Here is a 72,089-nt window from a genome sequence, read left to right as displayed (position 1 = left end):
TAAATTTCTTACCATACAATTTATATGCGACTTAAGCACCAAGCAGCATGACAGCCTGGCATTTATTGGTCAAACAACATCGACGTGGTCAACAAATGAGTGTTAAGATCAAATGGATGACAAAGAATTATATTCAGCGACGAATCCAGGGGGAGGCGTGCGCAGAGGGGCTGTGGCCCCATATTTGATATTTCAAAAACTTCTCTCCACGGAAGTAAGTTTTTGTTTATGATAAAGGCTAAAATTACTTTTGACTTCCTCACTTTTAAATAAAATTTTAATTATGACCCTTCATATAAAGATTTTGGTTTCGTCCGTGATTATATTGCTATGTTTTTTAGTCAAGTGGCACTAATAATATAAAATACCCAACACTCTTTAAAAAATAATTTAAAATTTAATATCGCATTTAATCCTTTAATAGTCTAATCAAATTGGAGGGGAAGTTGGATAAAAATGGAGGAAGTAATGGGGGAAAAAGAAAAAAGAATTGTGGTGGAGTTTGAAAAGTGATTTTTCTCGTTAGAATCTCTAATTTTTCAGAGAAAAATTGGGAAGAAAAATAAGTGGGTCCCGCATTTCCTACCCCTTTTGGTCTTCTTTTCTTGGTCGAGTAGGAAGAGACGCAGTTTTCGCATCTGTACAGCTCCCGTGATTTGCATGTACGACAGCTTAGATTTAGTGAAACTTAAATTAAATTGAAAAAATCGCACTCAAGATTCCCCAAAAAAAAAAAAAACATTCATAAACAAAAATCAAGAACGAGTTATTATTTTCAAAAAAGACAGGTCGTTATTATCATTTCAGCAATAAACAATTTTATATTGATTATTTTTGTAAATAATTTTTTTAAGAGGTTCTTGAATATGATTCTTTCTATTAAATTTAATAAATATTCAGTGATTACTAAATTAGAATACAATTCAACCTTACTTATAATCTAAATCTGATTTTTATAAGAAATTTTTAAATAAATCCGATATACCACATTATTTATACTTTATTTAATAAAGATATGACATTTAAATAATATTAAATATAAATTAATTTTAATATTAATGATAGAAGAAAAACAAACAATAAAAAATTAAATATACATTCTGTTGTGAAAATAAAATTAATTAACAAAATTTTACTCAATAATTTTATTTTTGATTACATTGAGTATTTAATTTGATAGAAACGTATCTGATTTATTTAAGTATTTTTTAAATAGAGTGTGAGTAGTTTTTATTAATAATAATATTATTATTAATTAGAGAGCGACTTGTTCACTGGTGGGGGCACAGGGGCGGGGAGCTAGTATGAACGTGTGGTTTTGTTCATACTTATTTAAATCAATTTTGTTCTTGTGGCCAATATTCAATCGTACCATCTAACCATCACTGCCTATAATTGAATGTGAACAAAATCGAATCCAAGTTACAAGTCCAATCGAATTAAATTGAATTCAACTTAATTTTTTTTAAAAAAAATTTAATTAATCGATTCAATTTGATTTAAAAAATTTTCAGTCAATTTAATAGAATCAATTAAATTATACAAATGTTTTTTTTCATAATTTAAAAGATGTGAATAAATTCTCATCTAATAAGTAAGAAATATTTTTTTACCACTTATAACAATAATATATTTTTGTTTAATGTGATGTTTAATTTTTATTTTTATAATTTAATTTTGAATGTAATACTATTAAGTTTTATTAATTTTTTTATGAATTATGATATAAGATTGTTATTTTTTATCGGGCTTTCAACTTTAAGAAAAAAATTAAATACAAGAATATATAAATTATTAAATTTTATAAATTCAAATCAAAATCTATGAATTAAATAAATCGATCAAATCAAATTATTATAATTCGATTTGATTTTAATTCAATTTAATTATATATTTTGATTTAATTTAATTTAAATTTTTTATATAATTTGGTCAATTAATTTTTTAAAAAAAAAATTGAAACCAGCTGATGGAATGCTCACACCTACCTACAGTTATTTTTCTGTACGTTCTAATTTTTTACTTGCGCCAAGAACTCCATGTAGGATCCAACGAAGAATTTTTAATTTTTTGTCCATTAATTGCTCCTCACCTAAAACGTGATTCAAGTGTGAGTTGGTCGTACGTACACGTACTCATAACCACCTGGGGACGCGTGGAGGATGTGGGCTCATTTGCCCCGTTGAAAATTTTAAATAATACATTCACACTCTCTTCTACCCTATTTAAAAGTTATATTTTAAAAATTTATTAATTTTATTTATAAACTATGATATAATTTTTTAAAAAAATTATTAAAAGTTATTTTTAAAATTAACATTTATAAAAAAAACATGATATTATTTTTTTGAAATTGTTATATAAAAACATATTTATAATTTTATATGTTTTTATTCTTTATAATTTTTTGTATTAATATTAATGAAATTAGTAGAAGTGACTTATAAAGAGGATTGAATGAGCATTATAATAAGTAGACTCACAATATTGAATAAATAAAAATTATATATTCAATTTAATAATTCAATAAATTTTTAAAAATAAGTTGAAAATATGATTTCAAATAATTGTATATTTAAGAATTTGAATTTTAACTTCTGGGATTCTTATTTGAACTATCTGAGTTGTTATTTATAACTCTTTTTTAATTTTTTTTTGCATTACTTGGTTGATAAAAAAAAGAGAAAATTTTATATGTGCCCTAATAAAAAAATTCCATTTCGTGAAATAAATTGTTTTTTAACTTTTTTGACATGATTTCAATTCATTAATAAATTAACTCCTCATAATAACCCTTTCAAGCGAAATTTCGAGTTTAAATTTTATATAAAAAACTTTATTTGAGAAAATTAAACACCTATAAAATAATTTATAAAAATTTAAATACAAAATCATTATGCTTTCCTTTTTGCCAGCCAAAGTCATTTTGGTCTACTTGTTTGAAACCGGACGAATAATCATGGCACCGTCCGTGAGAGTAAATGTGCTGGCTGGCTCCTTCTTTTTTATAATAATTTTTTTATTTTTTTTCCAAAGCTGACTCTAATTTTTAGCTCTTTTTTTTCAATATTTTTCTAGTTTCACACTTGCCAAACAAAAATACCCTTTTTTATCAAATATATAATTTTGTTTGGCAAAAAAAATCAAATATGTAATTTTTGAGAAAAAATAAAAAGAAATTGTGAACGTACGAATTAATGTTTTGAATTAGTCTAAAATATTTACAAAATTGGACAAAAGACTTATCTCTTTGAAATCTTGAACATTGAATTGGCCAAAAAAGAAAAAAGAAATCTTGAATATTGAAGATATTTTGACCATTTACATGTGAGCAAGACTTATTTATCTAGTCTTATATATTTAATATGTTTTTATATTTTATCGTATCAAATCAAAACATGTGAATTTTAATGTGTTGATAATATTAATAATAAAAATTTATTAGAGTAAATAATTTATAAAAAATACAAATATCTTAACTTAATTGAAAATAACAATCTTAAGCATATGAAGTTTAGTATACAACTTTTTATCTTTATATATTTTGTACTCCCTCTAGTCTTATACTTTTTAGAATGTATTGATGGTCATTTTTATAAGTTGTTTTGCATAAAAAGCAGAATCCTTAATTATCCTGTTTTAATTTTAGCATTTCATTATTTTTTGGTAATTTGGTAAAATTTGTATATGAGAGGGAAACTATTTTTTAGAATGATGTATTTAATAAAGATAAATTGGATTTAAAAAAAACAATATCAATAAGTTAATTATTTCTTTTTTATTTTTGATAGCATTGAAAGGAGTACCTTTTTTCCTTTTATACACACACGTATTTTTTTTTTATTTTATATGTGTGTGTTATATTTGCATCTTCATTACCCTTCATTATTCCAAATTTTCATAGACACAATTAGAACAAATTTAAACGGTTCATATTCAATATTTGTAAAACTATTATTAAAATATAATAAATAGATAACTTTAAATTGTTAATTTTTGGTCTCAACAAGGAAATATCATGGAATATTAAATCTAAAATGTCCAAATTTCAACAAACTGTCTATATTAAAAGTGGATGGAAAGAAAATTGAACAAAATCTGCACACGAAATGAGATCATTTTACAATTTTCTCACTCCACCTGAGGCTTGAAGTCCATATGATGTGCTTCCATAATAATAAAGTAATCAATAATCGATTAGAAAAAAAATCATATATTCAATATCCTAGTTGAAAAGTAGCTTTATCCTTTGTCCTCGAGCCAAAACTTGAACTAATCAATCCCAATATGCCCTAAATTAAAAAAAAACAACTGCAGCAAAAACTATAAGTTAGTTTTCATTCTTTTATGATTATTTACTCAATATGAGATTTTAATAGACGTGAAAGGTGAGAGAAGCCGGCGTTGATACTTCTCTTGCTTGAAAGAGATCTTAAGTTCAAATTCAACATTGACATAATTTTGTACGTGTGTGTGGGTACATGAATTTCTCTTTTCCATAAGAAAATGTTAGATTAAAAGTAAAATATTTTTTAAAGAAAAGCATGAGAACATAACCTTGGTTTAGACATTGTTTAACCAATCTTCTCATCTCATAATTAGACTTTTAAAAATATTGTATTTAACCTCATACTTTTAGAATTCATTACTTTAAGAAACGGATTGGATCATCTACGGAAGTTGATAACAACATGGTTTAGACCAAAAAAAATTATTTTCATAGTTGAATCATGTGGGATTAGAGTTAAGTGGGAAACTAGAATGATTTTAAAAAACTAAATGAGTCTAAATGTAATATAAAAAAGGCTAACAAATTTAACAAAACAAAAAACAATAAATTAGACCTTACTAAAAATTAACAATATTTTTGGACTTTTTGCTTGTATATAATATGATTTGAGATCATTTTTTTCAGGAAGACATTGACAAATATAGGTAAAAATGTATATACTTTGAAGCCTACTCATTCTTGAATTAATTATAATCCACCTATATTTCACAATTTATAAACTTATAATTTATAATATTATTGAATTATGGTCATGTTGTGTTATTTTATCAACAACTAAATATGTTGTAAATTTTTTTCTTATATATATATATTATATAAATTTATTTAATTTATATGTCAACGATTTGATTATCAACCTAACCTATTAGACTATAAAAAGTTATACCATTTACCCTTTCCATTTAACACTGGATCCTACCTTTAAAATATAATTAGAATCACATCCTAATATCTCATCTCTAGATATTTGATATTTCATGAATCATTAATCAATCTATATATATATATAGTAACCAGGCGAGAATTTAAAAAAAAAATCTAACATTGAGAGGTTGAATAATATCTTCATATACAAACAAATGTTTCCCATTAAAATAAATGCATTTGAAGATATTTTTTCTAATAACTTTAATTTAATATTGTTGTAATCGTTTATCATCTTAAGTCTTAACATAGAGTTTGATCTTATCTTTAAAAAAACGCTGGACCCAAAAAAAAAAAAGAAATTAAATAGAATAAATTCAGAGTAATATTGTGGTATTCCCTATCGTCATTATCAATCTGAGCTGGAAAAGTCAATCTTATTTTGTATCTTTCTCAAGATTGGTATGCATGCTAGTTGGCAAACCACAATCTGCGTCAACAAGTCTAATGTGTCCTTTTCAACAATATAATAAATTATCAAGATATTTTATCTAGAGTTGGAAGCAATCATTTAGGTGTATTATTTTTAATTTATGAACAATACTATTTATTTTTAAATATTTTATATTAATTTCTTTAGTTGTTGATTGTTATCCAACAAGTAAAATGATACAAACTAAGGCTTGGGCCTTTAAACTAGGGTAATAGCTAAATCATCCCCACACCAAAAATTAATAACATATTTTTGACAATGAGTTAAATTATATGAATTGGCTCCAATAATTTGATATAAAGGTTGGGTTAGGTTGAAAAATAACTCAAATAAAAATGAATCTTTCCATACCTGGACTAGATAATTTGTGAAACAAATGAACTAACTCTAATACATTAAGGTTGACTCACATGATAGTTATATTATTGGAAGTTTTGGCTTTACAATCCCACAAGAGAAGCATATATGGAATGAATCATAATGGAATGAATTAATCTTATATATTTACAATGTGAATCTTTTAGCCATGTGGAATATCATAATGAAACTTATCATTTAGGTATGATTTAAAAAAAGCATGCAAAACAAATTAAATATGTTGATAGATAGATCTATTTAATTCACCAACCACAATAGTTGGGTTGGGTTAGGATTTTTTTAACTTATTTGACAATGGTTTAAAGTCAATTTAACTTACATTTTTCTCAATTCATATGTGGCAGTTTATATAATTCTGGTTTGCTCATATGTCCAGTTAGACTATTGAATGGATATAAATAGTTGATTGGATGAATCTGTTTATTGTCAACTGCTTTCGAAAACAGATAATGATTTTGACAAAAGCTTTGGCATTGCTCTTCGGTCAGGAAGCAGTGTCTGGTTTAAAAAAAAAAAAAATTCCGAACTAAAAGAGCAATAAGTAGATCCGAGAGACCACAAAGAACAAGTTTGGAAAAAGATGAAAAGCTAAACATGATAAACACAAAGCGTAGAGAGAATTATGCCCCTGATACATACTTGTTTCTTTGGGAGTGGAATATCAAAACTCAGTTAGATAAAAGTTATTAATTAGATTTTTATTTCTATTTGTTTATATTGTTAAAATAGTCAGTTAATAAATTGAAAATTGTTTAGAATATAACTGAAGTTAGTTTTTATTTTTTATTGAAAGCAATCCTATTTGAGACCCTGTTGATAATTCAAATATGCTTTTATTGTTAACTCAATTTTTAAAAAACATTGCAAATGAACTTTTTAAAATAAAAAAACTATTAAAATTGCTTTTCCTGCAAGTTGGTTCCTTGAAAGAAGAGTTAATAAGCATCTTAAACCTTAAACAAATGTGCAAATAACATACTCGATCCTGAACTTTTAAAATATGTAAAAACTTTTCTTGATTTCTAATTTTCAAGTGCCTAAAGCCTTAATATTAAGTTAAAAAAACAGCCTTTATCTTTGTAGTTGTGAAGCCCAGCCATACGTTGATGTGGCACTTATATTGATCCTTTAGAAATAACGGCTATTTTTTTTAACTTAATAGCAAGATTTCAAGCATTCAGAATTTTGAAGTTGAATAGAGTTTTTGCACAATTAGGAGTTCAAGATTTAAGATATTATTTGCATAATAGTTTAGGATCTAAGATACTTATTAACCCTTAAAAGAACTTTTGGCTTTTCAAAATTCAGAACCAAACATACTCAAAAGTGTTTTATAGATAGTATTTTTTCTAAGCTTTTTCTTCCTATTATATTAAAGAAAATTTAAATTAACAAGGTTTTAAAAATTGAATTGATTATCGAACTGGACTAGACACTAATTCATAATTCAATAATTAAAATGTTGTTGAATTGATTGATATTAAATTAATGTATTTTTAACTTGTGTATCATAATCAAATAAAAAATACATGTAAATGTGTATACTTTAAGAACATATTATAAATTCTTAGTAATATAATCTATTGTTGATGAATGTATGATTAATGTTAATAATGAATGAAGCCTTTTCATTTTGACATTAAAAAAGATGTTGAAAAAATGCTGAAGATGAACCACCCTAAGGATTTGAAAACCTATCTAAATTAAAAAAAATGGTTAATAAACACAATTTAAAGGCATATTAAAGCAACATAAAAAGATTTTTCATAAAATTAAAAATATAAATAAATACTTAAAAGTATAGAGATAAAGGATCTATCCATTGTATGGAAAATAAAATCTAAAGAATTAACCAAAAAGAAGGCAAAGTTGGGAAAAAAAAAAACACACACACACACACAAACACACAAACACACAAAAGAAGGCAATTGCGGCATGTGGGCAAGAAGGGGAGAGCAAAGTCCCACGTCGATTGATAATGCAGGAGGCAATATTATTAAAACTAGATCAATCACTAAATTAATCAAGTTGGTTTATAGTTCAGTGGTTAAATCATAATCTAAATTGTAGTTTAACAGGTCATACATAAATTGGAATAAATTGGTTCACCGGAAAAAAAATTGTATCCAAAAAATGTAAACCAAACTTTTAAAAAATTTGAGAATATGGTAGTTTACAATAATATATAAAGAATTTATCATTAATATATAAGAGTTTAATATTAAAAATTTAAAAATTTATAAAAAATTTATTATTAATATACAACGATATATAATTGACAAATATAATAAATCAATCATAATATAAAAATATAATAAATGTTGGGCCATTTTTTGGTCTTGTTTTACAGTTTAAGCTATATCTAAAAAAGTCCTAATAAATTGATATATTTTAAATATTATATGTTTAAAGAAAAAATGTTCATATAATTATATAATAAAAAAATGAATGTTTAAATTTTAAACTAAATAATTTATAATTATTTCAAATAAAAAATACATATAAATATTACACCATTTTTAACCAAAATATGTTTAATTATTTCATAATTTATAACCCTTAAAAGAACTTATGGCTTTTCAAAATTCAGGATCAAACATACTCAAAAGTGTTTTATAAATTGGGATGGAGATAGTATTTTTTCTTAAGCTTTTGCTTTCTATTATATTAAAGAAAAATTAAATTAACAAAGTTTTAAAAATTAAACTAGTTATTGAACCGGACTAGACACTGATTTATAATTCAATAATCAAAATATTGTTGAATGGATTGATATTAAATTAATATATTTTAACTTGTGTATCATAATTAAATAAAAAATACATGTAAATATGTATATTTTAAGAAAATATTATAAATTCTTAGTAATACAATCTATTGTTCATGAATGTATGATTAATATTAATAATGAATAAAGCCTTTTCATTTTGAAATTAAAAAGATGTTGACAAAATGCTGAAAATGAACCAACCTAAGGATTTGAAAACCTGTCTAAATATTAAAAAAAAAAAGTTATTAAACACAATTTAAAGGCATATTAAAACAACATAAAAAATATTTTCATAAAATTAAAAATATAAATAAATACTTAAAAGTATAGAGATAAAGGATCTATCCATCATATGAAAATAAAATTTAAAAAATTAACCAAAAAGAAGGCAAAGTTCAAAAAAAACACACACACACACACAACACACACACACCCACACACACACAAAAGAAGGCAATTGTGGCAGGTGGGCAAGGAGGGGAGAGCAAAGTCCCACGTTGATTGATAATGCAGGGGGCAATATTATTAAAACTAGATCAATCACTAAATTAGTCAAGTTGGTTTATAGTTTAGTGGTTAAATCATGATTTAAATTATAGTATAACAGGTCATACATAAATTGGAATAAATTGGTTCACTAGCAAAAAAAAAATTTGTATCCAAAAAATATAAACCAAACTTTTAAAAAATTTGAGAATATGGCCAATTTACAATAATATACAAAGACTTTATCATTGATATACAAAAGTTTATCATTAAAAATTTAAAAATTTATAAATATTTTATTATTAATATACAACGGTATATAATTAAAAAAAATAATAAACTAATCATAATGTAAAATATAATAAATGTTAGGCCTTTTTTTGGTCTGATTTTATAATTTGAGCTATATCTAAAAAAGTCCCAATAAGATGATATATTTTAAATATTATATATTTAAAGAAAAAAATCATATAATTATATAATAACAAAAATGAATGTTTAAATTTCAAACTAAATAATTTATAATTATTTCTAATAAAAAATACATATAAATATTACACCAGTTTTAACCAAAATATATTTAATTATTTCATAATTTATAACCATTAAAAGAACTTATGGATTTTCAAAATTCAGGACCAAACATACTCAAAAATGTTTTATAAATTGGGATGGAGATAGTATTTTTTTTCTTAAGCCTTTTCTTCCTATTATATTAAAGAAAATTTAAATTAACAAGGTTTTAAAAATTAAACTGGACTAGACATTGGTTCACAATTCAATAATCAAAACATTATTAAATGGATTGATATTAAATTAATATATTTTTAACTTGTGTATCATAATCAAATAAAAAATACATGTAAATATGTATATTTTAAGAAAATATTATAAATTCTTAGTAATACAATCTATTGTTGATGAATGTATGATTAATATTAATAATGAATAAAGCCTTTCCATTTTGACATTAAAAAAGATGTTGACAAAATGCTGAAGATGAACCACCCTAAGGATTTGAAAACCTGTCTAAATTAAAAAAAAAAAAAGGTTACTAAACACAATTTAAAGGCATATTAAAACAACATAGAAAAGATTTTCATAAAATTAAAAATATAAATAAATACGTAAAAGTATAGAGAAAAAGGATCTATCCATCATATGGAAAATAAAATTTAAAGAATTAACCAAAAAGAAGGCAAAGCTAAAAAAAAAACACACACACACACACACACAAACACACAAAAGAAGGCAATTGTGGTAGGTGGTCAAGATGGGGAGACCAAAGTCCCACGTCGATTGATAATGTAAGGGGCAATCTTATTAAAACTAAATCAATCACTAAATTAATCAAGTTGGTTTATAGTTAATAATTAAGTCATGATCTAACTTATAGTTTAACAGCTCATACATAAATTGGGATAAATTGGTCCACTGGCAAAAAAAATTTTGTATCTAAAAAATGTAAACCAAACTCTTAAAAAATTTAAAAATATGGCCGATTTACGTTAACATACAAAAAATTTATCGTTGATATGTAAATATTTATTATTAAAAATTTAAAAATTTATAAATCGTTTATTATTAATATATAATGGTATATAATTGACAAATATAATAAATTAATTATAATGCAAAACTATGATAAATGTTGGGCCATTTGTTTGGTCTAGTTCTATAATATGAGTCATATCTAAAAAAGTCTTAATAAATTAATATATTTTAAATATTATATATTTAAATAAAAAATGATCATATAATTATATAGAAATGAAAATAAATTTTTAAATTTAAAACCAAATAATGTATAAATATTTTAAATAAAAAATACATATAAATATTACACCATTTTTAACCAAAACATATTTAATTGTTTCATAATTTATAACTTTAAAATACACACAGATAATTCATACATATTTTATGTTTTTTTTTTTCATTTCATAATGCTTATTAGGTATAAAAATGTATAAATTATAAGTAGAAATATAAATTAAAAATAAAAAATTAATATGTCTAGTTCAAGCAATTTCTCTCCAATTTTATTGGTTTTAACTGGTTTGTGGCTGATTCAACTAGTTCACAATTGATTCAACCAGTTGTTAAAATTTTTAATTTTCTATGATGATTAGATTGAACTTGGGACTAATTCTTGATTTAACCAGTTAAATTGGCCAATCTAGTGGAGAGGGAGAACATTTCATTATATAAATTAAAGTTTATAATTTAGACCAAATTCAATAAATTAGCTTGAATTAGTCCAAAAAATTTTGGGTTAAACCCAAAAAATAATAATTTAAAATGTTTGAACCCATTCGTGTTGGGTTAAATAGGTCTTAAAAATTCAGCCAAGCCCCAGTTCAAGCTTAGCTTGAATACCTAAATAAAAAATAAATTTTTTAAAAAATATATAAAATATAATAAATATTATTAATTTTTTAAATTTTATGTCATTTTATAATACCATATATTTGAGTGTATTACTATAATTATTATTTAAAAAATTAAAAAATATTTATACTTTCATGTTTTATCAATAAAATATCTCAAAAATAATATTTAAAATATATTTTATTATAATATTGATTCTTATATTTTAAGACCCAATTTTTTAAAAAATTTTTGAGTCCTATATATCATTTGCTTATTCAAAAAATATATTTTATATTTTTATAAAATAAGATAATTAATTGTAAAGTAAAAATAAAATTAAAAATAAAATTCAGGCATGTACGAATTCTTGACTCATACTGGATAAATATAATAAATAAAATAATATTCTTGAATAATTATTTGATTATCATCCATGCCAGATTTGATTAAAAATTAATAAGAAATTAAAATAAATATTTCTTATATGTAGGGGTTTAATAATATAAAAAGTTAAAAAATAATTAAAATTTATTTTATTCATAATTAAATAATTTTATTTTATATAATATAATGATGGCTATTTTTCTCATATTTTTAAAAATAAAAGTATAATTTATCCAAAAAGATATTAAAAAATTTAGATTAATTGCGGCAATAATTTTAAGTTAATGATTTAACAATGATTGAATTGAGATTAACTTAATTATAGTTAAAATAATATAGTTTAATTAACATATATAAAATATTTATATATGATGATAATAAGAGTAATATTTAAATAATTAAAACATTAATTTATAAATAAAGAAAATATTTAAATAAATTATATATAATACAATAAAATAGTAACAGAACTACTTAAGTTAAAGCTGATAAGTTATTATTTTTTATTTTATTTTTTAAGAATTATAATAATATTTTATACTTAATAAAATTATTTAAAAATTAAAATAATATTTTTTAAAATTTTTTAATATTCAAGTTAGCCAAATAAAACTGAAATTTAAAAGTGTTAAGGATGAACTTAATTATATATTTTTTTTAAAAAAATAAAATATTTTAAATTTAAAATAAATAAGTTTAATTTAAATTGAGTGTCCTCCTCACACCTGAATTATAGGCTATCGGTGCCCAATAAATTCTCTGTTGCAGGACGGTGCCACAGCTTCCTTAAAAACAGTAACCAGTCAATCACGCCGCGGTAATGGGATCCACACGGTCCCACCGCAACCAAAAATTGGTACTGTGTCTTTTTAAAAAGGGCATTTTAATTTTTTTTATTGAACTTTTTGTGGGAGGATTTTCCTATTGAAAATTTAGATATTTAGTTAAAATGCAGACACCTTATCAGCAATTAAGATTTATACAGTGGATTTTCTCGAACTCAAGCCTTAAAAAAAAAAAACATGAAAGACCAATTTTCTTTTGCTCACAGTACGAAGGAGATGAAAAGCTGATTCGAATTAACGTTCACACAATTAAAGTTTGTATAAATTAGAGTTTTGTGAAGTTGAGATAAAATTTAGTTATTGTAATGTGATTTTATTTGAATATTTTTTGTAACAAAAAATTAATTTAATAAATTGAAATTTGTTTAAAAACATAACTGAAAAGCATGTTCAGATATATAATGATGGACAAGGACATGAATTTTATGTTTTATACAAATGTATATTATGAGCACTCCATTGGTTACTGTATAATTAACGAGTTATTTTTTTAAAAAATATTTTTAATAAGTAAATCGCTCAACTCTTCACTTTTAAGCAATACACTTTATTAAAGAAGAATAAATATAAAAAGATAATTAACTAACTCATTCAGAGTATATTTTAATTAAAAATATCTTATATTTTTTAAATGAAAAGAGTGGATAATTTGATAAATTTAAGGAAAAATATTAAAATTATATTTATAATTATAAAATATAAAACATCAATATATTACAGTAAAAATTATTTGTAAATACTAAAAAAAATTTAATTAGATCTATTTATAGAATGTATATTATAAATCATAAAAATGTCAAATTTCTAATTCATAAATATTTCTTACATTATGAACAATTTTCAACGAAACGAGAGTTAATTGGATCAAAATTATTCAAGGAAGTATTATAAATAAACCTCAAGGAAATTTAAAAAAAAAAAAACGCGCGCACACACACAATAAGTCAATACAATATATAAATAAACAAATTTAGAAGTCATTCTTTATATACTACTCCTATGCTGGTGTATTTTTTTTCTTTTTCCTTTGCTGCTGCTTGTTTACCTAATTATTTTTTTTAAAAAAACACATTTAGTCAATATAATGTATAAACAAACAAATTTAGAAGTCATTCTTTACACTCTACCCCTATGCTGGTGTTTTTTTTTTTTTTGCTGCTGCTTATTTACCTAATTATTTATATAAAATAAGACAAATTCTTGATTGACAAAACATCCGCACACATTCATCAAAGTTGCCGACTTGCTGTCCAGTTCTCTTGCGGATGAGTCCATTTGTTTGGTACACAATAAAAGGTTGATTTGAGGGGACCGAATGAGGTCTGTCTAAAAGTTTGTTTTTTGGTTAAAAAATAAATATGTGTGTGGGAGAGGAAAATTTATGTAAGTTGGATTTTAAAACTCATTAAAATTAACGAAAATATAGTGAAATTTGATTTTACAATTTTATGAACTATAAGTCAAATCCTTATATGTTTCTGTGTGGGGCAAATTAATCTCAGAGCTCACTAAGATCAAAAAATGTATAGTAAAATTTGATATTACATTTTTATAAATTATAAGTTAAACCTTTGTCAGTTGCATTAAATTTGTTGGTTGTTCTAGACAAGGTTTTTATTGCACACGGTAAAGTGGTCTATCTTTAGTGCTTCTTGCTGTACTTGTAGTTGAATCGTTTAAATTTGATATTGACAAAAGATTAAGCTAAAAATGATTAGGGATAATATAACTTATAGTCATTGCTTTTTTTGTCATTATTAGTTCTATCATTGAACTTTGATTAATACAATTTAATCCTTATAATTTATTGAGTTAAGGAGTTATAGAGATTTGGTTGTGTTAAGTTAAAAAATTTATAAGAATTGAGTTATTCTGAGTTAAAAAAAATTCAAGGATTAAAGGAAAACTCATAAATCAAAAGTTATATTTTCCAATTGATTAACATCAAATCAGGATCGTCCAATTTACTATACACTATCCAGATTGGTGCTCATCGGCACTAGGTCCGTGGCTTCCATATTCCCTCTCTCTCTCTCTCTCTCTCTCTCAGTGTGTGTGTGTGTGTTTTTTTTTAACAAGTGCCTAACAGACTTTAATGGTTAATTTTGAATCTTTCAGAGCTATGGAGGATACTGAGTTCCTTGAAAATTCTTTACGCTATCAATAGAAGTAGTCTCTCCAGTTTTATATATTAGTCACCCTCTAGAATAAATTAAGGATCCTATAAAATTAGTTACTTTTTAAAATTTATATTTTAAATAAACGTAAATTTGTAAAGTGATTTTAGTTTTAGACCATTTTTTGATGATTTAACTATACATATATATATATATTTATTTATTATTGATGAGGTAGTTAAGAGTGTTTTCTATTTAAGACCGAAGAAAGTAATTATTGGAATTTGCTGAAAACAAAACCAACAAGGTTAATTAAGCAATAGAAGAGGTTTTTTTTTGGCGAAACTTTTGCATTATGAAGAACTACAAGTCTTATGTGTGTATATTTATTTTGATACCCCAACTCTTATATATATACTACTTTGATCCTATTTATAAATCACTTTCAATATATTTTATCAGTATTAAGAAAAATCTCAAAACTTATTAACTATGTCTTAAAATTTAATGAGTTCTCAATTTTACTTCTATTAAATATACACATTTCAATAATATTTTTTCTTTCCAACATTAAATGGAGGGTAAAAAAAATTTATAATAAAAATTTAATAACATGATTTATAAATAAGACTAAAAAAATTCTTCACTCTCCACCCTATAAATAAAACTAGAGGGAATATATATATATATATATATATATTATGAACAACATTTATATATACTTTTGGCATGGCTCTACATCCTATATGAAAATTAGTCTAAAATCTTATATCCATAAGTGAAGTTGTCAATTTGAATTACTGCTGGATAGTTGTTTAATTAACAACTAAGTGGAAATAATTAACTTTGACAAAAAAGAAGCAATAATTAACTATGGTCTAGCAGTAATTAACATAAGACTTTAAAATAATTTTGTAATTTCAAGTGACTTTTCCGTATTCATGTTGCTTTTAGGAGTCTTGAGTGTGACTTTCCCTAACTTTTATTTCTTAAGACGTTTGTTGTATAAACATGGTTGATGTCACATGCATGTCATGTTATTGATTATTTAGATATAGTAGACTGATGTCACATGCATGCCTTGTTATTTATTAATGTAGGTATCCGAGAACCTTGAGGCCCTTGACATACTTGGTTTACTTGTGTTTTAAGCTTACTATGTCAGCACACATAACCAAGTAACATGAATATTTTGTAGAAAACAATGATAAAATACACTGCTTGACGAATTTGGGAAGGGCTGTGAGAAGATGGGTTCTTAAGAATGCTCTCAACATGAAAGGAATCTTAAGCTAACACGACCTTAAATTTCTTGAACACCACCTACATTAATAACATGACATGTACATGACATCAACCATGTTTAAATAATTAACCTATCAAGAAATGAAATATTACTGGTCTAAATAATATTATTTCTGTTCATGAAATACACAAGAGCCGAAGTTTTTCATAATGCAAGAGTTTCACAAAACATACATATCTTGTTCCCTAATTACCCTTTTTGGTTTGGTATTCACTAAATCACAAGTCCTTCTGTGGATAGTGTAAAAGTGTTTCTTCTCAAAAGGTCCAATCCAAAAGAGAACCTATCAGCTTACCCAAAACTTCCAAAGTGTTGCCTTCTTGCTTCCACCTGCAGAATTTCAGAACAAAATAGAAAGAAATGAAATTAACCATCAAAGTATGTTCAGGAGTTGAAAGAAAGGAAAAGAGAAGAGAAGGTGGGGCCCACACTTTCTCTGTCTCTCTCCTCACTTTCTCCTCCATTCACTTGCGGGGATTTGAGTCTATTTCTTTGGACACAAGAAAGCTTCAAAATTGTTTTTTTGGCATATCAGACAGGATCACGAGATTTTGCAACTGGTTACTGTTTTATATTTTTTACCTAGTCGCTCGAATGAACTGAGAGTTAAGTGGTCGCCCGAAAAGTTGTCACTTGAAATTTGGATTTCTGAGTGAGCTCAAAGTCACAAACATCACCTACTTTCAAATCATTATCCTTACAAAATTGCTTCCATCCCCAAGTAAATGCAGCAATTTGTTGTTTATCAAAACTTCTGAATGCATACCCAACAGTCCAATCTTTATCTTGGACATGAAATGTGACACTCTTAGTCCTGTTATGAAGATGAGCTTTTGCAAAATCTATGGGCACATGCTGCCAAAGCAGGTGAAAACAATCATTAGCAAGTAATCACTTATTGAGCAAGAACACTCCAATCAAATAAAGGAGTCGTGTTCATGGCAATATATGTCAAAAAATTAAGATTAGACACAACTTGAATTTTCAATTACATATGGACACTTTTAGCATCGACATTTTGGGATGATGGTCTCTGTGTTTTCTACTACTTTGAAACATTAAAAGCACTAGGTAATCAAACTATATTTGGGTAAACTCTTAATACTGTACTTTACCTTAGTTTTTCTTAACAAAATACGTTGCTTTTTGGTCAAATTCAATAAATTGAAACATAACACACTGGTGTTGTATAATAAGTGGGTTGGCTACATAAATTGTATAACACCATTGCCCACTATCAACAATCAAACCTTACAACATACCAGAAAGTTTAGCATTGTATAATCTAAGCGGGATAAGATTTATTGTTGTTGTTGAAACAGACACAATAGTATGTACACTAACATAATAGGCTTAAAGCACAAGTAAACTGAAAATAATTGTTTTAATATCATGCTAACACGAGGAATGAGTCAATGTACAGTGTGGCTCCTTTTGTACATCATATACTGTTTATAAAATTATAGAGATCAAATTAAAAATTGAGTGAAACTAAAGAGACAAAAGTATAACTGTCCGCAAATAAATAACATCGTCTTGACCATCCTACCATTTATCTAAATTAAAAAGGTAACCAATCAGTCAAGGTTTCCAGCTCTTAATTCAGCCTCCTCTGCATAGCTTCTTTGTTCAATTTACCAACAAAATAAAATAATTTTGTAAAAGCACACAAACAACTACACTGCAAGAACAAAAAATAAAAATAAATAAATAAATAGAAGGCTTACCAAGTATGATGTGCCATATATGTGAGTGTGTGTCATCAAAGCCACAAAACGAGGATTTTCAGATATGGAAGAGCTCTCCTTTTCAAGAGGTGGATCTTGCATACAGCTGCTCTGCTCCTTTTCAAAAGCATTAACTTTCAGATCTCCTGCAAATGAATGCAAGATTACAAGTCCTCACTTCACTTTTAACTAGAAATCATCCAAAGTAAATAGAACTAAGAATTCATGAGAACTTATCAACATATAAACCAATGTACAATGTACAAAGTTAGTACCTTTTTCAGCATCTCTAAAAATATGTACTTTGAATGAGAGATCAATGATTTCAAATACACAAACATCCCCCACTTTCAAACCATTTTCCTTCACAAACTTCCTCCAGCCTTCTCCAATTTTAGGAACTTTAAACTTAGCAGGCCAAGTTCTGCCATCCAAGGTCTGAAGTTGCACAACACATTCTTCCTTCAAATGTTTTGCAGCAAAGTCTTTTGGCATTGACTGTGAAAAGAAGATTAAAATTTCGAGAGATAAGAAGAAAATTTAACTCTTGCACCAATCAAGAGCTGCAAATAAGTGTTTCAGTTTTGGAAGAAGATAACTCAATTCTAATAAAAAGCTCACCAAGTAACAACCAGAACCGATATATGAACGCTGCATGACTAACGTGAAAAAGGGATTATCATATTTGAAAGATCTGGCAACATCCAAAGCTCTGTTCTTTTCCACGGCAGCTAATACGTTTTTCTGTCTATGCTCAGAATTCACACATTTAACTTTGTTGAAAATTCTTGTTCCCATGGTGTCTTCTGCACAATTTTGAGTGGTGTCATAGAAAATTTTGATTTTTAAGCGAACTTGATTGCACACAAGACAATTCAATCCTCAAATTAAAAAGGTAAAGCAGATCACAAAAACACATACCTTCAGATATTTGCTCAGAAAATTTCAATTTTGCTTTGGTTGATTTCTGAAGTCCTGTTCCTTGAAATTGCCTTCCTTTAGTCTTCACACCCACCAGCTGATTCTGCAGACTGAAGTTTCTCTCCTCAGCATCTTCATCTGTAGTACTTCTCATTTTCTTATGAGGCCTAGAAGAGACAAGGGTGTTTGTGTTTCATGCCTGGCCTTTTCGTTTGGAGGTGTCTCATCCAAGATTTCAATTATATCATCACTGAGATTATCAAGGCTGTCCTCTTGACTAGAGGCATCCGTTTCCATAGACAAAGGATAGTCTATTTCTATGCAACTCTTGTCAATTATAAGTACACCAACCTGACAAGTTCCTTCATATTTGAACAAAACCAAACACCCTTCATCTAGAGAGTAAAAGGTAGCAAATTCCTTCCATCCTTTTTGAAACCAAACCTCATTATCATGCTTCGTCCAATACACTTTCCATTCTTTACCATCAGGAGGCTTCAGATACACTGGGTTGGGCAAAAGTCTTCCATATCTCCGTGTGAATTTGCTTGGAATCATCTGTGAAGAAGTGATAATGAGTAACCCATAGTCTGGAAATGTGTGTGTGTGTTCATTTATCTGCAAGTACAACAGCTCTGATTCTGTCATGTTGATGAAAAATTATCCTAAAAGGAAAAAAAGTACAAGAGGAAAGAATGTTGACTACTTTTGAACTTAAAGATTCTATATATTCAAGAGCAAATGCGATGTTATAATGTTTGTTTGAAATAACTAAGACTCCAGAATCATAATGAATATATCAATTCAACTTCACAGCATCCCTCTCTCACGTAACCTTGAAGATATTTCAATTTAAAGGCAGCTTGATCACAAATTTAAGCATAAAAGGTCCATAAGAGACCAATCCTTTTCAGTCCAATGTCAATGAAGAAGAGTCAAAGAGGAAAGCAAATAAGAGTTCAGCGTTTCCATTTCTGGAAATTTTAATTCTGTCAAAAAGAAGATGATTTTTATAAACAAAGATGCAGTTGATCCAAAGGCTAAACCCTGTTCATATGATCACAGAAACACCCCCAAAAGAAAAAAGGAGCAATCTTTCGCATGCATTGGGTAAATAAAGCTATAAAAAACCAGATCATGGAAAAGGGGAAAAAAAAAAGGGAGGAAGAAGCATCATCAAAGGGAAGAAATGCTTACAATGGTTTCGAGATTGGTTTTGAGGATGACTCTGAAGAAATGGACGGGGCTGGACGAGTGAGAATGAGCAGCCATGGCTATGCCGCGTGTGAGCTTTTGCTTCAGAAGCAAGAAGCTTGCATCAGCACTGTGTGCTGTGGCACAGACATGGTTCCAGCATGCACTAGGATTATATTAATGACCCTCTCTAGATGGTACGGATTTCGTGCTTTTTGTCCTATACTCTCTCCCTTAAACAGATTTTTTTGTGTTGCTGTAATTAAAATAAAAAAAACAAGGTTTAATGCTATCCACTCCTCCTGTACGGATGACAGGAAAGAGAACATACATTTGTAGTGAATTCCATCATTTTTATCCATTTATCTCTGTTCACTGCAGAAAAAGTTGTTAAACATTAAAATATTTTATTTTTAATGTATATATAATTAATAAAGATAAAGTTAGAATAATGTTAAATTTTTAAATGAAGTTAATAAAATTTAAATTTTTTTAATAAAATATGTAAAAATAATTTATAAATAAGATGGATAGGTATATCATATATGTTTTTTTTAAAATAAGTTGCAAGTATCTATTTAAAAAATTATAAAGTTAAAAACTTAAATTATAAATAAAATATTTAAGTTCTAAATAAAACTATCAGTTTATAAATATCATTTGTAACATGTGAAGTTAAAAAAAAACTTAATTTTATTATACTTTTCTAATTTTATTTATAAAGTGGGAAAAAAATTAATTTTAATTCTATTTATTTGCTATCTTACGAGAAATTAGCTTCTTTCCTTTGATCCAATAACTTTTAGTTAATGTTCATTATTTCACATTTTACATACTTTGGTTGCAAGTGTACATCTGGAATCCAAGACAATAGCAAAAGAGGGAGAGAGAGGATTGAGAACCCATCTGTTGTCTGTATTCTTTCTTTTTTTGGTAATCATATTATCTCTATTCTTAATGTTACTTTATAATTTATACTATCTGATTATTGGATACTCCCATAGTAAAAAAATATTATTCCAATCTCTAGGGCACACTCTAAAATACAAAGTTTTATTCTTAGTATAAGGAATTTGATGAAGTATTCATTATAATTTTTTAATATTATTTATATATAAATTCATTAAATATGAAAGAAAATATAATATAAATCTAAAAAATTTTCATTTAAATAGGTGTATATTGGAAGTTTATTATATTTTTAAATAAAATTAATGATTTAATTATCTCTCCTTAGGTTTGGTGAAGTAATTGGATTTTGTTATAATAAAGACCAGAAGGGTATAAAGTTTTTTTAACCAAATTATACCATTAATTAGTTAGTTAATTATTTTTAAAATAACATTATCTTTCCAAGTCTATACTTATTTAATAAAGCGTCACACTTAAAGTTAAAAGAGTTTGAGTAGTTTAGTTATTAAGGGTGTCTTGGGAAAAACTCATTAATTAAATATTAAAAAATTAAAATACCTTATATTTTTAAACATATAACTTTAAAAAATATCTTTTTTTTAATAGTGGGAATATCACTTTATAATAGTCTATTTGTGAATATATATATATATATATATATCATTCTTGGGTTGGCCTATATAAATTGGAGGAAATATGAATTTAATTAGATTTAAACTATCTTCATGTAGGCTAAAAAATTGCCTCTAACACAACTCTTGAGGATTGTCAGGTAAACTTAACCCTCTAACCCATTTATTTTTTCATAAATTTTAGAAAAATATACCTGAATGATGAGTTCTAAGTTAATATTATTTCATGAATCATTTAAATACATCAAAATATTAACCCATAATTAATGATAAAGCCAAGACCCAAATGTGCAAGATAATTTAATTTAAAAATTAATAATTTTGTTAAAAATATTTTAAATAATTAAAAATAATAATTACATTTAAACTAAAATTGTAATAACATAAGTAGATTGATCTTATTTTTCTTTCTAAAAAATTATATTGAACATGTTAATACGGTCTTTTATATAAATATACTCTTCATATCTTTATTTGATCATTAATATATTACATATCTAATAAGCTTTTGAGTTTGAATATATATATATATATATATATTTAGTTCAGAGTGTGTAGAATATCAAGAGTGGGGGAGTGTAAAGTCGTAAAATTTACATACTCTATTTGTAATTTTTTCAAAGAGTGGGGGTGTGTTACATTCTAAAATTTCATTCTTATTTTTTGCCAAATACAACTAAATAATTTGCCTTCAACTATTAAACACTTACCACAATAAAAAAATGTCTACCATGATAATAAAAAGCAAACCATATTTTTCAAAATCCTACCATAATAGAAAGGGGCTACCATAGTAGTTAAGAATAAAAATCATTTTTTATGAAGCTTATCAAAATAGAAAAAGTTTTTTTATAATAAAATATTTCTTAAAATAAACTACCATGGTAGAAAATGATCTCCCATGGTAGAAAAGGCTTAAAAATAGCAAAATAAGTCTACCATAAAAACTAATGTAAAATAATAATAAATGAAGTGAACCTACTAGAACTCCATTGAAAACCAACATTCAAAAATCTATCATTTGCTTTAAAAGTCATAAATAAGCATGAAGTATGGTTGCTACGGCAGTTCAATTCCAAACATTATACCGAACACAAATAATAGTCAATAAAGTGACTCAATTGTATGCCCATAACAAGTACACTAAACTCTAGTCAGATAAGCCACATTTCCTAAACATGGATCTAAACATCAATACCCGAAATGAGTTTGAACAATTCTTTTCACAATTTAATACTATGATCCAACCATAGTCCACTCTATACACTTGATCACAACACATCACATCAAACATCATGCAACAATCATATTCTAAACAAGGGAAAAGTACAGCCACCCAACACTATTCTATAATCATAACTAGCTAATCAAGATAATCCCAAAAATTTGATCATATCATCAACATTTCAAATAAACAATCAGGACCATAAGGGATAGTTAGAATCCTCATGGTACAGTATGCTAAGTTAATCAAAGGCTATGAGGGATAGATAGAATTCTTATGGCACTATATATGAAGGTAATTAAAATATAGAGTATACATGCACAACTATAATCATAGTTATCCTAAGTTAGCAAATATACATTACTTAACTCAAAAAGAAGCAAAATAAAAGGAATTAGTGCCTCAAACACCAAAACTAGGCCTCTAATACTCCTCATATTGAACTTACTCCTATATAAATGTTAACTACAAGGAATGAGATACAAAGGTTTTAGTAACCAATAATAAAATGCTATAATGCATGTAACGCGACAAATCATGGATTGGTAAGTGAGAATACAAGAATATTTTTTCATACATATGAAATCTATACAATTTGGACAAAAACAAGTTTGTATAACTACGTCTTATATCCCTCCATACACCATGTCTAGAACTAAGTCACGAGGCCAAAAGTGAGTTGGTCTAAGCTAAAGTCACTTATTAAGTTCAATGATGGCTTACCATGTGGTAGATAATCTTCAAACAAAATCTCTAAATGCTCACATCTCAAAACAAACCCAACAATTCATGCATAAAGTGTTTTCTAAACAAAAGAAATTTCCAGACAAAATATATCTCTGTATAATAAATCATGTTTTCACACATGTTCTTTTCATGCCAACTCACACAAACACAAAATTAATACCTCACTTGGCAATTAATTTTTCCAAATAATAAATGCATATTTTTCTTATCTAATATTTTTTAAATAATAATTCATTTTAACAAAACACACATAATCAATCACAAGGCACACACTATAACAAATTAGTAGAGGTTACTTTTGCTCCAAGCAACTAAAGTTCCTTGGACAAGTGATTTCTTACTACCAATACCTTCAACACCTTTATCTATATATAACATAATACTAAACATAATTAATATTTGTAATTAGGCACTAATTACATCTTAATCTAGGGGTAGGTTAATCAATATCATTAACCCAACACCTCTTCAAATACTCAAACCCTCAATCCAAATCATTCCTATTGTTATTTCACTTTTATCACTCTCATTAATTCTCTAATTATCATAATTAAACTCTTTGAAAAACTTTTTGTGCTAATTAAATCCCAAAAATCTAAATTTTGACCCAAGCCTCAAATCATTATTCCAACAATCTCTAAGCATTTTCCTAAACCTAAATGAACTTCTAATTATCGTAAAAACACCTCCAAAATTTGGATTCATAAAAAACTTAACAATAACAATTGAGGATTTAACCCTATAATCATCAAATTTGAATTTTAACCTCAAAATCATGTTCTAGAGTGCCCATTATACTTCCATTAACCTCAAGAACTATATTCAATGTCTAAAAATTCAAATCTTCAACCCCACGGGATGACCTTAACTGAAAAACTAAATAGAATAGGAGAGAAATATGCTAGGAACTTATTGATAAGACATATTATTTACACACTTTTTTTAGTTAAATAGGGCCATTTTATATGTTCATATACTTCTATATGTATTCATATAGCATCCTTAATGCAAAATTGCCTAAGTGTTGAGTTTTCATGTATTAGAAATTTTTTGGTCATAAAATATACTTCTTCACCAATGTGAGGTTAATCTTGAGAATTATATATTTTGATGGGCTAAGATGATTAGTCAAATTAATTTTTACTAATTCATCCTAGGTTAGAAGTTATTAAGAAAATACAATATTTAAAGTTGTCTCTCTAAGGAGTTTATATTTAGCCTTTAATTTTAATTTAAGTGTGTGCTTGTCTAAACTTATATCTTATGAGGCTTTTATATTCATTTTTTCTTAGTCATTTTAACATCTTGGATGAATTAAATATTTTTATCTTAGTTTAATGTCATACTATGATAACTTGATTATTTGATTACATTGTGACTTAAGTGAATAAATGTGAGAATTGAAGACATAATTCAAGGCACCCAAAGAAGTCTTCTAAAGGGAAAATGTGGCATGACATATGTAGATTTAAGAGGGTGTAAATTACATAACATTTGGAAAAATTTAACCTAAAATCAATTGAGTAAATGAGAGTAATTAAGTAAATTTATATGGTGTGTAGTTACAGAGAGCTAACATATATTTTAGACTATGATTTCAATCATTGGATTGGGTCCAGAGAAAAGTAAGGCTACCTGACCCTTGAAAATGAAGAAAAATAAGCAGAAATGGCTCTGTATCACATGACGTGACGTGTGCACATGATATTGTAACGCATGAGCCACCACATAGATTAAGTAAATTTATGTGGTGTGTAGTTACAGAAAGCTAAAATATATTTTAAGTTATCAATTCAGTCCTTGGATTGGGTCCAGAGAAAAGTAAGGCTACCTGACCCTTGAAAATGAAGAAAAACAAGGAGAAATGGCTCTGTATCACATGACATGGCGTGTGCATATGATGTTGTAATGCATGAGCCACCAAGAAGTAAGGGAGGCTTCTCTGTACCATATTCCATAGCACATGGCATAGGTATTGCGATGCACAACCATAATTATGTAAATATAAAGTTGTGACAGACACAAAAAATAGAAAGAAAACAAAAGAGTAAACAAAGAAAACATGAAAACCTCTCCTAGGACTTGGGATTTAGTGGTATTGGGAGTGTTCTGAAACTTTCACACACCAAAGTAAGATTCCTAAGCTTTTTTCCTCTCTCCTTGCAATTCTTGATGTTGAAAGTTAGGGTTTTCTTGAGAAAGATGAATTTTAGTCTATAGAGGCTATGGGTAAAAAATCCATTGATTTAAATAGAGTTAATGAGAGTTATTTAGGTTATTTAAACCTATCATTTATGGCTTTATGTGCTTTGACAGTTGGGAGCCATAAATACACGAAAATCCTTTATAAATGAGGTAGATGGAGTAATATGTCTCTATTAATAGTTAGTTGGGAGTTCAATGACGTTAATGTGAGTTAAAGGAAACTAATAAACTTTATGGGTACCTTTATATATGAGGAGATTAAATTTTGAGAGTGTTAAAGTGTTGAACTAGATATTGCAAATTATCCTAAAAAGGTTATTGATAAATTGTTGGTGTGAATCAATGTAGAATAATTATAATTTGGCACAATTCAAGCTTAATGGAAGCTTTGGAAGTGTGTAATTAAGGGGTATACCTTTGACATCTCAAAGGTTTGAGGTAACTGAGAAAAATCTTTCTTGTTCTTTAATGTGTTAATTGATTTATGATTTAAATGTTATAATAGAATTGTGTAAAATTATTTGAAATGCAAGTGTGGTGTAAAATATTTAAAAATCATATATTATGTTTTTTTGTGGAGTTCAATGACATGATTCGTGTGAAGTTTTATGAAATAGTGTCAATGGAGTTCAATAACATGATTTATGTAGGGCTTTATGAATGTTTGCAAGTGGAGTTCAATGATGTGATGTGTTAGTGGAGTTAAATGAAATGTGCATAATGAGGAGTTCAATAATTGTGTGAAATGTGGAGTTCCACGAATGTTTGTAAATGGAGTTCAATGATGTAATATATTGTGGAGTTTGATGATGTGTTATTATGTGTGTGTTTGTGTGATGAGTATGTATAATGCAAGTATGATCAGAATATTAAGTTTTCTTGTGTAATGATTGCTTGCATGCTATAAGAAATTGTATCTTTATACACTGCATGATCATAAGAGGCAGGAGTTCACCTGGAAAGAGGAGTAGATAATTAAAATTCACATGGTAAGGCTACCATTGGAGCTCGATAGTTTGCCTAAATTTATTCATATTTATCATTTATCATTCTACTTGTTCAATAAGGAATTGTCCTATTGTGTAATAAGGGATTTGAACCTCCTCTAGTTTCTACTTGTTCGATGAGAAATCTAGTTTAGGAATAACAATACCCCTCGTGTGAGATTTGAGATAAATCATGACCCACAAGTGAGTTAAGCAACCTTGATCGGGTAGCTTCTCAAGTGTGAATGGCTAAAGTAGTCTCATCATATGGACAATCCTATTGTTTAATAGCTATGGTTTCATGTCGAAGGTACAAGGAGGATATAAAAAAGATGTGATCATGCACAATTGTATATTGTGATAAAAAGGCACATGATTGTCTATAATGTGTCCTTTAAGATAAAATCATGTGATTAACTTTGTAATATTATGAAAATTAATTATCATGTTGTTATTTCATAACTTTATGTCAATAATGATGAAAAATGCAATTATGTGTTCTTAAACAAGTCCAAGTTGATATGAGTATGACAATGAATTATCACTTACATTTAAATTGATTGATTTGTACTGGCATAAGTTATAAATACCTTAGTTATTAAGTAGTTGCACTCACCTCTTTCTTTTCAATATTATAGAAGTTAGCTCATTGGGTCAAAATCAAGGAAAATAGATTGAGACTTAGGATTTCGATCCTAAAACTGTAAGCCTCTTTTATTTTTGAGTAATATATGCGTATAATTATGGATGATGTTGCCAATTAGGAGTTTTTATGTGTGCTTATTTGCATTATGTATTGGTTAATGGTAAATTATGTATTTTAGACCTTAAATTATGTTTACGTCTACATTGTAAAATTTAGAAAGGGATAAAATACTAGTGCAAGTAAGAAGTGAGTAAAAATGTGGTTGTCGTGGAATTATTATGATGATTGTCAAATTGAGTCTCTTATTCTATTTTTGTTATTAAAAGGTTAAGCATTGAAAATGTAGTTAATGTGTTAAATTTGAAATGTGGTGTATTGCATAGGTCCATTATAGTCCATTGAATTTGGTCTAGGGTGTAAATTAGGCTTTTGGCACTTAGATTTAATATTGGGCACCCAAGTTGTATTTAAAATGTAAAACAAGTGAGTTAAAAGATGGGTGTCTAATTTTTGACTGAAAAATTATTCAATTATGAATCAGTACCATTAGTTAGAGTTAAGAGAAAAGTCTCTGTGAATACTTAGATTGCCTTAATTGAACATCAGATAGAGAAATGGGGCACATCAGAAGTTCGCCCCCAGTTGCTGTTATATGACAACAACAATGCTATCAAAATTGCATAATGTGTCGCAACTCATGACACCTAACCGTGGCATATGGCACCTGATCGTGGCATATGACACAGAGGCAAATGTGCTGTAGTACACGTAATACATGCTACAGCATATCTCTGCCTTTCTATAATGTTTTGTTATTTCTAACTATTGTTCAAATGCTTTGACCCTTTTGGATTCACATACTTCCACAAACATCTTTAACTTTGATTTTTGAAATGTAAAGGCATAATGAGATGTTTTAAGTTAAAAAATTGGGATCCTCAATTTATAAAACTTACAAACTTGATAATCCTTTTAGGCTAGTCCTAAGATTACCTTAGATTTTAGAGTTAAGGGTAGCTTAGTAAGGATAACCTTATTAACTTACTAGAGATTTTACAACTTGATATTGGTTTCTCTTATTTTGAGAACTGGTATGTGAAAATTATGATTGTTATTGTGGCATTTGTATATATAATTGGCAATTATCATTATACACATATTGTTTCCCTCTATGAGGTAGTGCTAATTTTTTTATGGGATTACTTCTATTTTTAGGAGGGAAGAATGGTCTAAATGAGAAATATGGCTAGTAATATCTCAGCAAATATGTTGAGACAAGATCAAGAAGTCTTAATATAAGTAAAAGAAGATATGGTCTCGAATGAAAAAGAGTAAGTAGATTTAAGATAAGGTTTGAAACAAGTTGGAGAATAACCAAGATCTTTTATGGGCAATGATGATATATTGCTTGAATTGAGAGCAATCATGAAGATAATTGAAAGAAGAATAGATAAGCATGATAGAATCCTTATTAAGATGCCCGATGAAGGGTTTAGTAAAACAGTTGAGAAGACCGAAGGAAATCATGAAAAGAAGGAGAAGCCTGAGGAAGAAAGGCATGATGAGATGCTCAAGTATATGCATAGGCATGATAAAGATAAGTACTATAAGGAGAGTGCACCTAAGAGGCTAGCATGTTCAATGAGGCCTAGGAAGAAAGAACATGAAAGCTCTATTAATCTCGTACTCAAGAAGTTCACAAGATTCAATCCTCTATACTTTGAAGGTTCTATGAAGGATAAAGTGAGGGAGAAATGGATCAATTAGTTGGAGACTATTGCCTCAATTGGACATTAAAAGGGGAAATAGGGTGCGTCGACGGTTTGCCCTAGTTGCTATCATAAGATAGCAATAATATTGCTAAAATTATGTAATGTGTCGCAGTACACGCAACACATGCCATGACGCACCTTATAATATTATGAAAAATTTAACTTAAGGTTAATTGAGAAAATTTAACTTAGGGTTACTTGGATAATTAAGGACAAATTAGATAATTGAGAGTTAACTCGATTAAAAGATAATGTATGGATGGTTAATAGTTCCATCGAACCCTAATTAGGGCCTAGAATTGGACTCTAGGTAGTATTGGGCCACATTTGGGCTCAATTAAATAGATCATGTTTGAAACCTTAATTTTGGGTCTTTGGTTGTAGCTAAAGCTCTATTTTTAAGCTTTTAGATTTGCATTTCAGCTTAAAAAATCAAAGAGTTTAGTGGGATTCTGAAGGTAAATAAGGAGAGCTCTAATAAGGTTTGTTGTGGACGTTCAATTGAGTCTATTTGAATCTTCTAATCAATTGGCTTGACCATTATTAGTGCATTGAGCTTATTAGAGGCTCCATTTGATATTCACGGGTACTTTTAATTGATAAACTAAGAGTTGAGGTAGCTAAAAATTTAATTATAGTATCATTATGTCTGCAATTTCACTTTAAGCATTTTTATGGATAGCTTGAAATGAGCAAAATGAGCTTATAAATAAATATGGTGATTTTAAACTATTACTAAAAAATAAAGCATGCCTCATTGTGATGAAGTGCTTAGTGATTATATGTATATAGATGTTATGTGGTATTTGAAATATAAATTATGGGCCTGTATTGGCTATGAATTGATTATATGATGATCTATTACAAACTATGATAAGCATGCAAGTTTTGGACATTATGAGGATGATGAATTATCATGATATGCATGAGTTTAGATTGGCATATGTTGATTAAACTTGCATAAGCATAATGGGTGGGAGTTCACCTTAGTATAGTAGAGAGATTATGAAAGAAAATCTACATGGTGTAACCTCCATTAAGTTTGTACATAGTGATTGGTATACTTAGTTACTATATGTACTTAATATTGCTAACAACTTATAGACAAGGCTTGATTAGGCACAATGCTCAACATCATTGATCCTAAATTAGATGGTATGGGTTGGGCACTTATGACACCCCAAAATTCAAGTAAGGGGACTCCATGGTCTGAAAGTGAGTATGGAAGCCTTTGGTTAAGTGAACCCGCACAACTGGAGAGTAAGGGTAGTCCAGTCACATAGGCTAAACTTATATGAGATAATAGCCTATGAATTTAATTAAATAATATAAGGAGTGGTATAAGGTGATTGCATTTGATCATGCAAAATACATTATAATGATGCATTGTGCATGATGTTGGTTTGTCTCATGTGAAATTAAATGTTTAATTGTTATTAATGCCATACTTTAATATGCTTGATTAGATTACTTGGTTATTGAGATATTTATCTTACTCTTATAGTTTAATGTTTATAAGCCAGATCAAGCTAAGAGCAAAGGGAAAGCCTCTGAAGCTAAAAATTAAGTAGCTAATTATAATATCATTAGTTGTATCTTTTATGTGTAATTGGACTACAATATTTGCCAACTAGAAATCTTTCATATTCACTTATGTTCATTTAAAGTTCACTTGCATGGTAGACTTAAATATTAATTTTAGGCATTTCTAGATTGTTGGCTGTAGTAGGGTCTAAACCCTTAATTTGACTATGGTAGTGTGCCAATGTACTTTGAACAAATATATTTTGATTATTTAAATGAGTTTTACATGTTTTAGGTGATTATTTAGCTTTAACGAAAATAATTGCATTTTCACCTTCTTGTAATGTGCCTTATTGTGGTTGAGTGATCAATTCTTGTATAAAGATTTATTCGATACTTGTGACTATTTAGACAAGTGTATTAAGACTTATTGAGTGTGGTTTAAATCCTTGTATAAGCTAATGGCTTATGATGTGAGATTTGGACATTTTGTTGATAGTTTTAGAGGCAAAATGTTAAATTATGGTCTTAGATATCTAAATTCTTTGTTTAATGTTGGATTGATGTGAGACTAAAATTATAGTTAGATTATGAAATTATTAACATATGAGCACTTGAATCACCTCAATCAGAGATTTGAGTCAAAAGTTATGCACATTATAAATTCATGGTTGGCAACTGTCATGACACATGTAGTCATAGCTTTGGCCGCAGCTTATAGATTGTTGGTAGCAGCCAAAGGAGTTCCTAAAACCATTTGACCATAATCAAAAGAGAATTAGGTACAATCACATCTTTATTGGAAGTGTTAGTTGCAACTTAATATTCTTTGGCTGCAGCCAAGTACTCTTATTAAGTGAAAATAACCATTTTTTTCCTCATTTTGACTTGTTTTCAATTCTAATTAATTTTCATGCTTTTCAAACACTTTTTACTATGATTTATAATGGCTAAATGATCTTCTAAACTTAGTTTTGAGATTAAATGATCTATGAGATCTTATTTTTATAAGGTTTTCTTATTTAACCTTATGAGTTTTCAAAAAGCCAAGGTTGATTTTTTTATGCCATGATATCCTTTATTTTTTATTGAATTGGTTGTAATTACTATTGTAATTCTAACTTAAAGTTAAGTGCGTGTTAATATATGTTTAATTATTGAAGGTTTTACATACTTTTACCTTTCTACATTGCTTTGTTGTCTCCAATTATTTTGCAAATGTTTTAACCCCTTTTAGATTCTTATGCTTCTGTGTATATCTTTAACTCTAATTTTTGAATTGTAAAGGCATATTGAGATATTTTAAATTTTTAAAACTTGGGATTTCCAATTTGTAAAACTTATAAACTTGGTAATCCTTTTAGATTAGTCCAAAGATTGCCTTTGATTTTAAAGTTAAGGGTAGATTAGTAAGGGTAATGTTACTAATTGTCAAGGGTATTGGATCAAGTCTAACTTTAAAATTGTCACTATTTCCCTCCAAATCTAGAGTTAGTTTCAACCATGTGGACTATTAGTTGAAGACCACAACTACTTGACAAGTTTCCATTACTTTTCTCTCATTTTTCCCTTAGCCAAACTCGTGCCTTTAGCTCTTAATTCAGATTCTCTCAATTTTTCCACTTTCAAACAATTTCTCTCACTTTTACTTTTTCATTCATTTTCTTACCCAATCATCCACTCATATCTCTCTCAATTCAAAACCAAATCACACATGACCATTCTCATTTTTTGCCTCTTTAAAATCTCATTTGAACCCTCTCTTTGATTCAAGGATTGAAGGCTTAAATCAACTATAGAAGAGAACCAAGGGTTTGGCCTACTTGGAAAGGACTTGATGATTGAAACTATAGTGATGAAAGGCTAGAGATCATGGAAGATTCTTGGAAGGGAGATGGGAGAGATGGAGTCCACATAATCTTCACTTGGCTAAGAGCCTTATAACCCTAGATTCTCTTTATTTTTACTTCAAGTTGTAATTCTAGATTTAAGTTACAATTTGATTGGCTCTTGACTCTAATTTGAGTTCACAATCTTTTGTAATGAGAGAATGCTTGTTGACTCTAGTCTTTTGCCTTGTTCAATGCTATGAATTTTAGCCATATTAGTTGAATGCATAATTTTGTGTTGAATTAATATGATTTGTCTTGGATTTACCTTTACATAATCATGTGAGCTAGTTCATTGACTTGTAATAGGGTATTACATACTTTTATGATATTTCTATGTCAAAGTCATGCTTGGTCATGGCAAGAGTTGGAGGGAAAACACTAGGAGCTTTAGCCAAGACTATATTCACCTTAATCTAAAGAATTTAGTTTAGGTTAACTAACTAATCCAACTAGATTTAATTGAATCTAGGAGGAACTTGACTTAGTGAGGAATGGGTTATTAGTTACACACTTTAGTGGGTAATAAAATCTCTAACATTAAATTCTTAAGGATCTCCATAATTGACATAAGGTAATTCATTCCATTTACCTACTCTTTTATCTTAGTTTCTAGTAGTGTTTTTGATAGCTTAGTATAGTTCAAACCTCAAACACTTGGGTAATTTATTCATTTGGTAACCTCGTAATTAAATTAGGCGACTCACTAAGAAGATGACCTAGGGCTGACCCTTTGCTATATTAGGGCTAAAACTAGAACTATTTTGAAGCATGTGTGATAGCTCTTATCACTTATCTCAAATGATCTCCAAGCTCTAAACCTTTCTAAAGCTCTAAGAAATTGTGTCCTAACAGAGTCACCCCTTTGCTTTCTCCTACTTCTCTCACACATTCTAATCTAATTTTTGGAATAGTCTTTTATCTACATTTTCAATTGCAATCAATCATGGCCTATGTATTTTACAATTGCAGATGGATGAATTCACTTAAACTAGTCTACCCTCTCTGTTTAACCTGCATGGTTTGATCACAAAAGGTGATAAACATAATCATCATGCACTACTTAATCCATCACTAAACTGTAACTTAACTACTCTAAGTCCTAAAGAACCAACACATTTAGATTCCTATTTATTTATTAACCTTAATAAACTTTAAATTAACATAATCTCACAAATAAATCCTCAATCATACATATTTCTCTCGATTAATTTCTTAATTTAAAAATTAGGATGTTATAATGTGCCTTTGCCCACCCACACAGCCATACTACAAGGTAATTTTGCTATAATATTTGTACAAAATATATGAATTAAGCCAGCTAATAAGTCATGACCATATGGTTTATACCCACAAAATTCCCCCTTTTTTCCTTTTTTATTTTCTTAAAAATAATATGGGTTAATTGGGCCAACCTTAACTCATCAGGGTTAACCTATATGATTCATGGGTTTTATGGTTTAGGCAAGAAAAAATTCATTTTTATTTGGATCTTTTTTTTCAACCTAACCTAACCCTTATGACTGGTTATGTAGGCCAACTTGTATTCTCGGCTTTACTTGCAAATGCCATTTGGGTACTATTTTTAAATTTAATTAGTATATAAATAGCTTGGTGGGAAATCACGAAATCACAAAATTAAAAATGTAAAATATTTTTAAATTTAATTAGCATATATTTTATTTGTCTTCCAAAAAAACTATAAAACTATTTGATATAGTATTTTTTATATTTTACTCTTAGAGTGTGTTTGGTTAGAGAAAAGGGGAGAAGACATGAGGGGAGTTGCTCCCATTCTTTTGTTTGGTTGGTATTTAATTAAAAAAAAAAGCTCCTTGTTTGGTTAAAAAATTGAAGGGGAAGGGACGAGAGAAATTCTCCTCCCCTCCCCTCCCCTCCTAACCCTTTCCTCCAATTTGAGGATTTTTTTGGAGGGAAGATGAGAAAGAAAATTATAACTAAATTATTTTTATTAGTTTAAAAATTATAATGTTTATATAAAAAAAATTATACATTATCTTCCCCACTCTTATAATTAAATAAATTTTATCACTTTATAAAAATTAATGTATAATTTTTATTGTCTAAAATTTTAATATTTTTTCATTAGATACACTGATAAAATATAATATTAATATATTTATTCTTCAAAAAAATATCATTAATATAAATTCATATCCTTGAAACAATAAAGTTACTAAAATATAATACAACTATTTTTACTAAAAAATCAAAATAAAAAATAAAAATTAACTTAAAATTGATAAGAATAAAATTATCAACTTATTATTGGTTCTCCTCCCTTTCTTTTCTAAACCAAACAAGTATTCATTTAAATATCTCCCCCCTCCCCTCCCTTTTATCCCTTGCTCTTTCTATTAAAATTCCTTCTCTCGCCTCACTTTCCTTTGAACCAAACACTCTCTTAAGGGCTTTAAAGTATTATTCGCACATTAATGTGATGTACTCATGATGAATGATAAGTAAATTTGGTAAAGTATATCATATTTTTATATATATTAATAATTATATTTTTAATCACTGCAATAAACAAAATATTTTGAAACAATTAAATTGAGTCTTTTATCGAGTCCAAAAAAAAATAAAATTCAATGACTTTCCTTCCTGGAGCTTTCCCTCCTCCTTCTATCTATTACACAAAGTAAAGATCTTGATCGTCCGTAGTTAATATTTCAATTTTTTTGTTCTACATTTATTAAAATAAAATTATAAAAAAATTAATATTAAAGTTATACTATCTAGAATATATCTGAATAATCAATTATAAAAATTAAAAAAATTAGATTTAAATTATCTATATTAAATTTAGATCGGCCAAATTGGTGAATAGTTTTACTAATTTTTTTTGTAATTTATGTATATTTTTTATTTTAACAAATGTAAAATAAAAAAAAATAAAACGTTAAATCTGGACAGTCCTCCAGATCTTTACTAGGTGTAGTGGAGGGGAGGAGAAAGGAAGGCGCAGAGAATAAAGCCAGGCCTTATAATTATAAGTTCACAATGATTGAGAATGTCATAATGAAACAACTTCAATTAGTGTTTAAATAGTGTAATTTTTTTTCTTAACGAGTTTTTTTTTTTGTTTCAATGGATTTTTCATAGAGAGGTTTTAAAATATGCACATTGTTTAGTCAATCATGGATATCCAAGGGAAGTTTTATAAATATTATCATATTTTGGAGAAGTGTATAATCTCCCAACTCATGAATTTCAAAGATTTAATTTATGAAATTTATGAATCAGAATGTATATAAAAGAGCCTTGCTATTAAGTGCAAAAACAATCACATGTATCAAACGCATAAAATATACTTTGATTCAAGAAAATGTACATAAAAATAAATTAGTTTATGGATTTGTTAAATTTCTTGAGTTAGTGTTTAATAATTAGAAGCCTATAAATAGCTTAAAGCATACACATCTCTGATTCAAGGTGAATGAAAAGCAATCTCTCTTCTTTCTCTCTAAATTTCCCTTACAAAGTTGCTTATATTCCTGTAAGTTTTAGGCTAAAGTATATATTTTATCCTTTAATTTTACACAACATTTTATTTTAATTTCTTAACTTTATAAAGTATATTTTTAATCATTTAACCCTAATACTGTTAATTTTATTTCAATAATTTTTTATATTAAACTTTTAAATATTGACAAAATATTTTTAAACGTTGACATATTAAATTTAATTTTTTTTCAAAATAACAATGATAGATACAAAAAATAATCATTTGAGACTAATGTTAGGATTAAATGACAAAAAAAATACTTTATAAAATTAAAAATTGATATTTTTAAATAATTAAAATATTTACAAAATATTTTTAAATGTTGATATATTAAATTTAATTTTTTTCAAAATAACAATAATAGATACAAAAATAATCATTTGAGACTAAAAATGTTAGGATTAAATGACTAAAAAATACTTTATAAAATTAAAAAATCAAATTAAAACTCTATATAAAATTAAAGAACTTAAAAATACCTTAACCTGAGTTTTATAACATTTAATTTGATACAATATTATAGTTATACACCTTTCTCACATTAGCGGGATTGATATGGGGGAAAAAATAAGAAAGGTGATTTCATTATTTTTTTTTATGATGAATAAGGTTATGACAAGAATTTTTCTTTTTTTTAGTGGGACAATGACTTTTGACAGATGGTTGGTGAAAAATGCCATCCAGCCAAAACATCTCTGAAAAAAATTCAAACCAATTTATAAAAACAAAAGCTTTCACATTCAACTAACATGACCATTATGTTAGTTTCTTATAACGTGATAAATCAATGTTTAAATTTTTATTGAGATATGCACTCACATTTTGAAATGTAGAATTAAGATAATAAAAGATTACATGTCATTTAGTGATCTTGTCTCTATCACCATGTGTTGTTGAGCCCAGCTTGAAGAGCCAATGATAGACTGGATTTGATGCCATTGATATGAAGAAAGGTAAAGAATATAGAAGAGAAGAGAAATAGAAGATACTTAGAGGGAAAGCGACGGGAGACAGAGAGAGACGTTGAATAATACTCTCCATTGATGTCAAGAACTAATTACAATTGAGAATACCCAAGTATTTATAGAGCATAGAGTCTAATTCCCCATGATGGTCACTAATGATCACTAATTGCCATGTCGTCAACTATTATTTTAATTTTACACATCACATTTTATGTTTTGACTATGCCTCAAGCTCAATCAAAATTGTCTCTAATAAAAAAATATTTGTGCACCAAAAAAAAAAAAAACCCACATTCAAAAGCCCCCTCCCTTTTCCCCATTTGCAAGGACTTGTGTTACTAACATATTATAAGTAACTAGAACTATGGTTTCAAATACAATATTAGTCTGACTTGTGTTAGCTAAACTGCAATTGACACATTAAATATCATGCAAAGTTTGTGATCGTAAAAGAAAGTAAGGATTGGCATACTATAACAAGCATAGTATGAAAATTTAAGTCAACCTATTTAATTGAACCAATAAATCATTAGATCAATGTCATAACCAATTTAATAAAATTTTTTATTTATGACAGATTGTTTATTATAGTTTTGATTATTAATCCTTGAATGAGTGTCTTTTGACTAGTTTAATGACCGACATGAGCTTTCAATACCTTGATAACAAGCATTTCATATAGTGTATATGGTTGTACTCCAAAGTTGTTCATGAAATACGCCAAGAGCTAATGATCTTTATGTCTCACAAAGCAAAACATATTCTGTTCCCTAATTAAACCATACTGGTGTTCAGCAAATGACAAGTCCATATACAGCGAAAGAAGTTATTCTCAGAAGTGAATCTCAGGACCTAAGCTGCAATGAACTGTGTTGGCTTCCTGCTCCCCAACTGCACAATGTCAAAAGAAAATTGAAAGCAATAAAACATTCGAAATCGACTGGTAAGTTTTGAGTCACTGAAGAGGATTTGAGTCTATTCTCCACCCTTGAAAGTGTGATTTGAAGAAAGTTTCAGAATTATTGTCCAGCAGATCAGACAGAATAATCCATAATTTTGTGACTGAATTGGTTTTTCTCTTTACCTGAGCTCATGGAGTAAACTAGGTGTTTTGTGGCTCGTAAAATTATTACTCAAAATGTATGTTTGACGCCCGGAATGAGCTCAAAGATGCAAACGTCACCTACTTTCAAGGCATTATCCTGGCAAAATCGCTTCCATCCACAAGAAAATTCACGAACTTGACTTCCTGGATAAGTTATTCTAACTACGTACTCAACAGGCCAATCTGCATCTTGTACAAGAAGTTTGACACTCTTAGTACAGTCATGAAGATGTGTTCTTGAAAATTGTGATGGCACATCCTGCCAGAGAAGGAGAAAACACTGATTAGAAAGCTACTCAACACTGATTATGAAGCAAGAACACTCCAACGAAGGAGTCATGTTCATGCCAGCATATGTCAAACATTTAGAATTAGACACAATGTGACACTTTCATCGCATGGAACTTCCAAACATTGATGCGGAGATGGGAGTGTCAATTTTTTCTACTTCTTCAGAGGCATTACTTGGTAATCAAAGCTTTTAGGGTAAACTCCTGTTAAATATTGTTTTCCATTTTAGTTTTTGATAAAATACTTTGGTAGCATTTGGATTTTACATTAAAAATTTCACATTTAAAATTCATTTGCTTAAAATTATTTGTCTGGATAGTACAAAAAAATTTCAAAGGAAAAGGAAAAATGAGCTGAAATTTGAAACAAGAATGGAAGATTGAGAGTGATAGGTTTACAAAAATTTTTTAATTGGTGAAAGATGAGAACAAGAGACGAGGGAAGAGGTGAGAGTAGTAGAGGCACCAACAGTAAAAACATAAAGAGAAAGAGAGGGTTGAGATGATTAGAATTTCAAATAACGAGATTATTAGAGAAAATTTGAAATTATAAAAGAATTATAATAAAAAAAATGGATTTAGATTTGATATTTTCATGCATCCAAATTGGGAATTTGTTACAAATTCAAACCCAAATCCCTATCAATCCAACCGTAAAGTTAGGCTATTTGGCCAAATTACGTTCAATAAAATGAGCTAGACAAAATGGTTATGTATATTTATTAACATTGTAGGCTGAATTGTTTTTAACAAAAAAAATGAGAAATCACAAAAAAGTAAACCACATAGAAATGTTACATATGAACTTGACTTGTTGCTTCCTCAAAACAATATACCAATAGTTACACCAGCAACATTTTTCAAAAACTGAATAATACTACGGGGATAAAAAATATAATTTTTTCATAAATAAATAAATATAGCCTTGGTCATCTTTCCCTTTAACTAAATTGAAAAGACTATCAGTCAAGCAGGTCTTTTTCAATTCTTATTTAAGCCTATGTTATGCCAAGTTCTCACGTTCAATTTATTAAATATCAATAAAATAAAACATTTTTGTAAACATACTCTGACAACTACATTAAAAGGGACAAAAATGCTTACTTAGTTTGATGTGCCATGAATATAAGCATGGGTCGTCTTAACCATAAAATGAGGATTTTCATATTTGAAAGAACTAGTCTGTTGCATACTGCTGATCTGCTCCTTTTTAAAAGGAATAGCTTTCAGATCTTCTGCAAGATTGCAAGTCCTCTTCCTGCTTTTAACTGGAAATCATCCACAGTGAAGTGATTGAATTCATGAGAGAACTTATCCATAGAGAAACCAATTGACTAAGTTGATATTACCTTCTTCTTCATCTCTAAAAATATGTACTTTGAATGTGTGACCGATCAGCTCAAAAACACAAACTTGACCCATTTCAAATCATTTTTCATTACAAACTTCTCCCATCCATCTTCGATTCTTGGAATCTTATACCGGGCAGGCCAAGTTCTCCCATCTAAGGCCTCAAGTTGCACAACACCACAGTCTTTCTTCAAATGTCTTTCAGCAAATTTGTTGGCACCACCTGTGAAGAGAAGATTCAAAAATTTCATTGGCATCAAAAGCATTGTTTTAAGAATTGGAACAGACTAACAGTTGGACCATGGACCAGAGCCCTTAACAGCTCGATTGGGACCAAAATAGATTATATCTACATGTACATTTGATTTAACCAAAATCCATCTATATTTGACAAGTTTTAAAATTATGATTTATAATATTGTAGATTTATGGTCATGTTGTCTAAATTTATAACTACATGTATATATTTTGAATTTATTTCTTATATATATATATATTATATGCATTTAATATTGTTTTTTATTTAATTTTTATGCTATTGGCTTGATTGCTGATCTAACCAATTAGACTATAAAAACCGAACTGATCTTTCCAATTTAAGAACCAATCTGGTTTTCAAAACCTCAATCACAAAAGATAATTCTTGCTGCAACCAAAAGCTTCAAATAAGCGTCCAATTTTCAGATGAAGCTAAATAGATTCTGATAGAAGGCTCACCAAGTAACATTTACCACTGACATGTGAAGGCTGCATGACTGCCCTGAAAAAGGGATTTTCAGGTTTGAAAGAACTGGCACTGATTAAAGCTCTGATCGTTTCCACAGTAGTCAATGCTTTCTTCCTTCTATGCTTGGATTCAAGCATGTTGAACTCTTGGTAAAATCTCCTGCTTCCCCATCATCTGTGACATTTTTTAGCAGTAATGTCATATAACCTTTTGGTTTTTAAGCCAAACTCATTCCATTCCAAACAAGACACAATCAATCCACAAATCAAAAAGGAATAGCAGAACAAGAAACACATACCCTCTGGTTCCTGCTTACAAAGCTTCAATTCTGCATTGGTTGATTTCTGGAATTCTGTTCCTTGACACTGACCGGGATTAGTTTTGAAGGCCACCGGCAAATTCTGCAGACTCCTCATTTTCTTACAAGGCCTAGAAGATGACAAAGGTGTTTTGCGCACAGCCTTTCGGTTTGCAGGCATGTCATCCAAGGCTTCAACAGTATCATCACTGAGATTATTTTTAGATGAAGAAAGATAGTCTATTTCTAGCGCGCAGTTATTGAATATGAGTACATCAAACTGACAAGTTCCTTCATATTTGAACAAAACCAAATGCCCTTCGTCCAGAGAGAAAAGGCTAGCAAATTCCATCCAATCATCTTGAAACCAAACCTCATTATCATGTTTGGTCCAATGCACTTTCCACTCTTTCCCATCAGGAGGCTTTAGAAACACTGGGCTTGACAAACAACTTCCATATCTCCCAGTAAATTTGTTTGGATTCCTCTGTGAAGTTGTGTTTGCTAGTAGCTCATTATGCCAATATGCAAGGGCCATTTGAATTTCAATTAGACATAACTGATTATGAAAATAATGAATTAATATGATTAATTTTAATTATAATTTATTATATTATAACGCAATTTATTTGGATATTGAAATTGATTTCAGTTGTACAAATTACCATAAAAGACATTACTTTTTAAAATTAAATTATTGATAAAGTTATATTTAATATTATTAAATTTGTTAAATTTTTTTAAGAAGTAAAATATATTATTTAACAGTAAAATTGAATTTATAAGCAACCTATCAGAACTTATTTCAAAATGTGATTTTGGCTCAATAATCAATTATAAGATTTTTTTGGCAGTTTGGGTAATTGTTAGAAAAATTGATTATTTGGCCCCAAATAATCGATTTTTTGTCAATCCAAACATGCAGTAAGTTCACATATGAACTACAAGTACAACACAACAAGTTCTTTATTCCTCATCAAAACTTTACTTCTGACTTTGATTCTGTCACACGTCTATAAGAGCAAAAGAATGCTGAAGGCTTTTGAACTTTAAGATGCAATATTGAATAGGAAATGCGATGTTCTGATGTTTGTCTCAAGTAGCTTGGACTCTAGAATGAATAAATCATTTCAATTTCACAACAGCTAGACATCGGTGTCTTATTAACATACTTTGCTGCTGTAATTTTTGTTATTTAATTTCAAGTTGCCTTCTACCCAAAAAAAAAAAAAAATTCACAACAGCCATCTCTTTCCCTATATATATATATATAGATATATCTCCATATATATGAAAAAATATAACTTTTAATCCCTATAATTTTATTGTATTTTGGTATGAGTCCATGTAATTTTTTTCATTATTTCATGTCCCTCTATTTTATCCTATATATTAGTCTTTTTACTTTTGAATATACTGAATACGACCTTGATGTGGCACTTTAAAATTTTTTGACCTGTCATACAGAAGGGCAAAAAAGGACCCAAATCTCAAATGACAAAGACAGCTCGAAAGTGACCCCACTTAATCAAAGGTTATTAGGGCATTAGTGTCACCTCGTCATTTTTTTGGGTATATTCAAAATAAATGGATTAATGTTGTGGACAGGATAGACTAGAGTGCCTAGAACAATGAAAAAAACTATAAAGACTCATGCCAAAACATGTTACAATTACAGGGACCAAATTTTTGTTATCCCTCTATATATATACGTATATGACGTACGTACATTCTTAAGGATGATCATGTAGCTATTTCAATTCAAGCACAATATTGTCTTCTACTTCTTGATTGCCAATGCAAGCATATAAAAGATCGATCAGAGCTGATTCAGAGGCGAATCACCCATTCCATATATGTCAATCAGGAAAGGGGGAAAAACTGCGAGGTTCAAGTTTCCAATTATTATTATTATTATTATTATTATTATTGTTATTATAAACAAAGAGACGGGGATTAAAAGGCAAAACCCTGTTCAGCTTTTTCATGGCAGCAAGCCCAGAAGAAAAAAGGAGCAAGCCTTCGCGCACATTTGGGGCAAATAAAAACTACGAACATGGAGAGAGAAAATGGGAAAAGAAAGCTTGAAGAGAATGAAAGAAAGAATGCTTACAATGGATCCAAGATTGGATTTCAAGATGATTTTGAACAAATAGATAGGCCTGGATGGGTGAGAATGAGAAGCCATTGTTTGTATGGGCTTTTCTTTAGAAGCAAGAATCTTTCCTCCTTCCTCAGTGCTCTCTGTTCATCCAAGCAAGCCTTTTCATTTTTCCCACAGCGCCAGCTTGAATTTTGCTTTTCTATTGCCTTCCTCGACTTGCTTTTAAGTAGGGGTGTGCAATATACCCGAAAACCCATCAACTCGCCCAAACCCACCCTACCCGTTTAGAAACGGGTCAACCCATACCCATTTAGTGAGGGAAGGAAAACGGGTATGGGCGGGTAATACCTGTATAAGTATAAACAGGCGGGTAACGGGTTAACTCTCGGGTGGCCCATACCCGCCCGTATATATATTATATTTTTTTTTGGCAAACTTCAATCCAGTGGTCTGCTAGTGCAACTGCTACCGTCCACAGTGATCCAGTCCAAGCTCTAGAGTCAGATTAGAACCCACGCTTCGTGACCTTGTCCAGTTGTCCAAAACTCCAAATCAATCCAGTCCTAAGCTCCACTGCTTCAGAAATCAAAAACCTCGCGGCCTCGCTTCATCATTCATCTACCCGTACCGTAACCAGTGTGATGCCGTGAGATCATCTTCATCTTCGCCTGTGAGAGTTGAGATTGCTTCAGCTATTATCGGTGTTCTGTCCGGCGTCATCTTCGTCTGCCCTGTCGTTTCGTCCGGCGTCCACCACTTCGCAAGTTCGCCTGGCTAATTTCTCCACTGTTCACCTGATCTTCATCGCGGCTTGTGTGAGATTCTCGTCCTTCTTCCAGCTCCAAGCCTCCAGCTAGCAGACGCAACATTCAAGTCCTTCTTCATCGCGGCTTTAGCTAGCACACGCACGCACGCAGACACACGCTCTAGGCTTCCACCTCCAGCATCGACCTCAGCTCTACTCTGCTAGCAGACGCCCGCATACAAACGCAGCAGCATGCTCCAGCTCTAGGTTCGACCTCTAGGCTCCTCTGTTGATAATTGCTTCTTTTCTGTGGTTTTGACTTGCTGAATAGAAAAATAGAAAGAAAAATAAAATTCTGCATATTTGAATGTGGTAATTGATGTTTGATGCAGTCAATAGCAAGTTAATGCCGTCTAAATGCTGTATCAATGCTCAGAAACCATTGCTTCTATGAATCATAATTTTTTTGCTCATTTACTTATGTGTTGATTTGTCTGGTGCATGGCTTTTCTAGCATGAACTGATATGGTCCTGCCATGATTAAGGACATGAAGCACTGATTGCGATCTGATGTTTATGGCCATTTTGAATGTATTATTGTATAACTTATCTTATAATTTTGTTGATATTTTGGTTAATGTGATGTACCTAGTACCAAATGTGTTGTGATTGATTTGATTTGGTTGCTGTATAGTTTTTACTTTTAAAGTTACTATGAAAAATGTGCAAGCTATGGAAGGGGCACATGAATTTAAAGCTCCCAATACCACCACCATCTCAACAGCACCTTTTGAACCTAGAGCTTCCCAAGTTGAAGATGCTCCACCTCCTAAACGAAAAAGAAGTGCAACATCTGAAATGTGGAATCATTATGAAAAATTTATAAATAAAAAAGGTGAGCATCGAGCTAAATGCAACTATTGTGGAAAGAATTTTGCAGGCCATTCTTCTAAAACTGGGACTAAGAACCTTTGGCGACATTTTGAATCTTGCCCAAAGAATCCAAACAAAGCCAAGGCAGGACAGTCCTTATTCTCTGCTTCTTTTAATAAATCAATGACTCATCAACCGTATAATGCAGAATGATGCAAAAAAGCAGTTGCTGAATTCATCATTTTGGATGAGATGCCATTTCGAGTTGTGGAAGGGCAAGGTTTTAAAAAAATGTTGGAAGTGCTTGAATCGAGATTTACATGCCCTTCTCACACTACTATGGCTAAGTTGTGCTACAAGATATATCTAGAAGAAGCAAGACGTTTGAAGAGGTATTTTAAGAAATCTAAAGTTCGTGTATCACTCACCACAGATTGTTAGACTTCAATTCAAAATTCCAACTACATGTGTTTGACAGCTCATTGGATTGATGAAGAATGGACATTATAGAAATGAATTTTGAATTTTTGTGTGGTAGAAAATCATAAAGGGGACACCATTGGCAATGAAATTGAGGGATGCTTATTTTATTGGGGTATTGAGAAAGTATTTGCAATTACAGTTGATAATGCTTCTTATAATGATTCTGCCATTGTATTTTTAAAGAAGCATTTAAAGGATTTGGGAGGTCTAGTTTGTGATGGAGAATTCTTGCAGATGCGGTGTGCTGCTCATATTTTGAATTTAATTGTTTCAGAAGGCCTTAAAGATATGAATCAATCTATTGAACTTATTCGGCATGCAATCAAGTTTGTTAGATCTTCTCCTAGTAGGCTTAAAAAATTCAAAGAGCTTGTTAAAAAATTGAGAATTGATTCAAAGAATCTTCTTACCATGGATTGTCCCACTAGGTAATTTATATTATTATTAAATTATGATTGTTTGCATTATGATATGTAATTTTTCCTAACATTTAAATCTTTTTCTTGTCATAATAGGTGGAATTCAACATATATCATGTTGCAGAATGCCGTTAAGTTCACTAAGGTCTTTGATAGAATGGAGGATGAGGATTAAGATTACAAGAACTACTTCAAAAGGAAAGTTAAATTGTCTTCCAGCTCAAGCTTTGTTGATAGGATGGAAGAGGAGGATGAAGATGAGCTTAGTGATCATGATGGTGATGAAAGTACAGTTAAACCTCCTAATGCTTATGATTGGAGTGTGGCAAAGGAATTTCTTACCTTTTTGGAGTTGTTCTATACTATGACTCTTCAATTTTCTGGATCAAATTATGTCACATCAAACACATGCTTTCAAAATATAGTTGCAATCAAAACACGATTGGATTCAATTGCAGTTGAATCTAATTCTTTATTGAGTGACATGGCAGAAAGGATGCAAAGTAAGTATGACAAGTACTGGGGAAAGGCAGAAAACATGAATCCATTATTAGTAATAGCTGTGATTCTTCTTCCTATATACAAATTTTCTTATGTTGAAGTTGCTTTTAAACATTTTATTGGTGATTACACGAAGAGGGAAATGATGAAAAAGAAAATTATGGGGTTTTTGCATCGCTTGTTTGATGAGTACTCTGCAACTCTAACAGCCAGTGGTAGTGAACCATCTGAAACTGGTATAGAGATGGGGGATAGTAGTGCCAGTAGTAGAGGGAAGCAAGTTCCTCTATCTTCTAAAAAAATTATTGATGTGGCAATGCAAGATTTTTTAGCCACTGCAATGAGTAAGCGTCCAAAGAAACCAATTTCAGAGGTGGAAGAGTACTTAAATGTAGAGTTAGTTGATGCTTGTGATGATAGTTTTGATATTTTGGCATGGTGGAAAGTGAATTCTTCCAAGTATAAAGTTCTAGGTTTGATTGCACGTGATTTGTTAGCTATGCCTGTCTCCATAGTGTCTTCGGAATCTGCTTTTAGTACTGGGGGTCGAGTACTAGATGCTTTCAGGAGTTCCTTATCTTCAAAAATGGCTGAGGCACTCACTTGCACACAGAATTGGTTATCATCAACATCATGCACCCCATTGGAAGAGATTAATATTGACTATTTTGATGAGACTTTACGTGCTGTTGATGGTAATAATAATATGAATAAGTTATTTTAATTATATTCATTTTAATTCTCCATATTATATAATATATATTATTATTTACTAATCTAATTGTTTTAATTTGTCTTGTAGAGGAAGAGTCAATAGCTCAATCTTCTGCTGTATCAAGTGACTCTGAAGAAGATAAATGAGGATTGATGAGACTGGGTTTTCACTTTAAAAATTAAAATTATTGATCCTTGTTTATTTAGTATTTGTTGTTAAAATATTTATCCTTATATTATTCAGAGATTTAAACTTTTAGAATGATGCTACTTGAGCACTTATGTTAAGTTCTAGTGGAATGAAAATTATATATTTTTATTCCTTTTTTTTTTAAGAAAATGGGTGTTGTGGGTAAACGGGTGACCCAAACCCGCCCAGACCCGTTTGCACCCATTTAAAAATGGGTACAAACGGGTATAAGCGGGTACAGGCGGGTGGCCACCCATTTGCCCATAACGGGAGGGTAACGAGTACAGTCACGGGTGGACCGTACCTGCCCGTTTACACCCCTACTTTTAAGCATACTACAATAAAATCTTCCATCTTGTTGGGTAAGAAACAGATTTTTTAAAGCAATTAATGCTATTTTTCTAAAATACTCTTATGAAAATATTAAATTTACTTTTTCTCCCATCACTTTACTCACTCAATTAATATGTGGGCATTTATAATGCTGCCATGCATTAAATGAGGGCGAAATTTTGTTGGAAAAAAATGATATTATAATATTTATTATATTTTATATTTAAAAGTAATATCAGTAAAACAAAATATACATTCCCCTCTCTTATTTGTAAAAACACATTTTAAAAATAATTTTTAATTTAAAATATAAAACACCTTGTGATATTTAAACTAATGTTTCCAACTTCTTCCAATTTTACCCTTTATTAATAATGTGAAAATATTTAATATAGTTATATTATTTTTAAAAGTAAAAAAAAGAATATATCTTATTTTTTTATGATATAAAAATTAATTTTTCTTAATATGCATAAAACCATGAAAGTATCTTACAATAAAACTGAAAAAAAAGTATTTACTTATACAATTTATGTATATTTATCTTGTCATAATTTAAAAATGAATTATAAAATTCCTGTATAGAGTGTCACAAATTATTCATGATTCGTAAGGTTGTTTATAATACTATAATATTGTATATTTATTCTTGGCTTAAAAATAAATTGCATGTGTGCTATTTTTTGAATTATAGGGCCATGATGTAAGTTGTGCAAAGGAAAGCAAATTAGGTTATGTCATATAACAATAATTCTTCACACCTGAGTGTGAGGTCTTTCAATAGGCAATGTTTTTTAATAGCCTAATGTCTAAATCTACATGAAAAGAATGTGCAATGAGCCATTCAATGAGATCTTGAATGTCTCTCATATGACTAATAAGAGGGTGACGCTAAGAATGGTCATTTTTAGTGAGAGAGAGAGAGAGAGAGAGAGAGAGATACACTAAATGACAATAGGTGTTAACGGTTGATGCAACCAGTATGATGGTCCAGATCTTAAAACAATGGTTTTTTAAGCTGAGTTGGATGATTGAATTGGGTGTTTAGTGGCTCCAAAGATTGTAACTTGAAATGTAAGTTTGAACTCTGTTTCTGGAATGAGCTCAAAGACACAAACATCTCCTACTTTTAAATCATTATCTGCACGAAATTGCTTCCATCCCCGAGAAGAAAATTCATGAAGTTGACATCCATGAGAATCTCTTCTGAATATGCAACCAATAGGCCAAGCTACATCTTTTACAACAAGCTTGGCGCTCTTAGTACTCTTATCAAAATGTGTTCTTGCAAATTTTGTTGGCACATGCTGCCAGAGAAGGTGAAAACAATGATTATCAGGCAAAACACTTATGAAACATATGAGTCATGTTAATGTCAGCATGTCTTTTTTGTTTCTTTCGATCATCGCCAATTGAAGGGGGGGAAAAACACCTTACACTGCTAATGTTCTAGTGAGAGCAAATAAGCATTTTAGAATATCAAACATTTAGAATTAGACACAATATGACACTTAGCTTCAATTATGCAAAGAACACTTCGGGCATTAGCTGAGATGACCCTGTCATTTTTTTTTTTCTCTTGAGAAAATTAATCCGCATGTCTTTATAATTTTCCTTAATTTTAAATTAATTTCTTATAGTTTATTTATTTTAATCAAGTCATCATAGTTTGATCCATTAAATGTGTTAATCCCTCAAAGTTAAAATTATTAACTTTCCCAAAACAAATATAATTTTGAAGCTTATAGAAAATTTGATTTAATACTTTTAGCCCAAAAAGAAAAAAAATTGATTTGATACAATGTCTATATTTTTATTAAAATTTTTATGAAAATAATATATATTATTTCAAAGACATAACCTAATTATGTAAATTTTAAGTTATAAAAATCATGTAATTAATTTTATATGTATATAATCTTTTAATAAAAATATAAAAGTTCTTAATTTCCTTTTTTAAAGGAAAACTTCAAAGACTTTAATCTTTAAGGATTAATAAATCTAGTATATCAAATTATAAGGATTTAATTAAAAAAAATAAAATCTAATTCAAAATTAAGAAAAACTATAAGAACTTAAAAAATTAATTTTATATTTTTTCTTACTTTTTCAGAGACATTACTTGCTAATCAAACTTTTTGGGTGAATTCTTGCCAAATATTATATTTCATTTTAGCTTCTAGGGTAAATTTAAGTTCTTTGGCCCAAGTTCAATACAGTGAAATAGAAAAATTTGTTACTTCTAAATTTAGAATTGCTATTTTTAATATAAACGAGTGAATTTGCCACCGAGCTATCTGTTTATACTCTTATTTTTCAGTCATAAAGACATTCAATGCAATAATAAGTATAGCAAATAGTAGGGGTGGTAGTTGCACCAAAAAAAAAAAAAATAGTAGTAGTGGTAGTAGAGAAGGAAAATTCATACATTGGATCCAAAGTTTCACTCAGTTATTAATTTGGTACTAATTTTTTTCATTTTTTTGGCCAGCTCTCTATTTAATTTGGTACTTATAGTTGAAATTTCATAATTGAGTCCCTAGAGTTGAAATAACTTTTACTGTAGTCCCTCTCGTCAATTTTCTGTTAACATTTTGCTGAATATGTGATTAAGCTTACTTTATTATCATGCTTTTGCCTGTTTTACGAGCAAAAATCAAATAAATTTAGATCACTATAGCAATATATAGTTAGTTACATCAACAAACTTTAACAAAATGTTGTCAAAATCTTTTGATAATAGTAATTCAATTAAAAAGTAAATAAGTTATAAGGAACAATTACAGATTTTAAAATCATAGAGACCAAATTAAAAATTGAGTTAAAAAACAATAGGGATCAAAAGAATAATTTTTCCATAAATGAATAAACAAGACATCAGTCATCTTGCCATTGAACTAAATTGAAAAGGCTATCATGAACCTTTTTTGTTCAGCTTATTAATTATTAATAAAATCAAACAATTTTGTACAAATCCTACAACAACTACATTAAGAGGAAAAAAGACTTACCAAGTTTGAGCCACGAAAAATGTAAGCATGTGTCATCTTAACCATAAAATGAGGATGTTCAGATTTGAAAGAGCTAGCCTCTTCAAGAGGAGTCTGTTGCAAACTGCTGATTTGCTCATCTTTAAAAGGAATAACATTCAGATTTCCTGAAAATGAATGCAAGATTGTAAGTCCTCTTTCTGCTTTTAACTGGAAATCATCCATCCACAGTGAAGTAAATGGAATTCATCAGAACTTATCCATAGAGAAACCAATTAACTAAGTCAATAATACCTTCTTCATCGTCTCTGAAAATATGTACTTTGAATGTGCGACCGATCATTTCAAAAACACAAACATGACCCACGTTCAAACCATTATCCATTACAAATTTCTCCCATCCAACTCCAATTATGGGAATCTTATACCTAGCAGGCCAAGTTCTCCCATCCAAGACCTCAAGTTGCACAACACCACACTCTTTCTTCAAATGTCTTTTAGCAAATTTTATAGGCATCACCTGTGGAGAAGATTAAAAAAATTTTCAGATCACACAAGAGAATTTAATTCTTGCTGCAACCAAAGGCTTCAAGTAAGTGTCCACATTTCAGATGAAGCTAACTAGATTCTGTTAGAAGGCTCACCAAGTAACATTTACCACTGACATGTGAAGGCTGCATGACTACCTTGAAAAAGGGATTTTCAGATTTGAAAGAACTGGCACTGATTAAAGCTCTGATCTTTTCCACGGTAGTTGTCGCTTTCTTCCTTCTTTGCTCAGAATTCAAGCAGGCAGTACTCTTGGTAAAAATTCCTGATTCCCCATCATCTGTGACAATTTTGAGTAGCAGCGTCATATAGCCTTTTGATTTTTAAGCCAAACTCATTCCATTCCAAACAAGACACAATTCAATCCACAAATCAAAAAGGAAAAGCAGAACAAGAAACACATACCCTCTGGTTCCTGCTTACAAAGCTTCAATTCTGCATTGGTTGATTTCTGGAACTCTGTTCCTTGACACTGGCCGGGATTAGTTTTGAAGGCCACCGGCAAATTCTGCAGACTTCTCATTTTCTTACAAGGCCTAGAAGATGACAAAGGCGTTTTGTGCGTAGCCTTTTGGTTTGGAGGCATCTCATCCAAGATTTCAAGTGTATCATCACTGAGATTATTCTTAGATGAAGAAGGATAGTCTATTTCTAGTGCACTCTTATCGAATATGTGTACATCAAACTGACAAGTTCCTTCATATTTGAACAAAACCAAATGCCCTTCATCCAAAGAGTAAAAGCTGGCAAATTCCTTCCAACCCTCTTGAAACCAAATCTCATTGTCATGTTTTGTCTGATGCATTTTCCACTCTTTCCCATCAGGAGGCTTTAGAAACACTGGGTTTGACAAACCACTTCCATATCTCCCAGTAAATTTGTTTGGAATCCTCTGTGAAGTTGTGTTTTGTTAGTAACTCATTATGCAAATATATAAGTTCACATATCTACTACATGTACAACACAACAAGTTCTTTATTCATAATCAAAACTTTACTTCTAACTTCGATTCCGCCATACTCTGTCACATATCTACAAGAGGATAGCATGTTGGTGGCTTTTGAATTTTTTGAATTTTAAGAAGCAGCATATAACCAAATTCTTCCATAAGCATAACATGCCGTATCCCTCTAAGGGAAACACATTGAAGAGGAAATGCGCTAGTCTAGAGTCAAAATGGAAATATTTCAATATCATTTCAATTTCACAACAGCCATCTGTGTGTGTGTGTGTGTGTGTGTCATTCTCATTCCATCTACCAGTATCCTGGAATCCTGGGTTATTACCATGTCCCACTTAAACTAATCCAGACCCCAACTATGTGGAACCGTTATAACTGCATATCCCGATGCTCAAACTCAAGACTCCAAGATAAGCTAATTCAACCTCCTCAAATGTACGTACTTTCGTATGAATTACCATGTAGCTATTTCAATTCAAGCGCAATGCCTTCTGCCACTTGATTGCTAATGAAAGCATAGCCCATTCCATACATGTCAATCAAAAAAAGGGGAAAAAGTGCGAGGTTCAAGGTTCCGATTATTATTGTTTTTTTTTCCTTTAAACAAAGAAACGGGGATTAAAAGGAAAAAACCCTGTTCATCTTTTTCATATCAGCAAGCCCAGAAGAAAAAGGAAGCAAGCTTTTGCACGCATTTGGGGCAAATAAAAACTACGAACATGGATAAAGAAAACGGGAAAAGAAAAGCTTGAAGAGAATGAGAGAAATAATGCTTACAATGGATTCAAGATTGGATTTCAAGATGATCTTGAAGAAACAGATAGGGCTGGAAGGGTGAGAATGAGAAGCCATGGCTTGTGTGGGTTTTTCTTCAGAAGCAAGAATCTTTCCTTTCTCCCCTCGGAGCTCTCTGTTCACTCAAGCGAGCCTTTTCATTGACTTTGAATTTTGGATTTGTGGCGAGATAGCCATTGTGTGATAAGTTCTGTTTTTTTATTAAACCGTCCGTTATAAATATAAAGCGTCTTCTGGCCAAAAAAAATATAAAGCGTCTTTTATAAAATTTTATATTTTATTATATGTAAGAAACGGATTTTTAAAAGCAATTAATGCTATTTTTTTAAAATGCTCTTATGAAAATATTAAATTTACTTTTTCTCCCATCACTTTACTGACTCAATCAATATGTGTACATTTCCCATGCTGCCATGCATCAAATGAGGGCGAAATTTTGTTGACGAAAAAAAATGATATATTCTAATATTTCTAATATTTTTTATTTAAAATGTAATATGTGTAAAAAAATATTTACTTATATAATTATATAATTAATGCATATTTATCTTGTCATAATTTAAAAATAAATTATAAGACTCCTACTTTTTTTTGACTGGATAAAATAGCAAACTTGACTATGAAATATTTTGTTGACTAAATATTAATTATTTTTATATTTATAAGATTCATAATATGTTAATTTCTCTAATTTTTTGACTTTTATTTTTAATCTTAATTTTAATTTAAGAAGAAGAAGTTAAAAAGATTTTTATCTAAACACACGTAGTGAATAAGGTATAAGTAACTCATTGAAGATTGCACCTTAGGGAAGTTGAAAGGGCTCTCTGAAAAGGAAGGCAACCATATTAAGCCATGTGGAATGGATGAGAGGGGTGAATCTAAATGGAGTATGCCACAAGAATTATTTAATGGATAAACTGTTGCAAATCAAGTCATTGATAGCGCGGGGGCCCATGGCTTGGGGTGAGAATGAAAGGAATATTGGGCCATGTGGAACAAGGGAATCGCGAGAATTCACAAATCATTGCGGCTGAGGATCAAATAAAAGATTTATAACTCAATGGCCTACCAAATCCGTGAGGCTCAAACTAATGACGTGGAACGCCATTCCTTGGGTGTTAGTAATAATATTGATAATATTTTTGCCACGGAAGGGATATTACCGGGGAATGTTTCTGCAGGAAAGGAGCAAATAAAAGACCTTATTTGCATGGCATTAAGATCCAAGCCTCAAGAATGAACAACTTGAAGATGAAGCAGAAGGCTGCGAGGGGACTTTCCAAAGATATGGAGGAGGCTTTTCCTGATCTCATTCCTTTACCTGTGACCAAGGACGGGTGTGCTTTCGAGTACCCCAAGAACATAAGTGGAACAGAACAAGGATGATGTGGACCCTGGGGTTCAAGTGTGGTTGTATAGCGCAATATTGTTTTTTATTTGTCTTTTTTATGGATTTAAACATTACGTGCTGGAACTGCCTGGGGGCAGCTAATAATAATTTTTTTTTTTGAATACCCTCGTGAATTTTACCAAGGAATACTGTGTTTCTATTGTGATTTTGGTTGAACCCCGTGTATCAAGGAAGAGGGCTGATGATTTTGCACCGTTTGATTAATTCACTTTTTATATTTCAAAAATATTTTTTTATTTTTGAAATGTGAAAAGTTATTTAAAATTATTTTGTTAAATTAAATGTGCTTTTAGGAAGGACTTCTTAATTAAATTCAGATGTGAAAAATTGGAAGCTGCAGTTTGTAGCTTTTAAAAAGTGGGTTTGAAAAGTTGGGTGTTTTTTAATTATAATATCTTAATTCAATATCTTATTCTTTTATTTAAAAATAATTAATTTCTTAAAAATATAATTATCATTTTAATAATAATAATTAGGTATCATATTTTTAGCATTATAAGTTATAAATTAAATAATTAATCTTGTTAATTTATAGCATTAATGTAAAATAAAAATTATAAATCTTTATCACATTTTTTAAAATTACAAATTAAAAAAGCATAAATAACTAGAGATCAAGTTTTTGGCATTATAGATTAAATTTTATGTTATTTAAAATCTTCATCACATTTTTAAATATTTCAAATATATTTTATTTATATAATAAAAATTATAAATTATTATAAATTAATATTCTTTTTGATAATTGTACATTTAAAAGTACATTTCACCATCATAATCCAAACAACTTTTAATGTACCAATTGAACTTTTAAAAAATATATTCAAATATAAATTTAGTTATAACAACTGACTTTTATTAAATTAATTTTTGTTAAATAAGCTTTCATCAAATAAACTTTTGACCAACTAAAACCAACGCAAACTTTATTGTATGAATATGTTTTTGATTTTTCTAATAGACTTGAAGCTAGAAGTTTTTCGAGTGAAATTTGGATCCTTTAGCATAATAATATTATTGTTAAAGTTTTTTTCACCATAAACAATTCATTCATGCACGTGTTATCGCGGCGATCGAAGGTGGAAGTTTTTTGTTAAGTACAATCCATGGTAGTTCGAACCAGAGTCTGCGAAAAGACCTTTGGCATAATCTAAAAATCATTGCAGCTGATATATCCGAGCCTTGGATTTGTAGTGGTGATTTCAATGCTTTTCTTGGCAGTGTTGAGCGTGTAGGGGGTGTTCATGAAAGAGCTAAAGGATGTGATATTTTCCAACGATTTTTGTTTGAGACGAGCTAACGTTGTAAAATCTGGGCTTTTATTGGCCTAAGTTTACTCGGCAGAGGGGCACGTTTTGCAATGCCTTGATTGTATGGCTAGGAATATGCAATGGATCAATACTTCCAATAATAATGCTGTGAGGCATTTACCCTAAAGTAATTCCGGTCATCGTCTTTTGTTGATGTAAATTCAGAAGCATTGCAACTTTCAACACGGCACTTCTAGTTTTTAGTATCTTGCATTGTGGGAGACCTCAAGTTCTTTTGCATTGGTTGCTCATGATAGCTGAAAGAGCAGCGAGACTACTCTGGAAAAAAGTTAATAACTTTATTGCCGGTGCTCTAGTTTGGAATAGACATGTGATTGGCAGTTCTACTAAACGTAAGAGATGTCTCGCTGCTTGCCTTGGAGGTATTCAAAAATCACTTAAAACTAAATCTTCTACCTACTTATCGAGACTTGAGGTGGAGCTAAAAAAGGAGTTTGAGATGATTTTGGAGTAGGAACATTGTTGGTGGGCACAATGGGCAAGACGTGATTGGCTTAACTTTGGGGATCACAATACAACTTATTACCACGCCAAGGTTATGCCAAAAAACTAGGAGGAAAAGGGTGCTGGCACTTAAAGGGGATGATGGAGAGTGTTGTTCTAATGAAACTACTCCAAGCAATTGGGCTCAGTTTTTTTTTTTTTAAATCTCTGTTCAAGGGAAGTAGAGATCGTTCCTCTGTATGTTGGTAGGGGGAGTTTCTAAAGGTGCCAAATAATTCTCTAAGTTCATTGGGATCATGCATCTCTTTACATGAAGTTCGTCAGGCTTCGTTTGATATGAAGCCTCTTAAAACCCGTAGCATTGATGAGATTCATGCTGCCTTTTTCAGAATCATTAGGAGACTCTGGTACTTTTATTTGCTCCATGGTTAACAAAGTTTTTGAAGGGCAAGCTTTGGAGCCTGAATTAAATGAACTATTACTTTGACCCCTATAGTTGATAATCTTGAGCGTTTGAAAGAGTTTTGACCATAAGTTTGTGCACAATTCTTTATAAGATTATCATAGAAGTTCTTGCAAATCAGCTTAAAAAAATCTTGTCGGGACTGATTCTTCCTAATCATGCAAATATCTAATAATATTATTGTTGCTCAAGAAGTCACACACTTTATGAAAAGCAAACACAGAAATATGGGATAGATGGTTGTTAAGGTTGACCCAGGAAAAGCCTACGATCGATTAAGATGAGAGTTCATAGAAGATACTCTCTATAACACTAGGCTACCTGATAAATTCATTAAAGCTCTTATGGTTTACATCATGACTTGTAAGTTGAGGGTGATTTGGAATGTGCAACAAATTGGGGAATTTCTTCCCTCTAGAGGAATACATCAAGGTGACCGACTATCTCTTTATATTTTTGTACCTTGTATGGAAAGACTTTCTCAAGTCATTAGTAGAGTTACAAGGTGAGTGGAAACCAATTAAATTAAGGAGAAATGGACCACCTTTGTCTCTCTTTTTTTTTTAACTAATGACTTGGTACTTCTTAGCACTTTTGCAGACTCTTAAATCAAACTTATCAAGAAGATCTAGGATGATTTTGTATTAGCTTGGGCCACAACGTTAGTAATAGTGAAATTCAAGTCTTTTTCTCTAAAAAAATATCTTTGGCTAGTCAAATAGATTGGTGTAACAATGAGTTAGGTTATTGCAAAAAAGATTACTTAGGTAACTATTTAAGTGTTCCTCTCTTACATAAGGGAGTTAAAATTGATACCTACGGTTATATTGAGGGAAGGTGAAGTGGAGACTATTGGGTTGGGCTGCCAAGACCCTTTCACTTACAGGGTGTCTTTCTCTTACTATATCTATTCTACAAGTATTGCAGCTCTATGCTATGCAAACAACAATTGCCTAAGGGCCTTAGTGATCATATTAAGAGGTTGATCAGAGATTTTATATAGGGCTCTATAGATAATGTAAGAAATACTAGTTTAGTGGATTGGGAGGAGCTCTGTCAACCTCAAACGTGCAATGGATATGCTCTGAAAAGATTGTAACCTAAAAATAAAGCTTTCCTTATGAAAATTGGTTGCAAGCTTGCTACCCAACTAGACCTTCTTTGGGTGTGAGTATTGAGAAGCAAATATGGTTGGGATGAGATGAATGGACTTAGGGGTAGAATTAAAAATGGTTCTATCCTCTAGCACAATATTAAGAAAATCTAGCTGGATGTGAACATGGGTCTTAGATAGGAGATTGATGATAGGAGGCAAGTTTGTTTCTAGTTTGATAATCGGCTCACCAATATAGGTCCTTTAAAATTTTTGGCTATTCATGATATCACAGAAGAAGAGCTTCTTCTTGCAGTCTACAACTTCATTTATATTGACAGTAACTACAATTGGGATCTCTTTGGTAGAGATATCCCACATCATGTTCTATATATTATTTAAGATATAAAACCTCTAAGCCTACTTGACAAATAGGCTAAGCGGTTTTGGGATCGGAGCTCTAATCACTATTATAAAATACCCCCTTACTTGACGGTTATTTTAAAAATTATTTAACAAAATTTAACCATTAAGTAATAGGGTGCCATATATTTATTTGACAGTTAAAAACCGTCAAATATTTTGAAGATTACTTGACAATTATTTTAAGATAACCATCAAGTAATCACTTAAACACTACCAACATAGGTGTACTGTAGGAATATACTTGATGGTTATTTAAAAATAACCATCAAGTATTTAGTAATATTTGATTGTTATTTCCAAAAAACTGTCAAGTATGTTTTGAAAAATTCTGTGTGTCAAATACTTGACGGTTATTTTATAATAACCATCAAATAAGTATACATACTTTACGGTTATTTCGAAATAACCATCAAGTAAACTTATACTTAATATTTTTTTAAATAATTGTCAAGTATTTATGATATATTTTTTTAAAATTTGGGGGCTGTTTGAAAAGTAGCATCCTATAAATACAAAGCAATCAAATATATATACCAGCCAGCTAACAATAAAAATAATTGAATCATTATTTATATTGAAATTATAATCCAAATATCTTTAATTTTCTATATCTACCTGTACCCTAAACCCGATGCCATAAAAAATCTATAACTTTATCTACTTAACAAGTTAAAATTTCAAAAGTAATTGGCCTTAGATATAAAATTGACTAAAAAAAATAAATGTGTATACCAAAACTAATTAGGCCTAACCACTGCTGCTGCTATCCACATGTTAAACACAGCCTGAGCTACCTCTTCAAGGGTTTCCTCTATATGTGCAATTGTATACCAAACACAATAGACATCCTCAAAGTACTGTATGCAAAGAGTTACAACAAATTCAAGTTAATAGCTATCTAACAAAAGTTGTTAAAATTTATAATTTAAGTGTCATTAAATTTAATATATACCTTATTAGGTAATGTGGTAGGGGCATTGGTGATAATATCTTTCAAGATTCTCATCAAGCAATAGTTACAGTCATTGCTCTAATTTGGTTGGAGTAGACACTATGAAAAAAAATCACATATCAATAAAATAATAGTTAAAAGATCACAATTTGTTGATTAAAAACTCAGCCCATTAGGTTTACCTTAACTGTGACCTATATCTCACAAGAGTCTAATGCCCTTAAGTTAGGGGACAAGGTCTTGTTAGTCACAGTACGATACAAGACCATAACTCTGAGAAGGAAGTAAAGAATAAATATCAGAAATTCAATATATATGAATATTAAAATAACAATTGATAAAAATTCAACTTACTTATTAAAAAGTTCTACCATAACTGGCCTGTTGCTTAGTTCTTCATTAAGAGGATCAAGATACCAAATTTTTAGAATAACAAGGTTAACCACAATAAGCATCTAGTGCCCCCTAATAAGAATAACAAGTGTTATCAAATAAGTAAATCTAAAAAATATTTACTTGTACTAAAAGTAGCTAGAAAGTGGCTCACCCTTGACAGTAAGAAGCAAGAAATAAAGTATTATTGCTTGCTGCCCTATCCTTGAATTGATCCGAAAGCTGCCTTGCTTGATCTTCAAGAGCTTCTTTTGTAATTTCATTATAGGCAAAGATATCATGGGGATTAATTAGCTTGAATCTCAACTCAAGGCTGCCAGGAATCATAAATGAGGTATAAAGGTGGCTTAGGTGAAAAAATAACTAGGTTAATACACGGATGTGCATACACACATATATAATTTAAGTAATTAACTGAGCATTATTAAAGAAATACATCATGTAGAAGCTTATCAAACTAATACTGGCCATTTTGTATTTGAGAATTTCATTTAAAATTTTATCTCAGATAACTTTAAACAAGCTCGATCTTCCATATAGCCCATCATCAAAATTAATGATATCCCCAATTGCCACTTGACGAGCCATCCTCATTGCCATCGCATATGTCTCAACAGAGGCACGGTATTTGTATTCTACAACTGGCACTGATGCTGTTGGATATTGTGAAATTGTGGCTAACTCTTTGGTATGGCCTCGACTTACCTTTTAGCTTGCTCTTCCCTCTTAGCTACACAACAAAAAAGTTAGATATTTATAATTATATTATAAAATTATAAATGACTATTCAAATCGTAACTTTTTTTAGGCAATGGGTCTTTTGCAACTTTGGTGTTACCACTGTTACAAGGCGGCTAGGCCATGCAACGAAACTCCCTACTGCTTCCCCACCGTATGTGCCTCATTAATAGGAACAGGTAATTGATAGTTGGGGTCGACGACAACAAGTAGAGAAACTCTAATACAGTTAGGCGGGAGGGGATGATTATGGATCGTCTCCCTGAAAATGTTGTACATGTGCCCTGTTGCAATCACTCTACGTTCAGGAGTGTTTGCCAAATAGTTGCAATCGTTCTCACCTTAATTAAACAAACAACAACGATCAATGTCTAAAATAAAAATAATTGGACAAATTCATAAGATAAAATATATTACCTTAAGTAGTTTTTTTGAGGGGACTGTGCAACTATCTTTCTGACTAAGGCTAATCTCACCCAAAGTCCTCCCAGGGACTTGCTCCTTCAACACATGTCAATTAATGCTGCCTGGGCTAGTAGTTGCTACTTCATAATGGCTTGCTCTTCTCTCAGCTCTTAGACCTCAGATGAAAAAGCTGATGTTTACTTTTTTATCTTGCTAAATATTGCTTCTTCTGATGCCAAAGCCGACACCCCTGACACGACCAGGGTGGTTAGTAGTTCTCGACACCCTAGCCAACATATCCTTATCCTCAGGAAGGTTGCCCTGTAAGACTTCTTGAGAGATAGAATCTTGTGTAGAGTTAATATGATTAGTTTAGATATTCATAATTAATTATTAAGTAATAGATAAATATAATACTTACAATCTTTTCAGTAACCTCCTTCACACAGAGGTTGTCAATAATTCCTTCTTTATTAGTACGTGCTAATTCCCAGAGCTTATGACGGGATATGGTAACCTCTGATCCCTCCTCCTTTACTTGTTTTTGCTCAATGCTTGCATACCCAACTTCCCTGCTCTATAAGGATATTCATTCTTCGCTACTCTTTCCTTATTCTGAGCACTCAATTCCTTGACAAGTTAATAACAAAAAATTTTGTTAGTACATACACATACAATCAATAAATAATACCAAACTTGAAATTTAAGAAATATTAATACTTTGAATTCCTTCCCACGCCATGAGACAACAAAAGCATTGCAATCCTCTTGTTTTACCAAAAGGCTGTAATAAGGGAGGAACTCGAGTTATAAGTTCAGCATTAGGATCTTTCAAATATTTATGTGTGATGAAATATCTAAAAGACGGTAATGTCCTCCTAGCCTTTTGTAGGACAAAATCTTGCCTGCTCTCATCAATGTCAATTCTTGACTGCAAAATAAAATAAACAACATATCAAATACATTAATTTTAAAAATAGTTTATACTAAAATATATTTAGTAAAATGTAACTTACCGCTATAGTATCCCAAACAAGAGCCTTCGTGGCTTCATCTACTTTGTGCCATGATTTTACTATGACAGGCACAGTAGTTTTTGCTACCATCCCAATATAACTTATGAATTTTGAGGATTTAATTACTTGCCCTTTCTTGTTCCATTGTACATCAATTTTTTTCCTACAACTCTTGTCTTTGTCACCTCTTCCATTATCGTTAGGCCCCACTAAATGTTATTGTACTCCTGCTCTAGCTTTTTCTGTATACTTAGAACCTCAGTTGAATTTGTAGCTAGAATTGATAGAGAGGTATTAACAAACTCACTATTAGAAGCCATTTATCTGTAAAGGAAGACAATTAAATCATTGATTTACTTAAACAAAATTCACAGAATTAATTCAAACATTAATCAACTTAAATAAAAAGAACACAATCAATCAACTTAAACAAAATTCACATAATTAATTCAAACATTAATCAACTTAGATAAAAAGAATATAATTAATCAACTTAAACACAAAGTTTCATCATTCAAGTTTTCATATAATTTAATTATACTTAATCAAGTTACCCAACAATAATTGATATAAAAATTTTGTCCTAAAAAATTTGATAGCATAATAGCTTAAAAAAAAGAGTTTTTCAAGTTTTGAACTCTCTCTTTATTCAAAAATTTCATCATTCACAAATTCTCATATAATACTTATACCTAATCAAATTATCTACAGCAACAATTAATATAAAAATTTCATCCTAAAAATTTAATATAACTCAATCATATCTAATCAAGTTATCCAATAACAAAATTATCACTATTACCACAATAAGGGAAGTAAATTTTCAACAAATTCATATAATGCCCAACAGTAAATTAACTTTCATATAATCTTAAATTTAATTTCCTCACTAATAAAGAACCAAAAACCAAAGCCTATATACATTCAATCACAAATCATAGTTTTAATGAATAAAAAATTTATATTCCAATCACTAATTCCAATCAAATCCTTAATTACAATCAATTGACGACAATACCACAAGGAAGAATGATAGGCCAACTTACTTAAAAGAGGTAGAGCACGAGGATGAAGAAGAAGAGCAGGGGAAGGAGGAGAGAAGACAACTAGTATTTTGCACTGTTGAAAAGCAAGTAGGGGAGTTTCAAGTCAGATTTATCCTAAATACTAAACCCAAAAACGAATTAAACATATGAAAGAGAAATTAAACTTACATATGAAAGACGGAGAATGAACCCAAAACGCCTAAAATGAAGACTTAGATGAACGAGCAACGCACGAACCCCAAAAAATAGAACCCACGAGCAAAACCCAAGGAGAATCGAGTCTAAATTTGTGTTTTTAGACAATTTTAGTGACAGAAAATGATTTTCAAGCACTCTGGGTGTGTTTTTGAAAATGTTCAAGTTGCAGAAATGTGAAAATGAAAGGTTTTAGAGTGTAAATTTAAAAGAAAATACCTGACGGTTATTTTATAATAATCATCAAGTATTCATTACTTGATACTTGTTATTAAATAACTATCAAATAAAATGTAGACATACTTGATGGTTATTAATAAACAAGCGTCAAGTAATTAATTTTTTATTTTTCCATTTAAATCATATATTTGATGTTTATTTACAAATAGCCATCAAGCACACTAAAATATACTTGACGGTTATTAACAAACAAGCATCAAATATATTTATAAAAAAATCAAATATGAGATGCAGGTATATTTGACAGTTATGTCAATATAACTGTTAAATATATACTAAATACTTGACAGTTGGTTTGAAACAATCGTCAAATATTTAGTGTCTTTTTTATTTGTTATTTTACACTTATAACCATCAAATATAAGGCGTTATATTTAGCTTATTCTGTTATAGTGAATGGTGAATTCTTGCTTCTTGGTGAAATCTATATATGAGTTAATTATGAAGGATGATTGGAACATACAAGACAACAAATGGGATGTAATATGGAAGCATGAAAGTACCCAGCGGGTACAGGTCTTCTTGTGGTTAGCCATCTATGGTGCTCTCTTGACTGATGTAGAATGTGTTAGACGACATATGACTCATAGTGACTTATGCTCGAGATGTGGCACGAGAAGTGAGGATATTGATCATATTCTAAGACATTGTTGTTTAGCAAGTGATATTTGGAGAGTACTCATGCATCAAAATAGGCTGTATCACTTTCTAAATAACTTGTTTGAAAACTAGATGCTACACAGTCTATAAGAATACACAATTGATAGCAATCTTAACTCTACATGGGCATTTATTTTTTGTCTTATTTGTTAGAAACTATGGGATGCTTGTAACAAATTTATTTTTTAGGAACTAACTAGTAGTTGAAGGACATTTTCTAGTAGACTTTGCATTAAAGGGAAGGGATGCTCTTTGCAAAACTCAAGGACGTGGACCAACCAAATTTTCTCATAACATTAGCTATAAGAAACCATCAATAAGTTGGGGGACTCTTAATTGTGATAGTGCTATCAAAAGCATTAGTAGTCAAATAGGTGCAAGATGCTTATTATGAAATACGAAGGGATCTTGGCATCATGATTGTTGTCGCAACATTGGTGTTTGGGCTATGACTGATGGCTTGAATGTGGCATAGGACTATGATTTCAAAAAGGTTAAGCTAGATATTGCCTGTATACTAGCCATGACTCTCCTATCACAAGACACCACGGCTGTGAATACTAACAACTGCTTAATTAGGCAAATCCATTCTCTTCTTCATAAAGAGTGGCAAGTTGAGGTCAATCGCATATATTGGGAGGGGAAAAAATGTGTCGACCTTTTGGCTTCTTTCACTCTCTTCGTGGACATTGGAGTGTATGACTTGGATCATCCACCTAAGACATGAAAAAACTTTTGCATAATGATACTCTAGGCGTTAGTCAGACTTGTATTTGTAGTAACAAACCTTAGTTGGGTTTTCTTTCCTTTTGAGACAAAAAAAAAAAAGAAAAATACTTTTAAAAGTTATCTTATGATAAAAATCAGAGGGAGTAAATAAGTGGAATGGGCATAGAAAATTAACTAAAAATTTTCAATCTCACATTTACATTTTTTAAATCAAACTCATTTAAAAAAAGAAAAAAATGACAGTAAAATCTTTTTGAAATATGCAAATAACAATAAAGTTTCTTAAAATATGATAATTTCTCTTAAGTCTCTTATGACTTTTGTAATATTAACTTGTTATTTGCTATCTCATTTTAATCATTGTTATAAAAAAAAATAGTTATTTTTTAAATTAAAATAATTGCAATTCACAAAACTTAGGTACAAAATTTTGCAAAGGGAAAATTGTAATTACTTATCTTACTTTAGTCATAGTCAAAAGAAAAAATAATCAATATTTAAATTAAAGTAATCATTGATACTTGCAACACTTAAGCTTTTTAGTAATTAAAAAATGTGGAAGGTTAAACTTATCATTTATTATCTCATTTTAATTATTATCAGAAAAAAAATAGTTATCAAAACTAAAATAATCATTATGTTCTTATTTTTTATTTTAAATTTTAAATTAGAGATATTATATTTATTTTACAAATGAAATAAATGTCACAAATATTTTAAAGATTTTATTATATTTTTCAGGCCTTTATTATTATTTACATATTTTTAATTTTTTTTTTTGTGATTTCCCCCCTAAAGAAATTTGTTGGCTGTCAAAAGACATAAGTAACCCCAGACATACATTTTTATTCCCTTGACTTCTCAGTAATCAGTGCCGCTGGGACTTCTAGCCTTCTTCTCTTCCGTTGCTCTCCCCTTCTTCGCACATCAATCATGGCGAAGCACTTCTCTTTCATCTTTTATCTCCTTGTAATACTCTCTCTCTTTCTCAATCAGTTCTCTTCGGGTTCTTTTGTTCGAGCCGAATCTCATTTTGAAGGCTTCGAAGCCGAAGATGACGAGTTCGACGACCAATCCATCGATCCCACTTCTCTCCGATCACCCCCTTTGACGCAATCGGAGCCCCAAACTACTAGACTCACCCCTCCAGATTCCAAGACCACGGAATCTGGTCCCGACCCGGATTTGGATTTGGATTCGGATTCTCAATCATCAGCTTCGGATCTTCCGAAGACATCACCCACTACCACCGCCGTCGAATTCTGGGATGAAGACGAATTTGAAGGCTTACCAGTGGAGCAGCCCATTCCGGAAATCTCCAATACTCCGGAAGATTCCAAACCCGCGGATAATAGTTCGGATCCTAAGGTCTCTTCGAAATCTGGGGATGTTAAGGGTTCGCGCTCGTTTACGATTGAGATTGTTTGCGGGAGTTTTCTGATTATGTTTGCGGTTAATTACTTTACTGGGAAGCGCGAGAACGAGAATATAGCTCTCGCCTGGGCTGCTCAGTTCGCGACGAAGGACTCGATTTTCGAGAAAAATTTTAGTCTTTTGGGGATCGGCGAAGGCGGTGATGATGCACCTTTGTTGCTGAAAGAAGGGCAAACGGTGTTCAAGTTCTACGCGAGCGGCAGAAGGTATTGCCAGGGTTTGCTGGCTACGATGGAGTTGAAGAGCAGGCAAGATCTGATATCAAGGATATACAATATGATTGTGCCTTCTAGAGATGAGATTACCTTTGAGGTAAATATGAACGATGAAGCCATGGATCACGTAGTGTTTGCAATGGCCAAGAAGAAGGCAGCGAAAGCTATGCAGAAGGATGTGTGGGATTTGCAGAGGTTTGCGGGTCTTGTTTCACCTCCCAACGGTAGGAAGTGGGTTGCTGATGAGTTAGCTGTTATTTCAGAGTCAAAGGAAGTTGCAGGTGAATTGATTACAGAGGCTGTGCTTGAGCAGGTTTGAACTGATTTTGTTTATCTTTACAAATTATTCGTGGTGGATTATCATGTTTTACTGTGCATTTCCTTGTGTGATTTGTTCTTTTGTTTTTTATTATATTATGTAGTTTATAGAATCCTATGCTTAAATCCTATGTCGTTCTTTATGACTTATAAAACTTTTTAGCTGGACATCAAACTTTCCACAATACATGGATGACTTAGGAAAGAGAAAACAGCCGAAAACTGAAGTAGAATGGACTTGAAACCCTATCATGATGAGTTAATAATTTTCTTAAGTTTGTTGGTGCACGAATAATGTGAAAAATAGTGATTGACAAATTAGTCATTAGCAATTAGTAAATTTTTACTAATTAGTCAGAATATCTAGGTATTCAATGATGCTATTTTTTTTTTTTTTTTGAAATATCAGATATATCACTAGTGGAAGGTTTAAACTTTTGAAATGACAAATGACAAGATATATGAATAGATGCCACCTCATGTGATGCTTTATACTGTTCGAAGTTTGACATGTCTGTGAGTGTCATTGCCCATTGTTCATAGTTCACGAGTAATACTCTTTTCTAGCGCTTCTGGAAGCTGGAAGCATAACGTGGGGATTGTTTGTGTGCATGTATCAAAGTTTTATGGTATGAAGAAGTAAAAAAATTAAGTTTTTGAGTGTAGGTTTTGTGTTGATAAAGAAAGAAAAGATGAAAGGGATTCATTAAAACTCACTATCAACAAAATTGCATAATGTCTGCCTGAAGGTTTCATTTTCTATCTAGTTTAGATGGAAACATAAGATGAGTAGTATATTCAAAAGAAATATACATCAATAGGATTCTCTGAAGGTACCAGTGTGGATGGCAAAATCAATCAATTAGACTTTTATGAATCATGAGCAACTTGATAAGAGCTTGTTGATTTGTGAAATCCAACTCTTTGAAATACTCACCAAGGGTGATTTATTGTACTGAAATCTCTAGACTGCTGACCAGATCCTTATGGAGAGCCTCACTTAACTGTTAATATCACGTAGTAGGTTAGAAATTGAATTGTCTGGAGGTTAAAATGGACTAGAAATTTACAAGTGACTGAATACCATAAATGGGAAATGGGAAGAGTACCCCTTATATGATATTATGCTTGTCCTTAATGATCCAAAAGCTGGAAGACCATTATTTCTTCTGGGAAATGTCTCAACTGTCATGATATTTATTGATCAATGCTTATGCATCCCAGTAAATATCCATCATTCACTGTCTTATGATCATCTAAGATACACTTTAGTAATTACTTTTATCTGGTTTATTCACTTTGCTAATTGTTAAGGATTTATTTGAAGAAGGCAGAACAGGATCACTAGATTTATTTTGCTAGGTTGTGCTGATTGTGATACATAGGCTACACCGTAATGCTCAAGTTCTCCAGTGGGCTAAAACAAAATTCTTAGTTTCGATTCCATATAGGCTCCACCTTTTTGCTAAAAAAAAGAAAAAGGAATTGAGTAGTACTAGTACCTCATTCCCAGGGTTCAGGCTATTTCATAGTTCATTGTATTACATGTTGAGATGAAATTGAAACTTAATAAACTTCATTCATATACAGCCACGCTAAATGCAACCACTCTATATGGTTTATGTTTGTTTATGGATATAGGTTGGCTTCTTTCTTTTGCATTCTTCTCTCTTGTTCCAATGATAAGTGTCTATGGGTTAAAGTATTGTTTAATTTTATGTAGGGTTAAGGTACAATTTTGCCTCTAAACTATTTGTGGAGGAGCATTGTTGTGCTTAAACTATTCAATGCAGCAACGTGGCCCCTAAACTAATTAAATTGGAGCAATATTTCTCCCACCATTTAATACCCAAACGTTTGACTATTAAGCTAGTGAGAGAATATGGAGTTTGACCACCCTTGGATGCCAGCTTACTAACTTGCTGAATGGTGAGAGATGATAACGCTATGAAGGAAAAATTAATCGGTCCATGTTGTTTATCTGCACCTTAAAGCACCCTGGGATATAAAATCTATTAAAAAGGCACAAATAATTTTTATTTGAGCTGAATTATCATGGATGAAGTGAGTAAATTAAATTTATGCTTAACAGCATATTAGTACAAGATTTTGAGACCTCTGCATATCAATTTGACATCAACAGTCTGAAAAAAAAATTGATCTCAATAATTCCTCTCAGCAAAAGAGGAAATAAGAGAAGCAACGAGTTGCCACTCACCAAGACTTTAGTTTTTCTAATTGGCCGCAAAGTTGGACGAGGAAGAACAGGAATCTGTGGGTGACAGCAATACCTTGGGTGAACACTTAGGTGATTTCTGATGTTCATCCATGAACTTCTGGCTCATGGAATAACACAACTTGAGAGCCGGCAAGGTGTTGTAGAGCTCCTCGTTGTCGCTGAAGCCAAAGCCAAGATCCAAGCAACCTTTGAGCTCATCCAGATCTTAATCGGTCAAGCTCTTGGTTTGAGTCAGATCCTCATTCAGCTTCTCCACAAAACCTTCAAACAAAACTTTATTCATCATCATCATCATCATCTTCTTGCCGCTAGAGGACATTCCCCCAAAACTGTGGCTCCTGATCCTGAAACGATCCCGCTAGTCGTCTCCTAGATCAAAGGCACACAAATTGCCAGTCTGAATTTCAGGTTCTTCATGGAAAGAGTTGGCATGAGAAAGAACTGATTCACAAGAGATGCTTCCCATTTTCCTTTCCAAACAGTGTAAAGATAGAGAGGTATTTCTCTCGGGTGTGAGAGAAGGAGAGGAGGAAGGTGGAGTGTGGGGTAAGAACTGTTCTGCAAGTGTTCTGATAACTGCCATGTGTGCCAGCTAAATGGGATCCACTTGCTTTAAATAATGGACGTTTTTGGGTTTTAAATGTTGAGGGCAACATTGCTCCAATTTAATTAGTTTAGAGGCTACATTGCTGCATTGAATAGTTTAGGGACAACATTGCTCCTCCATGAATAATTTGAGGGTAAAATTGCACCATAACCTTTTTATGTGTATAATTTGCACCCAGAAGTATCTTGATGTGCTGAGACTGAATTCACTGTGGCTGGCTTCTTTTAAATCATATAATTCTATATATGATTTGCTTCTTTCTTTTGCATTCTTCTCTCTTGTTTCTATGATATGTGTCCATTGGTTAAAGTATTGTTTAATTTATGTATATATGATTTGAGGGTATAAATTTCTTGATGGGCTGAGATTGACTTCATTATGGTTGGCTGCTTTTAAATCATGCACGTTCTGGCCCATGTGACATTTAAAGACAGTTGCGCAAGTTTTGTGTTTGGCATCTGTACAGTTCTTAATCAGGAATTTGATTTGCTTCCTGGCCTCCTAATGAGCTATTAACAACGTGCTGCAGGTTTTTGGTGACAAAGCTTCTGAGAAATTTGGAAAAGGTTTCATATCAATGCATTTCTCTGATCAATATCCTGGCATCCACAAAAAGGTACTGTTGTTCAAGTTTGTGCTCCCAGATGCTAAGAATATGGCTGACATGACTCGGTTGGTGGCTCTGGTACCATATTATATTGATTTGGTTGGGAGATTAAAACTAAGTGCTCAGGTTGGTGAATTTGCCCTATCTTATGCCTGTTGTATAGTAAATTAGGTTGCATGTATGGTCCTCTCTCAGACTTCGATGCCCACAATGCAGGCTCGGTCTAAGACAGAGGCTGCTCGGCTAAAGGCTGCTCAGGAACGACAGAAAGAACGTCAGAATGCCCGACAAGAAGCCTTGCAGAGAAAAAAGGCTGAAAGGAGAAAGATGCTGGAGGAAGCAGAGGCTAAGCTCAGTGCAGAGGCTATTAAGAAGAAAGAGGCGAAAGACCGTGCTCGTCAGATGAAGAAGGCAATGCCAAGAATAAAAATGTCTCGTGCTGGCTAGATTGAGTCTGTTTTTTCATGCAACATCATATTCAGTGCTCGAGTTCTTGATCGCTGGGGAAGGTTCTAATTTGCCCATCATGGTGCAGTACTCCAGTAGTTTGCATTAATCCTTCACTAGATAGGCATGGCCACGACTTGGTGAGTTCCATAGACATCAAAAATCCAAAATCTAGGTATTCCCAAAAAAAAAAAAAAAATCCAAAATCTAGATCTGAGAAGTAGATTATGGTTTTAATTGCTTCGGAATTCAGATGGTAATATTCAAACTGCTCGTCCTAGTTGCTAGGTCACTGTTGTATTCTCTTGTTTCATTGCTCAGGCAAAACGCTGAAGTTTACTTAACTTGCAACCTGTATTTTGTGGTGCATTGCTTAGTTTAATGGTGGTTGGAGATGAGGGGAAAGAACCTAATTTTTTTCCCTATCTGACCTTGACATTTTTTCTATGGTATAAATGAAGGTTTTTTTTCCCACACTTCTTCGTAGTTCCATACACGCTGCTTGCTTCCACCTTGATCTTTCTTTAGGCTTGTCTTCATGCGACCTCAATGATTTTGCATTTGATGATGCATTTGATGGTATAGTGCCTAAATGTGTGATATGTGGGTAATCTAATTTTTGGTGTACTTTATAATTTACGGTTGGGAGATGATAAAATGATCAAATTTCATTGACAACTGATCATAATAAAATGATAACTAATTGTGTATTGTCATTTTGCTATGTTCAATTGGTCCTTATCTGTAAATAAAATGCTCCAAAGGCCCTTCACTATGATTTTCCCTTAATTATATTACTTTGGAGAATTACATCCCAAGTAATACAATTAAATATGATAAGGTCTATCCATAATTGAGCATGGGAAAATGTTCTAGATAAGAAAACTAAGGGCTTGTTTGGTTGTTATTTTCATTTTTTGTTTTTAAAAGTTGTTTTATAAAACAATTTTAAAAACCTTTTGAGAACAAATAAAAAATTTGTTTGGCAATAGTAATTCAAAAATAGTTTTATAAATTTATGAGATGGGTTATTCTTTTTTTGTCGGGACAAAATATGACGTTTGCCATTAATGAGAACAATTCTCATTTCTTGTTTTTCACTTTTGCTCTGTAAAACTAAAAAAAAAAAAAAGGAACAGAAACAACTCAAAATTATTTTAGTTTTCTTGTATTTAGAAACAAAAAATTAAAAACTGTTTTCAAAACAAAAATTAAAAAATCATTAATCAAACAAGTTTTTTCATTTTAAAAATCTTAAAATGAAGAAATAATTTTTAAGAATAGTAAACAAACAGACTCCAATTATTTGAGTTTTATCTTCTTGTAAATATTAATTTTTAAAATTAAAAAATAATTTTTAAGAATAGTAAACAAACAAGCTCTAATTATTTAAGTTTTATCTTGTAAATATTGAAGTTTAACATGGTAATATAAAAATTTCATTTCTGAATGGATTGAAGAAATAATTTATTTTTTTATTTGGAACCCAATTATAATTCTCCCCTTTTTTTAGAGGATATGCATGACACAAGTTATCATGTGTAGGGGTGGCTAATTTAAGGAGACTAGGGATTGCATCTTAATAGCAGTATGTAGATATCGGGAACCTATATGTTTAATGCATTTTTTGTGCTACATCTTTAATGCAACCCAAAAAAAGATTTTGTGCATGACGTGGAGATTTGATAATCAAATAGATAATTTGAATATTTAAATGCTTATATTTGTTTTTATTTTACGAAATGTAGGATTTGAACTTGTAGATATAACATTAATGTAGAGATTTTGACGGGGGAAAAAAAACATCAATGTAGAGATGCAGTACTAAATCTTGGTTGGCTTGTAGATATAACATTAATCTTAAAAAAAAATTCAATTGTTATGTTGCTTGGCCATTTCCTCTTCTAATTGATTGATATAATATTTTAGATTAATTTGAGTTATGGTTGTATGATATATTATTTGATATTTAATTTGGGTTTGGTCGACTTTGAAAAAACTCAAATTGTACTTGTATAGGTGTGTGTGTGTGTAAGTTAGGTTTACCTGCTGGAAGACGCTTAACTAAC

At 30.3% G+C, this 72,089-nt stretch overlaps 4 protein-coding genes across 11 annotated transcripts; 1 reads left to right on the top strand and 3 right to left on the bottom strand.

Annotated features, from left to right (window-relative positions):
• Positions 1–16,385: 16,385 nt before the first annotated feature.
• On the bottom strand, positions 16,386–19,118 carry LOC129304489 (B3 domain-containing protein Os03g0620400-like). Of its 2 annotated transcripts, none has more exons than XM_054944166.1 (6): positions 18,956–19,118; positions 18,656–18,840; positions 18,310–18,532; positions 18,035–18,180; positions 16,890–17,162; positions 16,386–16,637 (listed from the first exon to the last, which is right to left on the bottom strand). In XM_054944166.1, exons 1-5 carry the CDS (start codon positions 19,107–19,109, stop codon positions 16,914–16,916), a joined length of 957 nt encoding a protein of 318 aa, XP_054800141.1. In that variant the 5' UTR covers positions 19,110–19,118; the 3' UTR covers positions 16,386–16,637; positions 16,890–16,913. The 2 variants fall into 2 exon arrangements, with proteins under 2 accessions (XP_054800141.1, XP_054800142.1); XM_054944167.1 differs by having other exon boundaries at positions 18,656–18,837.
• An 18,720-nt stretch (positions 19,119–37,838) lies between these two features.
• Positions 37,839–52,777, bottom strand: LOC129304822 (B3 domain-containing transcription factor VRN1-like). 7 transcript variants are annotated; one of them, XR_008591794.1, is made up of 12 exons: positions 52,591–52,777; positions 51,258–51,744; positions 50,948–51,132; positions 50,598–50,823; positions 50,325–50,470; positions 44,588–44,653; positions 43,065–44,123; positions 40,952–41,455; positions 40,644–40,827; positions 39,926–40,149; positions 39,681–39,844; positions 37,839–38,545 (listed from the first exon to the last, which is right to left on the bottom strand). XR_008591794.1 is itself a non-coding variant. In XM_054944634.1 (6 exons), the coding sequence occupies exons 1-6, from the start codon at positions 52,663–52,665 to the stop codon at positions 48,327–48,329; spliced, it is 1,413 nt and encodes a 470-aa protein (XP_054800609.1). In that variant the 5' UTR covers positions 52,666–52,777; the 3' UTR covers positions 48,033–48,326. The 7 variants fall into 7 exon arrangements, 2 of the variants coding, with proteins under 2 accessions (XP_054800609.1, XP_054800610.1); XR_008591793.1 differs by lacking the exon at positions 44,588–44,653 and having other exon boundaries at positions 37,839–38,072; positions 38,266–38,545; XR_008591791.1 differs by lacking the exon at positions 44,588–44,653 and having other exon boundaries at positions 40,952–41,462.
• Positions 38,034–41,489, bottom strand: LOC129304695 (B3 domain-containing transcription factor VRN1-like). The gene is made up of 5 exons (XM_054944441.1): positions 40,952–41,489; positions 39,990–40,149; positions 39,723–39,834; positions 38,369–38,545; positions 38,034–38,072 (listed from the first exon to the last, which is right to left on the bottom strand). The coding sequence occupies exons 1-5, from the start codon at positions 41,487–41,489 to the stop codon at positions 38,034–38,036; spliced, it is 1,026 nt and encodes a 341-aa protein (XP_054800416.1).
• A 12,244-nt stretch (positions 52,778–65,021) lies between the features above and the next one.
• On the top strand, positions 65,022–70,496 carry LOC129306535 (uncharacterized protein At5g49945-like). The gene is made up of 3 exons (XM_054947185.1): positions 65,022–66,115; positions 69,496–69,699; positions 69,790–70,496. The coding sequence occupies exons 1-3, from the start codon at positions 65,087–65,089 to the stop codon at positions 70,018–70,020; spliced, it is 1,464 nt and encodes a 487-aa protein (XP_054803160.1). The 5' UTR covers positions 65,022–65,086; the 3' UTR covers positions 70,021–70,496.
• The last annotated feature ends 1,593 nt before the right edge of the window (positions 70,497–72,089 follow it).

Source organism: Prosopis cineraria, unplaced genomic scaffold, assembly GCF_029017545.1.
Source record: "Prosopis cineraria cultivar Desert tree isolate PC_DT_omini unplaced genomic scaffold, ASM2901754v1 PC3, whole genome shotgun sequence".
Taxonomy (NCBI): Eukaryota; Viridiplantae; Streptophyta; class Magnoliopsida; order Fabales; family Fabaceae; genus Prosopis; species Prosopis cineraria.
The sequence above is the reverse complement of the archived record's forward strand: the minus strand, read 5'-3'. Positions and strand labels throughout refer to the sequence as shown.

Bases quoted from the DNA above. Each gene is read 5' to 3' on its own strand.
- LOC129306535 (XM_054947185.1), top strand. From the start codon at position 65,087: ATGGCGAAGCACTTCTCTTTCATCTTTTATCTCCTTGTAATACTCTCT. The intron at 66,116-69,495 runs GTTTGAACTGAT...AACGTGCTGCAG, and splicing joins CAGAGGCTGTGCTTGAGCAG to GTTTTTGGTGACAAAGCTTC. The intron at 69,700-69,789 runs GTTGGTGAATTT...CCCACAATGCAG, and splicing joins GATTAAAACTAAGTGCTCAG to GCTCGGTCTAAGACAGAGGC.
- LOC129304695 (XM_054944441.1), bottom strand. From the start codon at position 41,489: ATGGCCCTTGCATATTGGCATAATGAGCTACTAGCAAACACAACTTCA. The intron at 40,150-40,951 runs GTATGTGTTTCT...TTCTCTTCACAG, and splicing joins TTGTAAGCAGGAACCAGAGG to GTGGTGCCAACAAATTTGCT. The intron at 38,073-38,368 runs GTAGGTGACGTT...GACATTGTGCAG, and splicing joins GCCAGGATAATGCCTTGAAA to TTGGGGAGCAGGAAGCCAAC.
- LOC129304822 (XM_054944634.1), bottom strand. From the start codon at position 52,665: ATGGCTTCTCATTCTCACCCTTCCAGCCCTATCTGTTTCTTCAAGATC. The intron at 51,745-52,590 runs GTAAGCATTATT...ACAACTTCACAG, and splicing joins AATCCAATCTTGAATCCATT to AGGATTCCAAACAAATTTAC. The intron at 48,621-50,324 runs GTAAGTCTTTTT...CTTCTCTGGCAG, and splicing joins TTTTTCGTGGCTCAAACTTG to CATGTGCCAACAAAATTTGC.
- LOC129304489 (XM_054944166.1), bottom strand. From the start codon at position 19,109: ATGAGAAGTACTACAGATGAAGATGCTGAGGAGAGAAACTTCAGTCTG. The intron at 18,841-18,955 runs GTATGTGTTTTT...AAAATTGTGCAG, and splicing joins TTCTGAGCAAATATCTGAAG to AAGACACCATGGGAACAAGA. The intron at 17,163-18,034 runs GTAAGCCTTCTA...CTGCTTTGGCAG, and splicing joins TATATGGCACATCATACTTG to CATGTGCCCATAGATTTTGC.